Source organism: Oncorhynchus nerka, linkage group LG26 (genome assembly GCF_034236695.1).
Source record: "Oncorhynchus nerka isolate Pitt River linkage group LG26, Oner_Uvic_2.0, whole genome shotgun sequence".
NCBI lineage: Eukaryota > Metazoa > Chordata > Actinopteri > Salmoniformes > Salmonidae > Oncorhynchus > Oncorhynchus nerka.
The window spans coordinates 29,185,022-29,244,042 of NC_088421.1; the positions used below are offsets into that span (position 1 = coordinate 29,185,022).

Consider the following 59,021-nt stretch of genomic DNA (forward strand, 5'->3'; position numbering starts at 1 on the left):
TCTGTACAGGTACCCCCTGTATATAGCCTCCACATTGACTCTGTGCGGTACCCCCTGTACCCCCTGTATATAGCCTCCACATTGACTCTGTGCAGTACCCCCTGTATATAGCCTCCCATTGACTCTGTGCCGGTACCCCCTGTATATAGCCTCACATTGACTCTGTACCGGTACCCCCTGTATATAGCCTCCACATTGACTCTGTACCGGTACCCCCTGTATATAGCCTCCACATTGACTCTGTGCCGGTACCCCCTGTATATAGCCTCCACATTGACTCTGTACTGGTGCCCTGTATATAGCCTCCACATTGACTCTGTACCGGTACCCCCTGTATATAGCCTCCACATTGACTCTGTACCGGTGCCCCCTGTATATAGCCTCCACATTGACTCTGTACCGGTACCCCCTGTATATAGCCTCCACATTGACTCTGTGCAGTACCCCTGTATATAGCCTCCACATTGACTCTGTGCCGGTACCCCCTGTATATAGCCTCCACATTGACTCTGTACCAGTACCCCCTGTATATAGCCTCCACATTGACTCTGTACCAGTACCCCCTGGTACCCCCTGTATATAGCCTCCACATTGACTCTGTACAGTACCCCCTGTATATAGCCTCCACATTGACTCTGTACCGGTACCCCCTGTATATAGCCTCCACATTGACTCTGTACCGGTACCCCCTGTATATAGCCTCCACATTGACTCTGTACCGGTACCCCCTGTATATAGCCTCCACATTGACTCTGTACCGGTACCCCTGTATATAGCCTCCACATTGACTCTGTGCGGTACCCCCTGTATATAGCCTCCACATTGACTCTGTACCGGTACCCCCTGTATATAGCCTCCACATTGACTCTGTACCGGTACCCCCTGTATATAGCCTCCACATTGACTCTGTACCTGGTACCCCCCTGTATATAGCCTCCACATTGACTCTGTACCCGGTACCCCCTGTATATAGCCTCCACATTGACTCTGTACGGTACCCCCTGTATATAGCCTCCACATTGACTCTGTACCGGTACCCCCTGTATATAGCCTCCACATTGACTCTGTACTGGTACCCCCTGTATATAGCCTCCACCCCCTGTATATAGTCTCCACATTGACTCTGTACCGGTACCCCCTGTATATAGCCTCCACATTGACTCTGTACCGGTACCCCCTGTATATAGCCTCCACATTGACTCTGTACCGGTACCCCCTGTATATAGCCTCCACATTGACTCTGTACCGGTACCCCTGTATATAGCCTCCACATTGACTCTGTGCCCCCTGGTAGCCCCCTGTATATAGCCTCCACATTGACTCTGTACCGGTACCCCCTGTATATAGCCTCCACATTGACTCTGTACAGTACCCCCTGTATATAGCCTCCACATTGACTCTGTGCTGGTACCCCCTGTATATAGCCTCCACATTGACTCTGTACCGGTACCCCCTGTATATAGCCTCCACATTGACTCTGTACCGGTACCCCCTGTATATAGCCTCCACATTGACTCTGTACCGGTACCCCCTGTATATAGCCTCCACATTGACTCTGTACTGGTACCCCCTGTATATAGCCTCCACATTGACTCTGTACCCGGTACCCCCTGTATATAGCCTCCACATTGACTCTGTACCTGGTGCCCCCTGTATATAGCCTCCACATTGACTCTGTACCGGTACCCCCTGTATATAGCCTCCACATTGACTCTGTACCGGTGCCTCCCCCTGTATATAGCCTCCACATTGACTCTGTACCGGTACCCCCTGTATATAGCCTCCACATTGACTCTGTACCGGTACCCCCTGTATATAGCCTCCACATTGACTCTGTACTGGTACCCCCTGTATATAGCCTCCACATTGACTCTGTACCGGTACCCCCTGTATATAGCCTCCACATTGACTCTGTACTGGTACCCCTGTATATAGCCTCCACATTGACTCTGTACTGGTACCCCCTGTATATAGCCTCCACATTGACTCTGTGCCCTGGTACCCCCTGTATATAGCCTCCACATTGACTCTGTACCGGTACCCCCTGTATATAGCCTCCACATTGACTCTGTACCGGTACCCCCTGTATATAGCCTCCACATTGACTCTGTACCGGTACCCCTGTATATAGCCTCCACATTGACTCTGTACCAGTACCCCCTGTATATAGCCTCCACATTGACTCTGTACCAGTACCCCCTGTATATAGCCTCCACATTGACTCTGTGCCGGTACCCCCTGTATATAGCCTCCACATTGACTCTGTACCGTAACCCCCTGTATATAGCCTCCACATTGACTCTGTCCACTCTGTACCCCCTGTATATAGCCTCCACATTGACTCTGTACCGGTACCCCCTGTATATAGCCTCCACATTGACTCTGTACCGGTACCCCCTGTATATAGCCTCCACATTGACTCTGTACCGGTACCCCCTGTATATAGCCTCCACATTGACTCTGTACAGTACCCCCTGTATATAGCCTCCACATTGACTCTGTACTGGTACCCCCTGTATATAGCCTCACATTGACTCTGTACTGGTACCCCCTGTATATAGCCTCCACATTGACTCTGTGCCGGTGCCCCCTGTATATAGCCTCCACATTGACTCTGTACCATTGGTACCCCCTGTATATAGCCTCCACATTGACTCTGTACCGGTACCCCCTGTATATAGCCTCCACATTGACTCTGTACCGGTACCCCCTGTATATAGCCTCCACATTGACTCTGTACAGGTACCCCCTGTATATAGCCTCCACATTGACTCTGTACCCGGTACCCCCTGTATATAGCCTCCACATTGACTCTGTGCCGGTACCCCCTGTATATAGCCTCCACATTGACTCTGTGGCTGGTACCCCCTGTATATAGCCTCCACATTGACTCTGTAATGGTACCCCCTGTATATAGCCTCCACATTGACTCTGTGCCGGTACCCCCTGTATATAGCCTCCACATTGACTCTGTACTGGTACCCCTGTATATAGCCTCCACATTGACTCATTACTGGTACCCCCTGTATATAGCCTCCACATTGACTCTGTACTTTGTACCCCCTGTATATAGTCTCCACATTGACTCTGTACCGGTACCCCCTGTATATAGCCTCCACATTGACTCTGTACCGGTACCCCCTGTATATAGCCTCCACATTGACTCTGTACTGGTACCCCCTGTATATAGCCTCCACATTGACTCTGTACCAGTACCCCCTGTATATAGTCTCCACATTGACTCTGTACCAGTACCCCCCTGTATATAGCCTCCACATTGACTCTGTTTGGTACCCCCTGTATATAGCCTCCACATTGACTCTGTACTGGTACCCCCTGTATATAGCCTCCACATTGACTCTGTACAGTACCCCCTGTATATAGCCTCCACATTGACTCTGTACCAGTACCCCCTGTATATAGCCTCCACATTGACTCTGTACCCGGTACCCCCTGTATATAGCCTCCACATTGACTCTGTACCTGTACCCCCTGTATATAGCCTCCACATTGACTCTGTACCGGTACCCCCTGTATATAGCCTCCACATTGACTCTGTACCGGTACCCCCTGTATATAGCCTCCACATTGACTCTGTACCAGTACCCCCTGTATATAGCCTCCACATTGACTCTGTACCAGTACCCCCTGTATATAGCCTCCACATTGACTCTGTACTGGTACCCCCTGTATATAGCCTCCACATTGACTCTGTACCGGTACCCCCTGTATATAGCCTCCACATTGACTCTGTACTGGTACCCCCTGTATATAGCCTCCACATTGACTCTGTCCGGTACCCCCTGTATATAGCCTCCACATTGACTCTGTACTGGTACCCCCTGTATATAGCCTCCACATTGACTCTGTGCTGGTACCCCTGTATATAGCCTCCACATTGACTCTGTACTGGTACCCCCTGTATATAGCCTCCACATTGACTCTGTACGGTACCCCCTGTATATAGCCTCCACATTGACTCTGTGCAGTACCCCCTGTATATAGCCTCCACATTGACTCTGTACCAGGTACCCCCTGTATATAGCCTCCACATTGACTCTGTACCGGTACCCCTGTATATAGCCTCCACATTGACTCTGTACTGGTACCCCTGTATATAGCCTCCACATTGACTCTGTACCGGTACCCCCTGTATATAGCCTCACATTGACTCTGTACTGGTACCCCCTGTATATAGCCTCCACATTGACTCTGTACCAGTACCCCCTGTATATAGCCTCCACATTGACTCTGTACCAGTACCCCTGTATATAGCCTCCACATTGACTCTGTGCAGTACCAGACCCCTGTATAAAGCCTCCACATTGACTCTGTGCAGTACCCCCTGTATATAGCCTCCACATTGACTCTGTGCAGTACCCCCTGTATATAGCCTCCACATTGACTCTGTACCAGTACCCCTGTATATAGCCTCCACATTGACTCTGTACTGGTACCCCCTGTCTATATAGCCTCCACATTGACTCTGTACTGGTACCCCCTGTATATAGCCTCCACATTGACTCTGTACCGGTACCCCCTGTATATAGCCTCCACATTGACTCTGTACCAGTACCCCCTGTATATAGCCTCCACATTGACTCTGTACCGGTACCCCCTGTATATAGCCTCCACATTGACTCTGTACAGGTACCCCCTGTATATAGCCTCCACATTGACTCTGTCCGGTACCCCTGTATATAGCCTCCACATTGACTCTGTACCGGTACCCCCTGTATATAGCCTCCACATTGACTCTGTACAGTACCCCCTGTATATAGCCTCCACATTGACTCTGTGCCGGTACCCTCTGTATAAGCCTCCCATTGACTCTGTACCGGTACCCCCTGTATAAAGCCTCCACATTGACTCTGTACCGGTACCCCCTGTATATAGCCTCCACATTGACTCTGTACCGGTACCCCCTGTATATAGCCTCCACATTGACTCTGTACTGGTACCCCCTGTATATAGCCTCCACATTGACTCTGTACTGGTACCCCCTGTATATAGCCTCCACATTGACTCTGTACCGGTACCCCCTGTATATAGCCTCCACATTGACTCTGTACCGGTACCCCCTGTATATAGCCTCCACATTGACTCTGTACCGGTACCCCCTGTATATAGCCTCCACATTGACTCTGTACCGGGTACCCCCTGTATATAGCCTCCACATTGACTCTGTGCCGGTACCCCCTGTATAAAGCCTCCACATTGACTCTGTACCGGTACCCCCTGTATATAGCCTCCACATTGACTCTGTACCGGTACCCCCTGTATATAGCCTCCACATTGACTCTGTGCGGTACCCCCTGTATAAAGCCTCCACATTGACTCTGTACCGGTACCCCCTGTATATATAGCCTCCACATTGACTCTGTGCCGTACCCCTGTATATAGCCTCCACATTGACTCTGTACCGGTACCCCCTGTATATAGCCTCCACATTGACTCTGTGCCGGTGCCCCCTGTATATAGCCTCCACATTGACTCTGTGCCGGTACCCCTGTATAAAGCCTCACATTGACTCTGTACCGGTACCCCCTGTATATAGCCTCCACATTGACTCTGTACCGGTACCCCCTGTATATAGCCTCCACATTGACTCTGTACCGGTACACCCTGTATATAGCCTCCACATTGACTCTGTACTGGTACCCCCTGTATATAGCCTCCACATTGACTCTGTACCGGTACCCCCTGTATATAGTCTCCACATTGACTCTGTACCGGTACCCCTGTATATAGCCTCCACATTGACTCTGTACCGGTACCCCCTGTATATAGTCTCCACATTGACTCTGTACCGGTACCCCCTGTATATAGCCTCCACATTGACTCTGTACCGGTACCCTCTGTATAAAGCCTCCACATTGACTCTGTACCGGTACCCCCTGTATAAAGCCTCCACATTGACTCTGTACCGGTACCCCCTGTATATAGCCTCCACATTGACTCTGTACCGGTACCCCCTGTATATAGCCTCCACATTGACTCTGTACTGGTACCCCCTGTATATAGCCTCCACATTGACTCTGTACTGGTACCCCCTGTATATAGCCTCCACATTGACTCTGTACCGGTACCCCCTGTATATAGCCTCCACATTGACTCTGTACCGGTACCCCCTGTATATAGCCTCCACATTGACTCTGTACCGGTACCCCCTGTATATAGCCTCCACATTGACTCTGTACCAGTACCCCCTGTATATAGCCTCCACATTGACTCTGTACCGGTACCCCCTGTATATAGCCTCCACATTGACTCTGTACCGGTACCCCCTGTATATAGTCTCCACATTGACTCTGTACCGGTACCCCCTGTATATAGCCTCCACATTGACTCTGTACCGGTACCCTCTGTATAAAGCCTCCACATTGACTCTGTACCGGTACCCCCTGTATAAAGCCTCCACATTGACTCTGTACCGGTACCCCCTGTATATAGCCTCCACATTGACTCTGTACCGGTACCCCCTGTATATAGCCTCCACATTGACTCTGTACTGGTACCCCCTGTATATAGCCTCCACATTGACTCTGTACTGGTACCCCTGTATATAGCCTCCACATTGACTCTGTACGGTACCCCCTGTATATAGCCTCCACATTGACTCTGTACCGGGTACCCCCTGTATATAGCCTCCACATTGACTCTGTACCCCGGTACCCCCTGTATATAGCCTCCACATTGACTCTGTTCCGGTACCCCCTGTATATAGCCTCCACATTGACTCTGTACCAGTACCCCCTGTATATAGCCTCCACATTGACTCTGTACCGGTACCCCTGTATATAGCCTCCACATTGACTCTGTACCAGTACCCCCTGTATATAGCCTCTACATTAACTCTGTACTGGTACCCCCTGTATATAGCCTCCACATTGACTCTGTACTGGTACCCCCTGTATAAAGCCTCCACATTGACTCTGTACCGGTACCCCCTGTATAGCCTCCACATTGACTCTGTACTGGTACCCCCTGTATATAGTCTCCACATTGACTCTGTACCGGTACCCCCTGTATATAGCCTCCACATTGACTCTGTACCGGTACCCCCTGTATATAGTCTCCACATTGACTCTGTACCAGTACCCCCTGTATATAGCCTCCACATTGACTCTGTACTGGTACCCCCTGTATATAGCCTCCACATTGACTCTGTACCGGTACCCCCTGTATATAGCCTCCACATTGACTCTGTACTGGTACCCCTGTATATAGCCTCCACATTGACTCTGTACTGGTACCCCCTGTATATAGCCTCCACATTGACTCTGTACTGGTACCCCCTGTATATAGCCTCCACATTGACTCTGTACTGGTGCCCCCTGTATATAGCCTCCACATTGACTCTGTACCGGTACCCCCTGTATATAGCCTCCACATTGACTCTGTACCGGCCCCCCTGTATATAGCCTCCACATTGACTCTGTACCGGTACCCCCTGTATATAGCCTCCACATTGACTCTGTACCGGTACCCCCTGTATATAGCCTCCACATTGACTCTGTACCGGTACCCCCTGTATATAGCCTCCACATTGACTCTGTACCGGTACCCCTGTATATAGCCTCCACATTGACTCTGTACCGGTGCCCCCCTGTATATAGCCTCACATTGACTCTGTACCCCGGTACCCCCCTGTATAAAGCCTCCACATTGACTCTGTACCGGTACCCCCTGTATATAGCCTCCACATTGACTCTGTACTGGTACCCCCTGTATATAGCCTCCACATTGACTCTGTACCGGTACCCCCTGTATATAGCCTCCACATTGACTCTGTACCGGTACCCCTGTATATAGCCTCCACATTGACTCTGTACCGGTACCCCTGTATATAGCCTCCACATTGACTCTGTGCAGTACCCCCTGTATATAGCCTCCACATTGACTCTGTGCCGGTACCCCCTGTATATAGCCTCCACATTGACTCTGTACCGGTACCCCCTGTATATAGCCTCCACATTGACTCTGTACCAGTACCCCCTGTATATAGCCTCCACATTGACTCTGTACTGGTACCCCCTGTATAAAGCCTCCACATTGACTCTGTACCGGTACCCCCTGTATATAGCCTCCACATTGACTCTGTACCGGTACCCCCTGTATATAGCCTCCACATTGACTCTGTACCGGTACCCCTGTATATAGTCTCCACATTGACTCTGTACCCGGTTCCCCCTGTATATAGCCTCCACATTGACTCTGTACCGGTACCCCTGTATATAGTCTCACATTGACTCTGTACCGGTACCCCCTGTATATATAGCCTCCACATTGACTCTGTACCGGTACCCTCTGTATAAAGCCTCCACATTGACTCTGTACCGGTGCCCTCTGTATAAAGCCTCCACATTGACTCTGTGCCGGTACCCCCTGTATATAGCCTCCACATTGACTCTGTACCGGTGCCCCTGTATATAGCCTCCACATTGACTCTGTACTGGTACCCCCTGTATATAGCCTCCACATTGACTCTGTACTGGTACCCCCTGTATATAGCCTCCACATTGACTCTGTACCGGTACCCCTGTATATAGCCTCCACATTGACTCTGTACCGGTACCCCTGTATATAGCCTCCACATTGACTCTGTACCGGTACCCCCTGTATATAGCCTCCACATTGACTCTGTACCGGTACCCCTGTATATAGCCTCCACATTGACTCTGTACCGGTACCCCTGTATATAGCCTCCACATTGACTCTGTGCGGTGCCCCTGTATATAGTCTCCACATTGACTCTGTACCAGGTACCCCCTGTATATAGCCTCCACATTGACTCTGTACCGGTACCCTCTGTATAAAGCCTCCACATTGACTCTGTACCGGTACCCTCTGTATAAAGCCTCCACATTGACTCTGTACCGGTACCCCCTGTATATAGCCTCCACATTGACTCTGTACCGGTACCCCTGTATATAGCCTCCACATTGACTCTGTACTGGTACCCCCTGTATATAGCCTCCACATTGACTCTGTACTGGTACCCCCTGTATATAGCCTCCACATTGACTCTGTACCGGTACCCCCTGTATATAGCCTCCACATTGACTCTGTACCGGTACCCCCTGTATATAGCCTCCACATTGACTCTGTACCGGTACCCCCTGTATATAGCCTCCACATTGACTCTGTATATAGCCTCCACATTGACTCTGTACCGGTACCCCCTGTATATAGCCTCCACATTGACTCTGTACCGGTACCCCCTGTATATAGCCTCCACATTGACTCTGTACCGGTACCCCCTGTATATAGCCTCCACATTAACTCTAAACTGGTACCCCCTGTATATAGCCTCCACATTGACTCTGTACTGGTACCCCCTGTATAAAGCCTCCACATTGACTCTGTACCTGTACCCCCTGTATATAGCCTCCACATTGACTCTGTACTGGTACCCCCTGTATAAAGCCTCCACATTGACTCTGTACCGGTACCCCCTGTATATAGTCTCCACATTGACTCTGTACCGGTACCCCCTGTATATAGCCTCCACATTGACTCTGTACTGGTACCCCCTGTATAAAGCCTCCACATTGACTCTGTACCGGTACCCCCTGTATATAGTCTCCACATTGACTCTGTACCGGTACCCCCTGTATAAAGCCTCCACATTGACTCTGTACCGGTACCCCCTGTATATAGCCTCCACATTGACTCTGTACCGGTACACCCTGTATAAAGCCTCCACATTGACTCTGTACCGGTACCCCCTGTATATAGCCTCCACATTGACTCTGTGCGGTACCCCCTGTATATAGCCTCCACATTGACTCTGTACCGGTACCCCCTGTATAAAGCCTCCACATTGACTCTGTACCGGTACCCCCTGTATATAGCCTCCACATTGACTCTGTACCGGTACCCCCTGTATATAGTCTCCACATTGACTCTGTGCAGTACCCCCTGTATAAAGCCTCCACATTGACTCTGTGCAGTACCCCCTGTATATAGCCTCCACATTGACTCTGTACCGGTACACCCTGTATAAAGCCTCCACATTGACTCTGTACCGGTACCCCCTGTATATAGCCTCCACATTGACTCTGTACCGGTACCCCCTGTATATAGCCTCCACATTGACTCTGTACCGGTACACCCTGTATAAAGCCTCCACATTGACTCTGTACCGGTACCCCCTGTATATAGCCTCCACATTGACTCTGTACCGGTACCCCCCTGTATATAGCCTCCACATTGACTCTGTGCCGGTACCCCCTGTGTATAGCCTCCACATTGACTCTGTACCGGTACCCCCTGTATATAGCCTCCACATTGACTCTGTACCGGTACCCCCTGTATATAGCCTCCACATTGACTCTGTACCGGTACCCCCTGTATATAGCCTCCACATTGACTCTACCGGTACCCCCTGTATATAGCCTCCACATTGACTCTGTACCGGTACCCCCTGTATATAGCCTCCACATTGACTCTGTTCCGGTACCCCCTGTATATAGCCTCCACATTGACTCTGTACCGGTACCCCTGTATATAGCCTCCACATTGACTCTGTACCGGTACCCCCTGTATATAGCCTCCACATTGACTCTGTACCGGTACCCCCTGTATATAGCCTCCACATTGACTCTGTACCGGTGCCCCCTGTATATAGCCTCCACATTGACTCTACTGGTACCCCTGTATATAGCCTCCACATTGACTCTGTACCGGTACCCCCTGTATATAGCCTCCACATTGACTCTGTTCCGGTACCCCCTGTATAAAGCCTCCACATTGACTCTGTTCCGGTACCCCCTGTATATAGCCTCCACATTGACTCTGTACCGGTACCCCCTGTATATAGCCTCCACATTGACTCTGTACCGGTACCCCCTGTATATAGCCTCCACATTGACTCTACCGGTACCCCCTGTATATAGCCTCCACATTGACTCTGTACCGGTACCCCCTGTATATAGCCTCCACATTGACTCTGTTCGGTGCCCCCTGTATATAGCCTCCACATTGACTCTACCGGTACCCCCCTGTATATAGCCTCCACATTGACTCTGTACCGGTACCCCTGTATATAGCCTCCACATTGACTCTGTTCCGGTACCCCCTGTATAAAGCCTCCACATTGACTCTGTTCCGGTACCCCCTGTATATAGCCTCCACATTGACTCTGACCGGTACCCCCTGTATATAGCCTCCACATTGACTCTGTACCGGTACCCCCTGTATATAGCCTCCACATTGACTCTGTTCCGGTACCCCCTGTATATAACCTCCACATTGACTCTGTACTGGTACCCCCTGTATAAAGCCTCCACATTGACTCTGTTCCGGTACCCCCTGTATAAAGCCTCCACATTGACTCTGTTCCGGTACCCCCTGTATATAGCCTCCACATTGACTCTACCGGTACCCCCTGTATATAGCCTCCACATTGACTCTGTTCCGGTACCCCCTGTATAAAGCCTCCACATTGACTCTGTTCCGGTACCCCTGTATAAAGCCTCCACATTGACTCTGTTCGGTACCCCCTGTATAAAGCCTCCACATTGACTCTGTACTGGTACCCCCTGTATAAAGCCTCCACATTGACTCTGTACCGGTACCCCCTGTATATAGCCTCCACATTGACTCTGTACCGGTACCCCCTGTATATAGCCTCCACATTGACTCTGTTCCGGTACCCCCTGTATAAAGCCTCCACATTGACTCTGTACTGGTACCCCCTGTATATAGCCTCCACATTGACTCTGTACCGGTACCCCCTGTATATAGCCTCCACATTGACTCTGTACCGGTACCCCCTGTATATAGCCTCCACATTGACTCTGTACCGGTAGCCCCTGTATATAGCCTCCACATTGACTCTGTACCGGTACCCCCTGTATATAGCCTCCACATTGACTCTGTTCCGGTACCCCCTGTATATAGCCTCCACATTGACTCTACCGGTACCCCCTGTATATAGCCTCCACATTGACTCTGTTCCGGTACCCCCTGTATAAAGCCTCCACATTGACTCTGTTCCGGTACCCCCTGTATAAAGCCTCCACATTGACTCTGTTCGGTACCCCCTGTATAAAGCCTCCACATTGACTCTGTACTGGTACCCCCTGTATAAAGCCTCCACATTGACTCTGTACCGGTACCCCCTGTATATAGCCTCCACATTGACTCTGTACTGGTACCCCCTGTATATAGCCTCCACATTGACTCTGTTCTGGTACCCCCTGTATAAAGCCTCCACATTGACTCTGTACTGGTACCCCCCTGTATATAGCCTCCACATTGACTCTGTACCAGTACCCCTGTATATAGCCTCCACATTGACTCTGTACGGTACCCCCTGTATATAGCCTCCACATTGACTCTGTACCGGTACCCCCTGTATATAGCCTCCACATTGACTCTGTACCGGTACTCCCTGTATATAGCCTCCACATTGACTCTGTACCGGTACCCCCTGTATATAGCCTCCACATTGACTCTGTACCGGTACCCCCTGTATATAGCCTCCACATTGACTCTGTACCGGTACCCCCTGTATAAAGCCTCCACATTGACTCTGTACCGGTACCCCTGTATATAGCCTCCACATTGACTCTGTACCCGGTACCCCTGTATATAGTCTCCACATTGACTCTGTACCGGTACCCCCTGTATAAAGCCTCCACATTGACTCTGTACCGGTACCCCCTGTATATAGCCTCCACATTGACTCTGTACCGGTACACCCTGTATAAAGCCTCCACATTGACTCTGTTCGGTACCCCCTGTATATAGCCTCCACATTGACTCTGTACCGGTACCCCTGTATATAGCCTCCACATTGACTCTGTACCGGTACACCCCTGTATAAAGCCTCCACATTGACTCTGTACCGGTACCCCCTGTATATAGCCTCCACATTGACTCTGTACCGGTACCCCCTGTATATAGCCTCCACATTGACTCTGTACCGGTACCCCCTGTGTATAGCCTCCACATTGACTCTGTACCGGTACCCCCTGTATATAGCCTCCACATTGACTCTGTACCGGTACCCCCTGTATATAGCCTCCACATTGACTCTGTACCGGTACCCCCTGTATATAGCCTCCACATTGACTCTACCGGTACCCCCTGTATATAGCCTCCACATTGACTCTGTACCGGTACCCCCTGTATATAGCCTCCACATTGACTCTGTTCCGGTACCCCCTGTATATAGCCTCCACATTGACTCTGTACCGGTACCCCTGTATATAGCCTCCACATTGACTCTGTTCCGGTACCCCCTGTATATAGCCTCCACATTGACTCTGTACCGGTACCCCCTGTATATAGCCTCCACATTGACTCTGTACGGTACCCCCTGTATATAGCCTCCACATTGACTCTGTACCGGTACCCCCTGTATATAGCCTCCACATTGACTCTGTACCGGTACCCCCTGTATATAGCCTCCACATTGACTCTGTTCCGGTACCCCCTGTATAAAGCCTCCACATTGACTCTGTTCCGGTACCCCTGTATATAGCCTCCACATTGACTCTGTACCGGTACCCCCTGTATATAGCCTCCACATTGACTCTGTACCGGTGCCCCTGTATATAGCCTCCACATTGACTCTACCGGTGCCCCCCCTGTATATAGCCTCCACATTGACTCTGTACCGGTACCCCCTGTATATAGCCTCCACATTGACTCTGTTCCGGTACCCCCTGTATATAGCCTCCACATTGACTCTACCGGTACCCCCTGTATATAGCCTCCACATTGACTCTGTACCGGTACCCCCTGTATATAGCCTCCACATTGACTCTGTTCCGGTACCCCCTGTATAAAGCCTCCACATTGACTCTGTTCCGGTACCCCCTGTATATAGCCTCCACATTGACTCTACCGGTACCCCCTGTATATAGCCTCCACATTGACTCTGTACCGGTACCCCCTGTATATAGCCTCCACATTGACTCTGTTCCGGTACCCCCTGTATATAACCTCCACATTGACTCTGTACTGGTACCCCCTGTATAAAGCCTCCACATTGACTCTGTTCCGGTACCCCCTGTATAAAGCCTCCACATTGACTCTGTTCGGTACCCCCCTGTATATAGCCTCCACATTGACTCTACCGGTACCCCCTGTATATAGCCTCCACATTGACTCTGTTCCGGTACCCCCTGTATAAAGCCTCCACATTGACTCTGTTCCGGTACCCCCTGTATAAAGCCTCCACATTGACTCTGTTCCGGTACCCCCTGTATAAAGCCTCCACATTGACTCTGTACTGGTACCCCCTGTATAAAGCCTCCACATTGACTCTGTACCGGTACCCCCTGTATATAGCCTCCACATTGACTCTGTAGCGGTACCCCCTGTATATAGCCTCCACATTGACTCTGTTCCGGTACCCCCTGTATAAAGCCTCCACATTGACTCTGTACTGGTACCCCCTGTATATAGCCTCCACATTGACTCTGTACCGGTACCCCCTGTATATAGCCTCCACATTGACTCTGTACCCGGTAGCCCTGTATATAGCCTCCACATTGACTCTGTACCGGTAGCCCCTGTATATAGCCTCCACATTGACTCTGTACCGGTGCCCCCTGTATATAGCCTCCACATTGACTCTGTTCCGGTACCCCTGTATATAGCCTCCACATTGACTCTACCGGTGCCCCCTGTATATAGCCTCCACATTGACTCTGTTCCGGTACCCCCTGTATAAAGCCTCCACATTGACTCTGTTCCGGTACCCCCTGTATAAAGCCTCCACATTGACTCTGTTCCGGTACCCCCTGTATAAAGCCTCCACATTGACTCTGTACTGGTACCCCCTGTATAAAGCCTCCACATTGACTCTGTACCGGTACCCCTGTATATAGCCTCCACATTGACTCTGTACCGGTACCCCTGTATATAGCCTCCACATTGACTCTGTTCGGTACCCCCTGTATAAAGCCTCCACATTGACTCTGTACTGGTACCCCCTGTATATAGCCTCCACATTGACTCTGTACCGGTACCCCCTGTATATAGCCTCCACATTGACTCTGTACCGGTACCCCCCTGTATATAGCCTCCACATTGACTCTGTACCGGTACCCCCTGTATATAGCCTCCACATTGACTCTGTACCGGTACTCCCTGTATATAGCCTCCACATTGACTCTGTACCGGTACCCCCTGTATATAGCCTCCACATTGACTCTGTACCGGTACCCCCTGTATATAGCCTCCACATTGACTCTGTACCGGTACTCCCTGTATATAGCCTCCACATTGACTCTGTACCGGTAGCCCCTGTATATAGCCTCCACATTGACTCTGTACCGGTAGCCCCTGTATATAGCCTCCACATTGACTCTGTTCCGGTACCCCCTGTATAAAGCCTCCACATTGACTCTGTACCGGTACCCCCTGTATATAGCCTCCACATTGACTCTGTACCGGTACCCCTGTATATAGCCTCCACATTGACTCTGTTCGGTACCCCCTGTATAAAGCCTCCACATTGACTCTGTACTGGTACCCCCTGTATATAGCCTCCACATTGACTCTGTACCAGTACCCCCTGTATATAGCCTCCACATTGACTCTGTACCGGTACCCCCTGTATATAGCCTCCACATTGACTCTGTACCGGTACCCCCTGTATATAGCCTCCACATTGACTCTGTACCGGTACTCCTGTATATAGCCTCCACATTGACTCTGTACCGGTACCCCTGTATATAGCCTCCACATTGACTCTGTACCGGTACCCCCTGTATATAGCCTCCACATTGACTCTGTACCGGTACCCCCTGTATATAGCCTCCACATTGACTCTGTACCGGTACCCCTGTATATAGCCTCCACATTGACTCTGTACCGGTACCCCCTGTATATAGCCTCCACATTAACTCTGTACCCCTGTATATAGCCCCCTGTACGGTACCCCCCTGTATATAGCCTCCACATTGACTCTGTACCGGTACCCCCTGTATATAGCCTCCACATTGACTCTGTACCGGTACCCCTGTATATAGCCTCCACATTGACTCTGTACCGGTACCCCCTGTATATAGTCTCCACATTGACTCTGTACGGTACCCCCTGTATATAGCCTCCACATTGACTCTGTACCGGTACCCCCTGTATATAGCCTCCACATTGACTCTGTACCGGTACCCCCTGTATATAGCCTCCACATTGACTCTGTACCGGTACCCCCTGTATATAGCCTCCACATTGACTCTGTACCGGTACCCCCTGTATATAGCCTCCACATTGACTCTGTACCGGTACCCCTGTATATAGCCTCCACATTGACTCTGTACCGGTACCCCTGTATATAGCCTCCACATTGACTCTGTACCGGTACCCCTGTATATAGCCTCCACATTGACTCTGTACCGGTACCCCCTGTATATAGCCTCCACATTGACTCTATACCGTACCCCCTGTATATAGCCTCCACATTGACTCTGTACCGGTACCCTCTGTATATAGCCTCCACATTGACTCTGTACCGGTACCCCCTGTATATAGCCTCCACATTGACTCTGTACCGGTACCCCCTGTATATAGCCTCCACATTGACTCTGTACCGGTACCCTCTGTATATAGCCTCCACATTGACTCTGTACCGGTACCCCTGTATATAGCCTCCACATTGACTCTATACCGGTACCCCTGTATATAGCCTCCACATTGACTCTGTACCGGTACCCTCTGTATATAGCCTCCACATTGACTCTATACCGGTACCCCTGTATATAGCCTCCACATTGACTCTATACCGGTACCCCTGTATATAGCCTCCACATTGACTCTGTACCGGTACCCCCTGTATATAGCCTCCACATTGACTCTGTACCGGTACCCCCTGTATATAGCCTCCACATTGACTCTGTACCGGTACCCTCTGTATATAGCCTCCACATTAACTCTGTACCGGTACCCCCTGTATATAGCCTCCACATTGACTCTGTACCGGTACCCCCTGTATATAGCCTCCACATTGACTCTGTACCGGTACCCTCTGTATATAGCCTCCACATTGACTCTGTACCGGTACCCCTGTATATAGCCTCCACATTGACTCTGTACCGGTACCCCTGTATATAGCCTCCACATTGACTCTATACCGGTACCCCCTGTATATAGCCTCCACATTGACTCTGTACCGGTACCCCCTGTATATAGCCTCCACATTGACTCTGTACCGGTACCCCCTGTATATAGCCTCCACATTGACTCTGTACCGGTACCCCCTGTATATAGCCTCCACATTGACTCTGTACGGTACCCCCTGTATATAGCCTCCACATTGACTCTGTACCGGTACCCCCTGTATATAGCCTCCACATTGACTCTGTACTGGTACCCCCTGTATATAGCCTCCACATTGACTCTATACCGGTACCCCCTGTATATAGCCTCCACATTGACTCTGTACCGGTACCCTCTGTATATAGCCTCCACATTAACTCTGTACTGGTACCCCCTGTATATAGCCTCCACATTGACTCTGTACGGTACCCCCTGTATATAGCCTCCACATTAACTCTGTACCGGTACCCCCTGTATATAGCCTCCACATTGACTCTGTACCGGTACCCCCTGTATATAGCCTCCACATTGACTCTGTACCGGTACCCTCTGTATATAGCCTCCACATTGACTCTGTACCGGTACCCCCTGTATATAGCCTCCACATTGACTCTATACCGGTACCCCCTGTATATAGCCTCCACATTGACTCTATACCGGTACCCCCTGTATATAGCCTCCACATTGACTCTGTACCGGTACCCCCTGTATATAGCCTCCACATTGACTCTGTACCGGTACCCCCTGTATATAGCCTCCACATTGACTCTGTACCGGTACCCCCTGTATATAGCCTCCACATTGACTCTGTACCGGTACCCCCTGTATATAGCCTCCACATTGACTCTATACCGGTACCCCCTGTATATAGCCTCCACATTGACTCTGTACCGGTACCCCCTGTATATAGCCTCCACATTGACTCTATACCGGTACCCCTGTATATAGCCTCCACATTGACTCTGTACCGGTACCCTCTGTATATAGCCTCCACATTAACTCTGTACCGGTACCCCCTGTATATAGCCTCCACATTGACTCTATACCGGTACCCCCTGTATATAGCCTCCACATTGACTCTGTACCGGTACCCTCTGTATATAGCCTCCACATTGACTCTGTACCGGTACCCCCTGTATATAGCCTCCACATTGACTCTGTACCGGTACCCCCTGTATATAGCCTCCACATTGACTCTATACCGGTACCCCCTGTATATAGCCTCCACATTGACTCTGTACCGGTACCCTCTGTATATAGCCTCCACATTGACTCTGTACCGGTACCCCCTGTATATAGCCTCCACATTGACTCTGTACTGGTACCCCCTGTATATAGCCTCCACATTGACTCTGTACCGGTACCCCCTGTATATAGCCTCCACATTGACTCTGTACCGGTACCCCCTGTATATAGCCTCCACATTGACTCTGTACCGGTACCCCCTGTATAAAGCCTTGCATGTTATTGTACTGCTGCTGTTTAATTATTTGTATGCTAATACCCTTATATTTTACTGCAAACACTGTAACAAAACTTGGAACTGATTTATGATTTATTTGAACAAGGAAATGTGCCTAAGCTGAAGTATTTAATGCGTTGAACCATCGTAATTATATTGAAAATATCCATCTTGCATCAATTAAGGTTCAAAATGTTATGGCCCCACTTAACTGGGTCTGTGCCCCATCTTGGCTACCCCATTCAAAATATTCTGGACATGCCACTGGTGGAGAGAGAAAGAGAGAGGGAGAGAATCTTTTAGTCCACTTTGGTTTTATTGAGCCACTACTGGTCCATGTCAACATTTTTAGAACTGTGTCATGAGCCTCCCTCCCACTGTCTCTGCATAATCTCTCATATCCCATGCATGCTGACCGGGCGGTTTCCACCACAGTGTGTCAGAGGCGCGTCACGGCGTGCAAACCCCATTATGTATCTACTAATACCCAATTAGAGCCTATCAAGGGGTTCAATGGGGATGGGGCAGCCAACAGCACCCTTTACTTTCACTGTGAAAATGGAGATCACATTAATGTTCCTGCATTACAAATTCAGAATTCAGTTGAATGAAATGTCCGTCAGGTGTTTAGGCCTAAGGATACTGTGGTAGAAGGATACTGTGGTTGCCTGTTGTGTGGTAGAGGCTAGATTACAATTACAGTTTGAGGGATTTGATGCTGGTGTGTGTGTGTGTGTGTGTGTGTGTGTGTGTGTGTGTGTGTGTGTGTGTGTGTGTGTGTGTGTGTGTGTGTGTGTGTGTGTGTGTGTGTGTGTGTGTGTGTGTGTGTGTGTGTGTGTGTGTGTGTGTGTGTGTGTGTGTGTGTGTCATATGAGCAGCTGCAATAATGATAACCGCTATGTAATGAACAGAAGGAAGCATCATAATCTTATGAGAGAGGGGGAGGAGAGGATGGACCTGCAGAGGTGAAAGTAGATGCTTTTTGTTAGGCTTCTTCTCCTACAGCTACACCTAACCACTCTCACCCTGTTCTAACTTCGAACCTTTCAAAGTAAAAGGGAACTCTTTCTCTCACGAACACTCCCACACAAACACCGCATTGAGCGCGTTGTCAGAGATGACAGCATAGAAATTCCACCCGGTATCCTACATGCATACACAAAGCTGTAGCTGTGGTAAAATATAACGAACACCGGGAGCTTGGTTCGCTTCGTTGCATGGGGGACTCACTGCCTATCCAAAAGGCAGAGCCAGTCCCCTGACCAACAGACTAATTCATTTGAATTAGTTCATGGATTTAATCATCGCCGATGTCACGAGATACGTAACGGATACGGGGATTAATATTACAGGCACCGAGAGTTTACACCGCGCCCGGTGTACGACTCGGTATATTAAACCGGTGCCTCGGTAACGAGACCGAGGGAGAACATCAGTTATTTCAGTAAGACTGTCGTGCCATTTCGATATACCATGGTTCCGGGATTTAAATAGGTAGGCTATCGTAACGAAACCCACTGGGAGTCATTAGAACAAAAAGCGCTCCTTCAATTTTCTACGCCTGCTTCGCGGCAGCAGGTTGGGATAATAGCCACCACCACCAGGATTGCACAAGTCTCCATTTCACATGGGCGAAGGCAGGGCTCGGTTCTGCTTTGGTTGGACCCGGGCTCGCTGTCAAGAACAAGACAAAGGTGTGTCGGACCCTGATAGGGAACCGGAAACGCGAGAGAGATGGGCCGAACTGTTCGACCAACTGGACCTCAATAAAGACGGTAAAGTCGACATCAACGAGCTGAGGATAGGACTCGCTGCCCGCGGTTTACTTTGCAGTGACGCGGAGGAGGTGAGAGGAATAGTGATTTTGGGGGTATTCCAATAGACATGTGTATCCCTTGAATTATAGCCTGCATGGCACATTAATTGTGTGTGTGTGTTTGTGTGTGTGTTTGTTTGTTCTTGGCTGAGTAAGGAGTAAAAAGATTATGTCCTGTCAAACAACACAAACGGATCATACAGTATGTATGACATAGACCAGGGGTTCCTAAACTTTTTTTTCTGATAGCAAATTCATCAGGGACCCCCTCAAAATCCGAACACAACTCAGACTTTAGAGTGAGGTAAAAAAATAAAATAAAAAACGTTTCATGACGCTGCAGTGCATGCATGGCCAGACTAACCAATACTTCAGCCATGGAAAGTAAAATGTAATCAACAATTGGATGGAATACAATACGTTTTTAGTTGAAAACTGGATCATTGATGGACTACTGTGGATCCCTGTGAGCCTCCCAGGCCCTGTTGTGCGTCTAAGGGTATATTGTAGATTAATAATATTGTATTGTGTATTGTATTGTATTGCACCAACTTCTTCCACAGACCCCCTGGCCAGATCTGTGTACATTTGTGTGATCTGTTGTTGTGACAACTGCTCTACATTTCTTAATGTTTAAACAACACATTTAAAAAAAACAAAATTCTGTTAAAGGTTCGAACAGTGAACATCATGTTTTTCATAACATTTGAGGATATTTGGATGAAACCAGTGAAAAAATTACTGTACATTAACAAAGTTGATCATGAAGTTAAATCAAATCAAATCAGATTTATTTATATAGCCCTTCTTACATCAGCTGATATCTCAAAGTGCTGTACAGAAACCCAGCCTAAAACCCCAAACAGCAAGCAATGCAGGTGTAGAAGCACGGTGGCTAGGAAAAACTCCCTAGAAAGGCCAAAACCTAGGAAGAAACCTAGAGAGGAACCAGGCTATGAGGGGTGGCCAGTCCTCTTCTGGCTGTGCCGGGTGGAGATTATAACAGAACATGTCCAAGATGTACAAATGTTCATAAATGACCAGCATGGTCAAATAATAATAATAATCACAGTAGTTGTCGAGGGTGCAACAGGTCAGCACATCAGGACTAAATGTCAGTTGGCTTTTCATAGCCGATCATTAAGAGTATCTCTACCACTCCTGCTGTCTCTAGGGAGTTGAAGTCTGGGACAGGTAGCACGTCCGGTGAACAGGTCAAGTTACTGGTCCCCTCCCCCATGTCAAACACTTGAATTCAGGGATTACTTCTGTCTTTATTTAACTAGGCAAGTCAGTTAAGAACATATTCTCATTTACAATGACGGCCTACCGGGGAACAGTGGCTTGTTCAGGAACAGAACAACAGATGTTTACCTTGTCAGCTCTGGGATTAAATCCAGCAACCTTTCGGTTACTGGCCCAATGCTTTAACCACTAGGCTACCTGCTGCCCCTATGCAATGTCAAGTAGGGCTGTAAATGTTATACACCAATGGTAGCGTCTTGTAATCTTAACTAATTTAAATATGTAAAGCCTCTTAGGGATCAAATCCCATTAACGGGATCGATTTGACAACATCCAGTGAAATGGCAGAGCGCCAAATTCCAATTGAATTACTATATGCACCAAATTACTGCTACACTTGTTGTTAATCCAGCCAACGTGTCAGATTTCAAAAAGGCTTTACTGCGAAAGCAAGCCATGCTATTATCTGAGGACAGCACCCCATCAAACAAACACAGACAATGGTTTGTCCTCTGGGTTTCACCTGCCAAATAAGTTATGTTATACTCACAGACATCATTCAAACAGTTTTAGAAACTTCAGAGTGTTTTCCATCCGGATCTACTAATAATATGCATATCCTAGCTTCTGGGCCTGAGTAACAGGCAGTTTACTTTGGGCACGCTTTTCATCATGACGTGAAAATACCACCCCTAGCCTTAAGAAGTTTAAAACCTCCATCACATGTGCGCATCATACAGCTTTGTTTACAAACCATAAGTAGCTCAAATAGAACGTGGCAGAACGATACTGGTAACTCAACTTTTCATCTGTGTTGTAACTTATAGCTAGCAAGCTACTTACCATCATGCCGGAAAAAACACACTGTGTTGTGACTGGATGCCATAGTGATAATTTAACATTACACTATTTCCTGACGAATGAAGACATCCGTAAGCAGTGGCTGATTTTCATTTCGGGTGGACAGGATCATAACACCCGTGTGCAGTGCACATTTAGAGCAAAGTTGCTTTATAAATTGGGGAGAACATTTGATGTGTCTTGCCAGGAAGCTAATCATGAAGATGGATGCTGAACCATCATTGACAGTGGATCAGTTTATCTTGCAAGCACTGACCATAATGTAAGTATGAGTCTGACACGGTGGCTGTAACTGTGGCTACTTTGACGGTATATTTTCTGCAACACAGCTGATTGTCACTATATGGTTTTTGTTCTTCCATCCCTAAGCCCCCTACATTGAGTCTGAGAACTGACAGCAAACAGCTGAAATTAAGGAATGTTGTCCACAAAAGGAGTTCTGGTGTGTATAGTATTTGTAATTTACCCCTGAAAATTATATTCTGCCATTCAATTATGTGGGTTGTTGTCTTATATTTGCTGTAGCTTGTGTCATTGGGGCTCTAATGATCTACATTTTAGAAAATTCAACATCTACTCGGTTTGCACATCTTTCCAGGCAACCAACGCAGCAGGAATGCCATGATACAAAATCAGCTTTCCCAAGACAAAGGGGCCTGTGAAGACAGAAAAAAAGAAGGGGGATATGCTGTAAAGCCTGTGAAGACAGATCAAGTGAAGACAGACCAAAGAAAAGGGGATATGCTGTAAAGCCTGTGAAGACAGATCAAGTGAAGACAGACCAAAGAAAAGGGGATATGCTGTAAAGCCTGTGAAGACAGATCAAGTGAAGACAAACCAAAGAAAATGGGATATGCTGTGAAGCCTGTGAAGACAGATCAAGTGAAGACAAACCAAAGAAAATGGGATATGCTGTAAAGCCTGTGAAGACAGATCAAGTGAAGACAGACCAAAGAAGGGGGGATATGCTGTAAAGCCTGTGAAGACAGATCAAGTGAAGACAAACCAAAGAAGGGGGGATATGCTGTAAAGCCTGTGAAGACAGACCAAAGAAGGGGGGATATGCTGTAAAGCCCATGAAGACAGATCAAGTGAAGACAAACCAAAGAAGGGGGGATATGCTGTAAAGCCTGTGAAGACAGACCAAGGAAGGGAAATATGCTGTGAAGCCTGTGAAGACAGATCAAGTGAAGACAGACCAAAGAAGGGGGGATATGCTGTGAAGCCTGTGAAGACAGATAAAGTGAAGACAAACCAAAGAAGGGGGGGGATATGCTGTGAAGCCCATGAAGACAGACCAAGGAAGGGGAATATGCTGTGAAGCCTGTGAAGACAGATCAAGTGAAGACAAACCAAAGAAGGGGGGATATGCTGTAAAGCCCATGAAGACAGATCAAGGAAGGGAATATGCTGTGAAGCCTGTGAAGACAGATCAAGTGAAGACTGACCAAAGAAGGGGGATATGCTGTAAAGCCTGTGAAGACAGACCAAGGAAGGGGAATATGCTGTGAAGCCTGTGAAGACAGATCAAGTGAAGACAAACCAAAGAAGGGGGGATATGCTGTAAAGCCCATGAAGACAGATCAAGGAAGGGGAATATGCTGTGAAGCCTGTGAAGACAGATCAAGTGAAGACTGACCAAAGAAGGGGGGATATGCTGTAAAGCCTGTGAAGACAGACCAAGGAAGGGGAATATGCTGTGAAGCCTGTGAAGACAGATCAAGTGAAGACAGACCAAAGAAGGGGGGATGTGCTGTAAAGCCTGTGAAGACAGACCAAGGAAGGGGAATATGCTGTGAAGCCTGTGAAGACCGATCAAGTGAAGACAGACCAAAGAAGGGGGGATATGCTGTAAAGCCTGTGAAGACAGATCAAGTGAAGACAGACCAAAGAAGGGGGGATATGCTGTAAAGCCTGTGAAGACAGATCAAGTGAAGACAAACCAAAGAAGGGGGGATATGCTGTAAAGCCCATGAAGACAGATCAAGTGATGACAGACCAAAGAAGGGGGGATATGCTGTAAAGCCCGTAAAGACAAACCAAAGAAGGGGGGATATGCTGTAAAGCCTGTGAAGACCGATCAAGTGATGACAGACCAAAGAAGGGGGGATATGCTGTAAAGCCCGTGAAGACTGATCAAGTGATGACAGACCAAAGAAGGGGGGATATGCTGTAAAGCCCGTGAAGACAAACCAAAGAAGGGGGGATATGCTGTAAAGCCCATGAAGACAGATCAAGTGATGACAGACCAAAGAAGGGGGGATATGCTGTGAAGCCTGTGAAGACAGACCCAACCAAAACTGTACGTCATAATTATTCATTTCAAATCAATTGAGCATTTCAGGCACACACAAATTCCAAATACAAACATTCAAAAGTTCACTAAATATAGCATATTTCAAAATGAGTACTTCAAAAACACCAGAAAACACATTGTAGAATGAGTAGATCGCTACATCAACAAATCGATAACGTCATAATTTAGAACAGTGAATAAAATTACATTTATTTCACTACCAATTTAACAAACATTTTCCTTTTCAAAACCCTCACAGGCTACATAGACAGGCTCATGGATCTCCTCTTCAGCAAGGTCACCCTTGATCCAGTGCCTTATGTGGGGAAGATGTGCGAGCTGTCCATCCCAGAACCCATCTGCCCAGTGTGAGAGGCCTGACAAGGAGGAGGCCATACCTGGTTTTGTCTCCAGCTTCAATCTTCGGGGTGACTGAAGTCAAGTGGGTGACTGAAGCCTGCTTGATTGAAGCAGGGTACATGGTCCCCCTCCTCTCCCGATCCCGTCCCATCAATCTCTGTAGTTGGTTGCATTTCCCAAAGCCTAAGTCATTTACTTTTACATGATATGATATCACATTTTCTTTTACGTCGTTTTTTCTATCATTTGGACGGGAGATGAGAGTTACAAATTGTAAGACTCAATGGGGTCCTGTACACTGTAGGGCAGCAGGGTGCCTATATTGCGGTTTATGGCTCTATTTGATTTTTTTTTATGTCAAATGATGTCTCACCATTATTTCTTACCTTTATTTCTCATGAATGTCCATGTTGATCAATATTTCAGATATGCTTGCCTCATGTAAATGAACAAATAAATGTCTGATCAATACATACAATTCTGAACATATTGTCATTTATAATACTAATTCAGAGGCACCAATCAATTGTCCAGTACACTTATTGTATGCTGTTTTCATGTACATTCCCTTATGTCTAAGCTTCTAGGGGGACTCAGACTTGACTAATTCTGCTGAAGAAGTGTATCAGTGAACAGTATTCTGTAATTAGATACAAAACAATAGAAATGCAATTGTGTATTGCTGCTGTTTGACTGATATCTAACAGTCCATTATCAGCTCTTTTGAGAACATTTTGTAGAGAAAATGGGTTGAGGAATACTATTTAGGGTCAGAATGACATGTGGCCCATTGTTTACCTGGTCATCATTGACATGTGACCCATTGTTTACCTTGATACCTGAGCTGTCGTTCAAGGCGAGCACATGATATAAGCTCCCCGCCCACTCAGCCTGTTCTTCCAGGCTTCCTGATAGTTAGAGGTGGGAGAAAGGGTACAATTTCTTCAATTCTGAGCATTTTAATAGTGTAAAAATGTTATGAGTGATGTTTCGGTCATTCAAATTTTTACTTGAGAAATCGGATGACTGTGCGGGACCTTTAAAACAGTAAGACAAAATAATACAATTCCACATGGACAATGCAGAACAGGGTCCTATTGTGTATGGTGGTCCCATAGATCTGGTAAAGAGGTCAATCGAACTTGAACAAAACAATGGAAACGCGTGGGGGAAAGGGCTCCTCATTGCCCCCCAGCAAAATTAGCCTACATTTAGGCTATTGTTTGTATGTGTATTTCACACTATGTTGGGGTAAAAATCGGAGAATAATACTTGTGTAAGATGCCAACCCCAACACGACGCTAAATTGTAATTATTTCGCCTCTATGGCCTACTTATTGCCTTACCTCCCTAATCTTACTACATTTGCACACACTGTACATAGATGTTTCTATTGTGTTATTGACTACGTTTGTTAATTCCACGTGTTAATGTTTGTGTGGCACTGCTTTGCTTTATCTTGGCCAGGTCGTAGTTGTAAATGAGAACTTGTTCTCAGCTGGCCTACCTGGTTAAATAAAGGTGAAATAAAAAAATATGTTAATGTCATCGTTACCAATTAAATGCATTACAGTTAAAAACAACTTGGCCTACCACCACCAATTTCTATGTGCTAGCTATGCTAATCAGTTTATAGCAAAAGTTAGCATTTAGCAGTCACTTCTTCTAAACCTGAAAAGTGACATCTACATGTTATGCAGCAAAAACAGCCAAATATATCCAAATTGGATTTAAGTAACCGCATTGTGGGCCTGTTACAATACATAAATCATTACGGATTTGGCCAATATCCACTTTTTTTTTTTTTTTTTTTTTATTTTTTAACAACAAATCAATACATAAAGCACATGAGGGAACACAAGCATACATAGATTACAAACAATGGACAATCGAGCTAGGGGTGGGGCTGGGGGCGGGGCTAGGGGGTACAATATCACATTACAATTACACAAGGACCTTAAGGGACATGCATATACTTACAATTCTAACAGCTTTTTTGTTAGTAGAGCATTTAACCGTCTTAAAATACAGTTCAATTTCTTTTTGTAGGATACGAAAATGTGGTTTTCTGTTTGTAAATTTACATTTGTGTATATGAAATTTGGCCAAAAGAATAATGAAATTAATTACATAAAAATGATTCCGCTTATTTCTATTGTATGTAAAGAATCCAAACAGTACAATCTCTCCACAATAGTGTAAAATCTTCATAAATGTGTTCAATTATAAACCTACTGATGTCTTGCCACAGTTTTCTTACATGCATACAATGCCAAAAAAAGATGCACAACTGTTTCTGGGTGGTCATTACAAAAGGAGCAATTTGAGTTGATGTTTTCCTTAAACTTCTTCATATAGTGGTTGGCAGGATAGTATTTATGAATAATTTTAAAGGAAACTTCCTTAATTTTGTTAACAAGTAGGTATGTTTGTGGCAACATCCAAACTTTTTCCAACAGATATTATCAATAAATCCATTCCAGTAAGGCATGACATAAGGTATAGATACAACATCCTGCTGAAACAAGGATCGTATAGCTCTGTTGTTGAATGGACCAAAAGAGAAACAAATCTTTCCTACTGATGAGTCAACAGGGTCAATAGAAGGTAGGCTCTGAGGGTCAGGTCTTGACATGTTCCTGAATAACATAGCAACACCTGAGGGAATGGCATCTAAAACAATTGCAAAATCTTTAGGTGTTACAGGGACCTTGTAAAGTGATAAGAATTCTTTATAACTGAGTAAAAGACCCTCTGCATTTACCAGTTGGCTCACCAATAGTATATTATTTCTGAACCAATATTCTAAAAACAGAGAGGTATTTTTATACAATATATCCCGATTATTCCATATATAATATCTGTGTGGAGAAAAATTGTGTTTATAAATTAAGGACCATGACAAGAAAACCTGCCGATGAAAAGCAGAAAGTTTCACTGGAACTTTGTCAATATTATAATTGCAAAACAACATGAAGTTAAGGCCACCAAAAGTAGAGAAGACATGATGAGGAATACAATTCCAGATAGAAGTGGGTCTTCTTAGGAATTGTTTTATCCAATTGATCTTGAAAGTATTATTTAAAGTAGTAAAATCCAGAAAATTCAGTCCACCATTCTCATAAGTGTTCATTACAACAGTTTTCCTAATGTAATGGGTACGGTTTCTCCAAAGAAAGTTGAAAAGCATCTGGTCTATCTCCTTGCTTATTTTACGGTCAAGATATAAAGATAGAGCACCATATGTTAGTCTAGAGATAGCCAATATCCACTTTGTTAGATCAGATTTATTGAAAGTGCGTCAATCTGAACGTCTGCGTTCCATTGACTCCTTTACCGCATCTATTGCGTATGACCGCTAGGGGGAAATGACGTTCTATCTACTGCAGTCATAGGTTGAATCTCAAACAGAACACTTGGCCCTTTATCGAGTGGCCACTTGCTGTTGTGTTCGATAGAGCTCAATTGAGTCTGCAAGTGTTTTTGCCAAAATGAGTATTGAGACGATGCGCACTCGACATCTCAACTGACATTTATCAATATTCCAAAATTCTAAATCCATTCGCAGGCATTGTCTCACACAACCTGTCTTGTGCATGACTCACTCGCTATGAAACATGGGCACTGGGACAGATGCATGCGCTGATAGATAGTGAAAAAGTTGTACAAACAAAACAACATATCTACTGCACAAAAAACACTGCTCAAAAAAATAAAGGGAACACTAAAATAACACATCCTAGATCTGAATGAATGAAATATTGTTATTAAATACTTTTTTCTTTACATAGTTGAATGTGCTGACAACAAAATCACACAAAAATGATCAATGGAAATCAAATGTATCAACCCATGGAGGTCTGGATTTGGAGTCACACTCAAAATGAAAGTGGAAAACCACACTGCAGGCTGATCCAACTTTGATGTCATGTCCTTAAAACAAGTCAAAATGAGGCTCAGTAGTGTGTGTGGCCTCCACGTGCCTGTATGATCTCCCTACAACGCCTGGGCATGCTCCTGATGAGGTTGGCGGATGGTCTCCTGAGGGATCTCCTCCTAGACCTGAACTAAAGCATCCGCCAACTCCTGGACAGTCTGTGGTGCAATGTGGCGTTGGTGGATGGAGCGAGACATGATGTCCCAGATGTGCTCAATTGGATTCAGGTCTGGTGAACGGGCGGGCCAGTCCATAGCATCAATGCCTTCCTCTTGCAGGAACTGCTGACACACTCCAGCCACATGAGGTCTAGCATTGTCTTGCATTAGGAGGAACCCAGGGCCAACCGCACCAGCATATGGTCTCACAAGGGGTCTGAGGATCTCATCTCTGTACCTAATGGCAGTCAGGCTACCTCTGGCGAGCACATGGAGGGCTGTGCGGCCCCCCAAAGAAATGCCACCCACACCATGACTGACCCACCGCCAAACCGGTCATGCTGGAGGATGTTGCAGGCAGCAGAACGTTCTCCACGGCGTCTCCAGACTCTGTCACGTCTGTCACATGTGCTCAGTGTGAACCTGCTTTCATCTGTGAAGAGCACAGGGCGCCAGTGTCGGATTTGCCAATCTTGGTGTTCTCTGGCAAATGCCAAACGTCCTGCACGCTGCATAACCCCCACCTGTGGACGTCGGCCCCCATACCACCCTCATGGAGTCATTTTGCAGGGCTCTGGCAGTGCTCCTCCTGCTCCACCTTGCACAAAGGCGGAGGTAGTGGTCCTGCTGCTGGGTTGTTGCCCTCCTACGGCCTCCTCCACATCTCCTGGTGTACTGGCCTGTCTCTTGGTAGCGACTTCATGCTCTGGACACTACACTGACAGACACAGCAAACCTTCTTGCCACAGCTCGCATTGATGTGCCATCCTGGATGAGCTGCACTACCTGAGCCACTTGTGTGGGTTGTAGACTCCGTCTCATGCTACCACTAGAGTGACAGCACCGCCAGCATTCAAAAGTGACCAAAACATCAGCCAGGAAGCATAGGAACTGAGAAGTGGTCTGTGATCACCACCTGCAGAACCACTCCTTTATTGGGGGTGTCTTGCTAATTGCCTATAATTTCCACCTGTCTATTCCATTTGCACAACAGCATGTTACATTTATTGTCAATCAGTGTTGCTTCCTAAGTGGACAGTTTGATTTCACAGAAGTGTGATTGACTTGGAGTTACGTTGTGCTGTTTAAGTGTTCCATTTATTTTTTTGAGCAGTGTATGTGTAAGTATATCGTCGCTAGTGATTTCATCAACTGATTTATCTTGTTGTAGCCTGCTTGCTGCTCGCTAGCTTCACTGACAAACACAGGGATTGAATGTTAGCTAGCTAGCAAAGGATGTTGGGAACTGTACTGAGAAACACTGTGTAGCTTGTAGCTTGTCACTTATCTACGATAGTTTCACAGATTGCTGATGAAGTTGTTGACATGTTCCCAGCAGTCAGTCCGTAACATTGGGTCAGCTAAAAGCACAGCACACCAGCAGACTCAATAAGGGCAGAGCAGGCTGTTCGCGGATGTCACTTGCCTTTCTCTGCCATTTTTCCAACTTAATGACGTACAGAGCACTTTATTACTATACATTTTTTAATTGAAACTTTATTTAACTAGGCAAGTCAGTTAAGAACAAATTCTTATTTACAATGACGGCCAAACCCGGACAACGCTGGGCCAATTGTGCGCCGCCCTATGAGACTTCCAATCACGTCCGGATGTGATACAGCCTGGATTCGAAACAGGGACTGTAGTAACGCCTCTTGCACTGAGATGCAGTGCCTTAGACCGCTTTGCCACTCCGTGGCAAATCATTTGAAAGATGTATATAGAGATATACTAACATTACAGAATTGTTGCGTTATGTACAGTATTTGAACAAAAAAAATCCCCTTTTCCCTTTATGATGATGATCGTGACCTGTTAGTGGTAGTTTTGTAATAACAGCACTGTGATAAAAAAATATATATAAAATACATTGTTTTTCAGTAAGGGATTAAAAAATATATATTAAAAAATTGTGTTAAAAAATGGTTGATCTTGTTGCGGACCCCTTAGGTACCTTTTATTATTATTTTTATTTCACCTTTATTTAACCAGGTAGGCAAGTTGAGAACAAGTTCTCATTTACAATTGCGACCTGGCCAAGATATAGCATAGCAGTTCGACACAAACAACAACACAGAGTTACACATGGAGTAAAACAAACATCAGTCAATAATACAGTAGAAAAATAAGTATATATACAATGTGAGCAAATGAGGTGAGATAAGGGAGGTAAAGGCAAAAAAAGGCCATGGTGGCAAAGTAAATACAATATAGCAAGTAAAACACTGGAATGGTAGATTTGCAGTGGAAGAATGTGCAAGGTAGAGATAGAAATAACGGAGTGCAAAGGAGCTAAATAAATAAATAAATATGGTAGGGGGGAGGTAGTTGTTTGGGCTAAATTATAGATGGGCTACGTACAGGTGCAGTAATCTGTGAGCTGCTCTGACAGCTGGTGCTTAAAGCTAGTGAGGGAGATAAGTGTTTCCAGTTTCAGAGATTTTTGTAGATCGTTCCAGTCATTGGCAGCAGAGACCTGGAAGGAGAGCCGGCCAAAGGAAGAATTGGTTTAGGGGGTGACCAGAGAGATATACCTGCTGGAGCGCGTGCTACAGGTGGGTGCTGCTATGGTGACCAGCGAGCTGAGATAAGGGGGGACTTTACCTAGCAGGGTCTTGTAGATGACCTGGAGTCAGTGGGTTTGGCAACGAGTATGAAGCGAGGGCCAGCCAACGAGAGTGTACAGGTCGCAGTGGTGGGTAGTATATGGGTCTTTGGTGACAAAACGGATGGCACTGTGATAGACTGCATCCAATTTATTGAGTAGGGTATTTGAGGCTATTTTGTAAATGACATCGCCGAAGTCGAGGATCGGTAGGATGGTCAGTTTTACTAGGGTATGTTTGGCAGCATGAGTGAAGGATGCTTTGTTGCGAAATAGGAAGCCAATTCTAGATTTAACTTTGGATTGGAGATGTTTCATGTGAGTCTGGAAGGAGAGTTTACAGTCTAACCAGACACCTAGGTATTTGTAGTTGTCCACATATTCTAAGTCAGAACCGTCCAGAGTAGTGATGTTGACGGGTGGGCAGGTGCAGGCAGCGATCGTTTGAAGAGCATTCATTTAGTTTTACTTGTATTTAAGAGTAATTGGAGGCCACGGAAGGAGTGTTGTATGGCATTGAAGCTCGTCTGGAGGGTTGTTAACACAGCATCCAAAGAAGGGCCAGAAGTATACAGAATGGTGTCGTCTGCGTAGAGGTGGATCAGAGACTCACCAGCAGCAAGAGCGACATCATTGATGTATACAGAGAAGAGAGTTGGTCCAAGAATTGAACCCTGAAGCACCCCCATAGAGACTGTCAGAGGCCCGGACAACAGGCCCTCCGATTTGACACACTGAACTCTATCAGAGAAATAGTTGGTGAACCAGGCGAGGCAATCATTTGAGAAACCAAGGCTATCGAGTCTGCCGGTGAGGATGTGGTGATTGACAGAGTCAAAAGCCTTGGCCAGGTCAATGAATAAGGCTCCACAGTATTGTTTCTTATCGAAGGCGGTTAAGATATCTTTTAGGACCTTGAGCGTGGCTGAGGTGCACCCATGACCAGCTCTGAAACCAGATTGCATAGCGAAGAAGGTATGGTGGGATTCGAAATGGTCGGTAATCTGTTTGTTGACTTGGCTTTCGAATACCTTAGAAAGGCAGGGTAGATATAGGTCTGTAGCAGTTTGGGTCAAGAGTATCCCCCCCTTTGAAGAGTGGGATGACCGCAGCTGCTTTCCAATCTTTGGGAATCTTAGACGACACGAAAGAGAGTTTGAACAGGCTAGTAATAGGGGTTGCAACAATTTCGGCAGATAATTTTAGAAAGAAAGGGTCCAGATTGTCTAGCCCGGCTGATTTGTAGGGGTCCAGATTTTGCAGCGCTTTCAGAACATCAGCTGACTTGTTTTGGGAGAAGGAGAAATGGGGAAGGCTTGGGCGAGTTTCTGTGGGGGGTGCAGTGCTGTTGACCGGGGCAGGGGTAGCCAGGTGGAAAGCATGACCAGCCGTAGAAAAATGCTTATTCAAATTCTTAATTATAGTGGATTTATCGGTGGTGACAGTGTTTCCTATCCTCAGTGCAGTGGGCAGCTGGGAGGAGGTGTTCTTATTCTCCGTGGACTTTACAGTGTCCCAGAACTTTTTTGAGTTTGTGTTGCAGTAAGCAAATTTCTGCTTGAAAAAGCTAGCCTTGGCTTTTCTAACTGCCTGTGTATATTGATTTCTAGCTTCCCTGAAAAGTTGCATATCACGGGGGTTGTGCGATACTAATGCAGAACGCCATAGGATGTTTTTGTGTTGGTTAAGGGCAGTCAGGTCTGGAGAGAACCAAGGGCTATATCTGTTCCTGGTTCTAAATTTATTGAATGGGGCATGCTTATTTAAGATGGTGAGGAGGGTATTTAAAAAAATAACCAGGCATCCTCTACTGACGGGATGAGGTCAATATCCTTCCAGGATACCCCGTCCAGGTTGATTAGAAAGGCCTGCTCGCTGAAGTGTTTCAGGGAGCGTTTGATAGTGATGATTGGAGGTCGTTTGACCGCTGACCGATTACAGATGCAGGCAATGAGGCAGTGATCGCTGAGATCTTGGTTGAAAACAGCAGAGGTGTATTTAGAGGGCAAGTTGGTTAGGATGATATCTATGAGGGTGCCCGTGTTTACGGCTTTGGGGTGGTACCAGGTAGGTTCATTGATAATTTGTTTGAGATTGAGGGCATCAAGCTTAGATTGTGGGATGGCTGGGGTGTTAAGCATGTTCCAGTTTAGGTCGCCTAGCAGCACAATGTAACGATATTCGTAGGTGGAAGAAGGTGAAGAGGACCAAGGTGCCGCGTGGTACATGTTCATGTTAATTGAATAAAGAAACTGAACACTAGAACATAAAAACAATAAAGCAGAACAAACAAAACAGTTCTGTCTGGTGCAGACACACAAAGACAGAAAACAACTACCCACACCCATAGTGGGAAAACATGCTGCCTAAGTATGGTTCTCAATCAGAGACAACGATAACCAGCTGCCTCTGATTGGGAACCATACCAGGCCTAAACATAGAAACACAACACCTAGACATACAACATAGAATACCCACCCACATCACACCCTGACCAAACTAAAAATAGAAACATACAAAGCAATCTACGGTCAGGGCGTGACCGGTGCGGACTCCGGTGCGGACTCCGTCCCATAGGGGAGGGTCTGGGTGGGCATCTGTCCGTGGTGGCGGCTCTGGCGCGGGATGTGGACCCCACTCCACCATAGTCTTGTCCCACTTAACTTCTTGGATATAGGGGGCGCTCTTTTAATTTATGGATTAAAAAACGTTCCCGTTTTAAACAAGAAATTTTGTCACGAAAAGATGCTCGACTATGCATATAATTGACAGCTTTGGAAAGAAAACACTCTGACGTTTCCAAAACTGCAAAGATATTGTCTGTGAGTGCCACAGAACTAATGCTACAGGCGAAACCAAGATGACATTTCATACAGGAAGTGCCCCAGATTTTGAATGCGCTGTGTTCCAATGTCTCCTTATATGGCTGTGTATGGGTCACGAATGAGCTTAGACCTTCTGTCATTTCCCCAAGGTGTCGACAGCATTGTGACGTATTTGTAGGCAAATCATTGGAAGATTGACCTTAAGAGACTACATCTACCAGGTGGCCGCTTGGTGTCCTCCGTTGCAATTATTGCGTAATCTCCAGCTGCGTGTATTTTTCGTTTGCTTCGAGGAGAAACACAGCTGCCACGAATGATTTATCATCGAATAGATATGTGAAAAACACCTTGAGGATTGATTCTAAACAACGTTTGCCATGTTTCTGTCGATATTATGGAGTTAATTTGGTAAAAAGTTTGGCGTTGTAGAGACTACATTTTCAGATTTTTTTCTTAGCCAAACGTGATGAACAAAACGGAGCGATTTCTCCTACACAAATAATATTTTTGGGAAAAATGAACATTTGCTATCTAACTGAGTCTCCTCATTGAAAACATCTGAAGTTCTTCAAAGGTAAATGATTTTATTTGAATGCTTTTCTTGTTTTTGTGAAAATGTTGCCTGCTGAATGCTAGGCTTAATGCTATGCTAGCTATCAATACTCTTACACAAATGCTTGTGTAGCTATGGTTGAAAAGCATATTTTGAAAATCTGAGATGACAGTGTTGTTAACAAAAGGCTAAGCTTATGAGTGAATATACTTCTTTCATTTCATTTGCGATTTTCATGAATAGTTAACGTTGCGTTATGGTAATGAGCTTGAGGCTATAATTACGCTCCCGGATACGGGATTGCTCGACGCTAGAGGTTAAGGGGCGCATTTGGAGCGGCGACCCTCACCGCTGACCTCAGACTGGGGACCCTTGCAGCGGGCCCCGAGTGAAGGGCGACTCTGGCAGCGCCGGAGTGAAGTGCGACTCTGGCAGCGCCGGATTTAAAAGTAGATGTTCAAATTGTTTGGGTACAGACCTGGATAGTAGGACAGAACTCTGCAGGCTATCTCTGCAGTAGATTGCAACACCGCCCCCTTGGGCCGTTCTATCCTGTCTGAAAATGTTGTAGTTAGGGATGAAGATTTCAGAATGTTTGGTTGTCTTCCTAAGCCAGGATTCAGACATCCGGGTTGGCAGAGTGTGTTAAAGCAGTGAATAAAACAAACTTAGGGAGGAGGCTTCTAATGTTAACATGCATGAAACCAAGGCTATTACGGTTACAGAAGTCATCAAAAGAGAGCACCTGGGGAATAGGAGTGGAGCTAGGCACTGCAGGGCCTGGATTCACCTCTACATCACCAGAGAAGGAGTAGGATAAGGGTACGGCTAAAAGATACCTAGTGGACTCCAGTTTGAGACGCACTGACATAGGCAACTGTGTAGTTCCTGTGTTTACTATAAACAAGTATATTTGTTTATAGCCTACTAGTACAATGAACAGGAACTATAACCTGCTTCACTTATTCCGAGTGTATAGGCCTCTCATATCAAATCTTTAACTACCTGAGCTATGAGCTATGGTCCAGTCTAGCCGGTGTCTCAGTGCTCTATTTTGACCCTGTGATGTCACAGGAGAAGCGGGCAGAGTGTTCTACAGGCAGTGAGAGGCATTTTACTACAGATATTAAAAGAGTTCCAGTGCTATTTTCACCAATCCCTCCAACTCAAGGTGCCTGTCACCAGTGCTATCTGAAAATTCTGTTGCTTCAACACAATACTGATGCATGTTTTTCTGATCTGCCTGTCCCAGTACATGACAGGAAAGAAACACTTTCCTGAATGAATATTTTAAAGGTATGACTGTAACACAAACCTGGTGCAGCCCTGACCCCGCCTGACCTTAATATCAGTGTCTGGCGCACACATACACACACACCACACACGCACACACACACACACACACACACCACGCACACACACACACACACACACACACACACACACACATCTTAACCTCAGTCTTCAAATAAACTTTTATTTGTAAAATACTTTGTTAACAACAGGTGTAGACTAACTGTGAAATGCTTAGTTACAGGTCCTTTTCCAACAATGCAGAGAGAAAGAAAAGGTAGTAATAAATACACAATGAGTAAGGATAACTTGGCTATGTACACGGGGTACCAGTACAGAGTGGATGTGCAGGGGTACGAGGTCATTGAGGTAGATGTGTACATCTACTGTAACTAGGAATAAAGTGACAGATGATAAACAGTAGCAGCAACGTATGTGATGTGTCAAAACAGTTAGTGCAAAAAGGGTAAATGCAGATAGTTAAATAGTTCATCAAATAGCCGGACTAACTATTTATGGCTTGTGGGTAGAAGCTGTTCAGGGTCCTGTTGGTTCCAGACTTGGTGCATCAGTACCACTTTCCATGTGGTAGCAGAGAGAACAGTCTACAGTCTATGACGGTTGGCTGGAGTCTTTCCTTTACAGCCCTCCTCTGACACCGCCGGGTATAGAGGTCCTGGATGGCAGGGAGCTCGGCCCCAGTGATGTACTGCAAGCGGTGATACAGCCAGTCAAGGTGCTCTAAGTGGTGCAGCTGTAGAACCTTTTGAGGATCTGACTGCCCATGCCAAATCTTTTCAGCCTCCTGAGGGAGAAGAGGCATAGTCGTGCCCTCTTCACGACTGTGTTGCTGTGTGTGGACCACGATCCTTAGTGACGTGGACACCGAACTTGCAGCATTCAACCCTGTCGATGTGACCCGGGCGTGCTCGGCCCTCCGTTTGTCTTGTTGACATTGAGGGAGAGGTTGTTGTCTTGGCACCACACTCCCAGGTCTCTGACCTCCTCCCTATAGGCTGTCTCATCGTCGTTGGTGATCAGGCGATTGTTGGGGATCAGGCGTTGGGGATCACCGTCATGTCGTCAGGAAACTTAATGAGGGTGTGGGAGTCGTGAGTGGACATGCAGTCGTGGGTGAACAGGGAGTGGTGGATGTGTTGTTGCCTACCCTCACCACCTGGGGGCGGCCCTTCAGGAAGTCCAGGATCCAATTGCAGAGGCAGGTGTTCAGTCCCAGGGTCCTTAGCTTAGTGATGAGCTTGGAGTGCACTATGGTGTTGAAGGCTGAGCTGTAGTCAGTTTATAGCATTCTCACATAGGTGTTCTTATTGTCCAGGTGGGAAAGGGCAGTGTGGAGTGCAATAGAGACTACCTGAGCTGTGGATCTGTTGAGGCGGTATACGGATTGGAGTGGGTCCAAGGTGTCTAGGATGATGGTGTTGATGTGAGACATGACCAGCCTTTCAAAGCATTTTATGGCTACAGATGTGAGTGCTTCGGAGCGATAGTTATTTAGACAGGTTACAATGGCGTTTCTGGGCACAGGGACTATGGGGGTCCACTTGCAACATGTAGGTATTACAGACTGGGTCAGGGAGAGGTTGAAAATATCAGTGGAGACGCTTGCCAGCTGGTCAGCCCATGCTCTGAGCACGTGCCCTGGTATTCCGTCTGGCCCTGCAGCCTTGTGAATGTTAACCTGTTTAAAGATCTTACTCACATTGGCTACAGAGAGTGTGATCACACAGTCATCCGGAACAGCTGGTACACTCATGCGTAGTTCAGTGTTGCTTGCCTCGAAGCGAGCATAGTTAGCTAGTCTGGTAGGCTTGCGTCGCTGGGTTTCGTACTAGGATTCGAACCAGAAGCCATGGATTACAGTCAACATCTGCACTGAGCTAAAGGCTAGAGCTGCCGCTTTCAAGGAGCGAGACACTAATCATGACGCTTATAAGAAATCCCGCTACGCCCTCCGATGAACCATCAAACAGGCAAGGCGTCAAAACAGGACTATGTACTTACTGTCACTGTGGGGAAAATGTTGTCGATGCACTCATTAATGAAGCCGGTGGCTGATGTGGTAAACTCCTCAATGCCATCAAATGAATCTCCGGACATAATTCAGTCTGTGCTAGCGAAACAGTCCTCTAGCTTAAACTGTCATCACCAGGGATTTGGGATACTACTGTGTCACTGCGCGTCTGCACAATGTCATGAGTTCAACTCAGCCTGGCTGGCAGAATGGCTGGATTTATGACTATTGAAGTCATCCCTTTTGCAGGACATTTTCCATTCAGTCCAGATAATATGATTATGATAGTAGTTGACGATTGGGGATTTCTCTTCACATAAAATTCTATACACCTTGCATCTGTGGTGTGCATAAACCGATTAGAAAAGTCCCCACAGAGCCCAGTAGAGCCATAGAGGCCAGTAGAGCCATAGAGGCCAGTAGAGCCACAGAGCTCAGTAGAGCCACAGAGCCCAGTAGAGCCACAGAGCCCAGTAGAGCCACAGAGCCCAGTAGAGCCACATAGCCCAGTAGAGCCACATAGCCCGGTAGAGCCACATAGCCCAGTAGAGCCACATAGCCCAGTAGAGCAAGGGAGCCTTGCCCTGGATTCAAGGGGTGTGCTCTGAGAACGTAAACTGGAGCACAGGAGGGTCGGCGTATGAGTCCAAATCACAGTATGCGAAACGAATCACAGAGGTCACTTCTCGAATACGTACTTTGTTTGTACATCCTTTGAAGTATGCCTCGATGCATGCTTCAATGCAAAGTATGCACAGAAATATGATGCAACCACGTAAAAAATGATGCAACATTTCTTGAAATCAATGGCGCCGTTATTTGAGCTAAAGAGAGAGAAAATAAACGTGAACATTTTGTAATTATGTCATGGTATAATTGTGGCCCAAATATATTTTGGCTGGTAAAAACATTTGAGCGGCTGGTAGATTTTTCCATCTACGCCTGACCCTTTCCTACCACACCGACTGGACTTTCATGGCCGGCAGTGACACATACAGTGCCTTCAGAAAGTATTCACAATCCTTGACTTTTTCCGCATTTTGTTGTGTTACAGCCTGAATTTAAAATGGATGAAATTGAGATTTTGTGTCACTGACCTACACACAATACCCCATAATGTCAAAGTGGAATCATGTTCTTTGACATTTTTACCAATTTCTTAAAAATGAAAAGCTGAAATGTCTTGAGTCAATAAGTATTAAACCCCTTTGTTATGGCAAGCCTAAATATGTTCAGGAGTAAAAATGTGCCTAACAAGTCACATAATAAGTTGCATGGACTTAGTCTGTATGCAAAAATAGTGTTTAACATGATTTTTGAATGATTGCCCCACACACACACAATTATCTCTAAGCTCCCTCAGTCGAGCAGTGAATTTCAAACATTGATTCAACCACAAGACCAGGGAGGTTTTCCAATGCCTCGCAAAGGGCACCTATTGGTAGATGGGTAAAAAACAAACAGACATTGAATAACCCTTTGAGCATAGTGAAGTTATTAATTACACTTTGGATGGTGTAGCAATACACACAGTCACTACATAGATACAGGCGTCCTTCCTAACTTAGTTGCTGAGAGGAAGGAAACCGCTCAGGGATTTCACCATGAGGCAAATGGTGATTTAAAAAAAGTTACAGAGTTTAATGCCTTTGACAGGTGTAAACTGAGGATGGATCAACAACATTTACTCTACAGTTACTCTACAATACTAACCTAAATTACAGAGTGAAAAGAAGGAAGCCTGTACAGAATAAAAATATAACAATGCATCCTTTTTGAAATAAGGCACTAAAGTAAAACTGCAAAGAAATTGGCAAAGAAATCAACTTTATGCCCTGAATACAAAGCATTAGGTTTGGGGCAAATCCAACACAACACATAACTGAGTAGCACTCTTCACATTTTCAAGCATGGTGGTGGCTGCATTATGTTATGGGAATGCTTGTCATCGGCAAGGACTAGGGAGTTCTGAAACGGAATAGAGCCCCCACAAATACACATCGACTGGGATATTCTGTAATGATGCCAGTGATCACTGTGCAATTGCTTGTGTTAGAAATACAAAAATGACCAAAGCCAAACCCTGTTATATTTTTAAAAGACGTTTTAGACAGCTTGATGAGCAAGCGATCTTACATGATCTGTACCATAATATTGACAGAGTAAGTCTGATTCCCGATGTTGACACTGCCTGGGACTATTTTTATATGAAATTTGTGTCGATTTGTGATAAGCATGCCCCTGTGAAGAAGTTTAGACTCAGTGGAAGGGACAGTCCCTGGTTTTCAGATAACTTGGCAGAATTCATTAAAAAGAGAAACATCTCTTGGGCTCAAGCTAGACATACAAGTGCTCCTGTTGACTGGGCTTCCTTCAGAGTGCTAAGAAACTAATACACAGGGTTGATCAGGAAGTCCAAATCAGATGACTATTTAGATGCAGTCACAGAGAACCTAAACAACACTACCAAGTTCTGGAAGTGAATCAAATCTATGTCAGGTTCTAATGTCTCCTCTGGTCTTCCTGACCATTTAATGATGGATTCTAATGTCTCCTCTGGCCTTCCTGACCATTTAATGATGGATTCTAATGTCTCCTCTGGCCTTCCTGACCATTTAATGATGGATTCTAAGGTATCCTCTGGCCTTCCTGACCATTTAATGATGGATTCTAATGTATCCTCTGGTCTTCCTGACCATTTAATGATGGATTCTAATGTCTCCTCTGGCCTTCCTGACTATTTAATGATGGATTCTAATGTCTCCTCTGACCTTCCTGACCATTTAATGATGGATTCTAATGTCTCCTCTGGCCTTCCTGACCATTTAATGATGGATTCTAATGTCTCATCTGGTCTTCCTGACCATTTAATGATGGATTCTAATGTCTCCTCTGGCCTTCCTGACCATTTAATGATGGATTCGAATGTCTCCTCTGGCCTTCCTGACCATTTAATGATGGATTCTAATGTCTCATCTGGTCTTCCTGACCATTTAATGATGGATTCTAATGTCTCCTCTGGCCTTCCTGACCATTTAATGATGGATTCTAATGTCTCCTCTGGCCTTCCTGACCATTTAATGATGGATTCTAATGTCTCCTCTGGCCTTCCTGACCATTTAATGATGGATTCTAATGTCTCCTCTGGCCTTCCTGACCATTTAATGATGGATTCGAATGTCTCCTCTGGCCTTCCTGACCATTTAATGATGGATTCTAATGAAGTGAAGGATAAAGCCCAGATTGTAGGGGTTTTAACAAGCACTTCATATCTGCTGGTTCAGTGTTTGATAATGGTGGGGCCCAGGCCTCTAATGTAAGCTCTGTTACAGTCAACTATGATATAGGCCCTCATGTGAACCATTTTAACTTTGAGCCTGTTTCTTATACTGAGGTCTATAAAGCACTAAAGGCAATAGACACTACAAAGTCAACTTGGACCTCTACCTCTTAAAGATAGCAGCTGCTATTATTACTGAACCTGTGGCTCACATTTTCAACTTGAGTCTCTTGACCAATTACATACCCAGCATTTGGAAATCAGCTTATGTCCTCCCACTGCTAACGGGTGGAGATCCCTCAGATGCTAATAACTATCGTCCTATCTCTAAACTCCCTATCCTGGCCAAAGTCTATGAATCCCTAGTGAACTCACAGTTAAACTTCTTAATTGAAAACAACATACTGAGCGGGGTTCAGTCTGGCTTTAGATCAGGGCACAGCTCCACAACTGCAGCTATGACAGTGGTAAATGACATCATTAATGGACTTGATAAAAAGCAACATGGTGCTGCTCTGTTTGTGGATTTAGCAAAGGCCTTTGATTCAGTTGACCATGAATTGTTGCTAGATAGACTCAGAAACATTGGTCTCAGTGAAGGGGCAGTAAATTGGTTTAGGAACTATCTTTCTGACCGAACACAATGTGAATATACCAACAATCACAAGTCTAGCTTTCTTGAGATTAATAGAGGTTTGCCCCAGGGTTCCATTTTAGCTCCTGTGTTGTTCTGAATTTGTATTAATGATTTGGGAAATGGGATGCAACCAGCAAAGTTACATCTATATGCAGATGATACAGTTATATATTCATGTGCTCCTTTTCTGGTTCAGGCTGTTGGAGAGCTCCAGACTGCTTTTCAGCCACTGCAGGCCTCCCTTTATGGTCTCAAACTGGTCTTGAATATACAAAAAACGAAATTCATGACCTTTACCAGAGCTAGAACTCTGCCAGATAACATTAGCATTGTCACATCTGGTTGCTTATCCATTGAAAAAGTGTCATCCTACAAATACCTAGGTATTTGGTTGGATGACAAGTTGTCCTTTAAAGTTCATGTGGATAATCTTGTGACAAAGCTTAAATTGAAATTGTGTTTTTATTTAAGCTTGTTCACGCCACTTTTCTCTCTGTAATTGATTATGGTGACTTGTTGGATATGCATGCAACCTCCTCCATCTTACAGAGACTGGACTCTGTTTATCATGCATCCTTGAGCTTTATTACAAATGCCAAGTCACTCATTCACCATTGCACCAAATGCTTTTATTAGGCTGGATCATGTTGTTGTATTGTTGTGTGTTTTAATTCTGTAATGTATTGATTGTTGCTGCCTTCTTGGCCAGGTCAAGTAGAAAAAAAGAGACTCTGGGTCTCAATGGGCTTTTCCTGGTTAAATAAAGGTTAAATCAAATTTTAAAAAGAGCTAAGTACAGGCAGAATCCTAAAGGAAAACCTGGTTCAGTCTACTTTCCAACAGACACTGGGAGGTAAATTCACCTTTTAGCGGAACAATATCCTAAAACACAAAGCCAAATATGCACTGAAGTTGCTAATTAAGACAACATTGAATGTTTGTGAGTGGCTTAGTTACAGTTTTGACTTAAATCGGCTTGAAAATCTATAGCAAATATTGTACAATCCAGGGTGCAAAGCTCTTAGAGACTTTCTCAGAAAGACTCACAGCTGTAATCGCTGCCAAAATTGATTCCAACATGCATTGATTCAGGGGTGTGTTTTTACTTTGTCATTATGGGGTATTGTATGTAGATATGTCAGAGAAAACAATCAATTGAATCCATTTTGAATTCGGGCTGTAACACAACAAAATAAGTCAAGGGGTATGAGTACTTTCTGAAGGCACTGTAGGTGATAGTGCACTTGCTTTAAGTAACACTCACAAAGAAGCACACAGATAGCAATCCTCAGGTTACATCTAATCAGTCATTTAGGTTAGCATAAAGGAAATTAGCTTAGGAGATCACTCCACCACACTCAGTAGTTTAGTTTAGCATCACTCCTTTCACATAGCATCATCCACATTACATTTACATTTAAGTCATTTAGCAGACGCTCTTATCCAGAGCGACTTACAAATTGGTGCATTCACCTATGACATCCAGTGGAACAGTAGTGCATCTAAATCTTTTAAGGGGGGTGAGAGGGATTACTTTATCCTATCCTAGGTATTCCTTAAAGAGGTGGGGTTTCAGGTGTCTCCGGAAGGTGGTGATTGACTCCGCTGTCCTGGCGTCGTGAGGGAGTTTGTTCCACCATTGGGGGGCCAGAGCAGCGAACAGTTTTGACTGGGCTGAGCGGGAACTGTACTTCCTCAGTGGTAGGGAGGCGAGCAGGCCAGAGGTGGATGAACGCAGTGCCCTTGTTTGGGTGTAGGGCCTGATCAGAGCCTGGAGGTACTGAGGTGCCGTTCCCCTCACAGCTCCGTAGGCAAGCACCATGGTCTTGTAGCGGATGCGAGCTTCAACTGGAAGCCAGTGGAGAGAGCGGAGGAGCGGGGGTGACGTGAGAGAACTTGGGAAGGTTGAACACCAGACGGGACTGCGGCGTTCTGGATGAGTTGTAGGGGTTTAATGGCACAGGCAGGGAGCCCAGCCAACAGCGAGTTGCAGTAATCCAGACGGGAGATGACAAGTGCCTGGATTAGGACCTGCGCCGCTTCCTGTGTGAGGCAGGGTCGTACTCTGCGGATGTTGTAGAGCATGAACCTACAGGAACGGGCCACCGCCTTGATGTTAGTTGAGAACGACAGGGTGTTGTCCAGGATCACGCCAAGGTTCTTAGCGCTCTGGGAGGAGGACACAATGGAGTTGTCAACCGTGATGGCGAGATCATGGAACGGGCAGTCCTTCCCCGGGAGGAAGAGCAGCTCCGTCTTGCCGAGGTTCAGCTTGAGGTGGTGATCCGTCATCCACACTGATATGTCTGCCAGACATGCAGAGATGCGATTCGCCACCTGGTCATCAGAAGGGGAAAGGAGAAGATTAATTGTGTGTCGTCTGCATAGCAATGATAGGAGAGACCATGTGAGGTTATGACAGAGCCAAGTGACTTGGTGTATAGCGAGAATAGGAGAGGGCCTAGAACAGAGCCCTGGGGACACCAGTGGTGAGAGCACGTGGTGTGGAGACGGATTCTCGCCACGCCACCTGGTAGGAGCGACCTGTCAGGTAGGACGCAATCCAAGCGTGGGCCGCGCCGGAGATGCCCAACTCGGAGAGGGTGGAGAGGAGGATCTGATGGTTCACAGTATCGAAGGCAGCCGATAGGTCTAGAAGGATGAGAGCAGAGGAGAGAGAGTTAGCTTTAGCAGTGCGGAGCGCCTCCGTGATACAGAGAAGAGCAGTCTCAGTTGAATGACTAGTCTTGAAACCTGACTGATATGGATCAAGAAGGTCATTCTGAGAGAGATAGCGGGAGAGCTGGCCAAGGACGGCACGTTCAAGAGTTTTGGAGAGAAAAGAAAGAAGGGATACTGGTCTGTAGTTGTTGACATCGGAGGGATCGAGTGTAGGTTTTTTCAGAAGGGGTGCAACTCTCGCTCTCTTGAAGACGGAAGGGACGTAGCCAGCGGTCAGGGATGAGTTGGTGAGGTAAGGGAGAAGGTCTCCGGAAATGGTCTGGAGAAGAGAGGAGGGGATAGGGTCAAGCGGGCAGGTTGTTGGGCGGCCGGCCGTCACAAGACGCGAGATTTCATCTGGAGAGAGAGGGGAGAAAGAGGTCAGAGCACAGGGTAGGGCAGTGTGTGCAGGACCAGCGGTGTCGTTTGACTTAGCAAACGAGGATCGGATGTCGTCGACCTTCTTTTCAAAATGGTTGACGAAGTCATCTGCAGAGAGGAGGAGGGGGGGGGGGAGGAGGATTCAGGAGGGAGGAGAAGGTGGCAAAGAGCTTCCTAGGGTTAGAGGCAGATGCTTGGAATTTAGAGTGGTAGAAAGAGGCTTTAGCAGCAGAGAGAGAAGAGGAAAATGTAGAGAGGAGGGAGTGAAAGGATGCCAGGTCCGCAGGGAGGCGGAGTTTTCCTCCATTTCCGCTCGGCTGCCCGGAGCCCTGTTCTGTGAGCTCGCAATGAGTCGTCGAGCCACGGAGCGGGAGGGGAGGACCGAGCCGGCCTGGAGGATAGGGGACATAGAGAGTCAAAGGATGCAGAAAGGGAGGAGAGGAGGGTTGAGGAGGCAGAATCAGGAGATAGGTTGGAGAAGGTTTGAGCAGAGGGAAGAGATGATAGGATGGAAGAGGAGAGAGTAGCGGGGGAGAGAGAGCGAAGGTTGGGACGGCGCGATACCATCCAGTAGGGGCAGTGTGGGAAGTGTTGGATGAGAGCGAGAGGGAAAAGGATACAAGGTAGTGGTCGGAGACTTGGAGGGAGTTGCAATGAGGTTAGTGGAAGAACAGCATCTAGTAAAGATGAGGTCGAGCGTATTTCCTGCCTTGTGAGTAGGGGGAAGGTGAGAGGGTGAGGTCAAAGAGGAGAGGAGTGGAAAGAAGGAGGCAGAGAGGAATGAGTCAAAGGTAGACGTGGGGAGGTTAAAGTCGCCCAGAACTGTGAGAGGTGAGCCGTCCTCAGGAAAGGAGCTTATCAAGGCATCAAGCTCATTGATGAACTCTCCGAGGGAACCTGGAGGGCGATAAATGATAAGGATGTTAAGCTTGAAAGGGCTGGTAACTGTGACAGCATGGAATTCAAAGGAGGCGATAGACAGATGGGTAAGGGGAGAAGAGAGAATGACCACTTGGGAGAGATGAGGATCCCGGTGCCACCACCCCGCTGACCAGAAGCTCTCGGGGTGTGCGAGAACACGTGGGCAGACGAAGAGAGAGCAGTAGGAGTAGCAGTGTTGTCTGTGGTGATCCATGTTTCCGTCAGTGCCAAGAAGTCGAGGGACTGGAGGGAGGCATAGGCTGAGATGAACTCTGCCTTGTTGGCTGCAGACCGGCAGTTCCAGAGGCTACCGGAGACCTGGAACTCCACGTGGGTCGTGCGCGCTGGGACCACCAGATTAGGGTGGCCGCGGCCACGCGGTGTGGAGCGTTTGTATGGTCTGTGCAGAGAGGAGAGAACAGGGATAGACAGACACATAGTTGACAGGCTACACAAGAGGCTACGCTAATGCAAAGGAGATTGGAATGACAAGTGGACTACACGTCTCGAGTGTTCAGAAAGTTAAGCTTACGTAGCAAGAATCTTATTGACTAAAATGATTAAAATGATACAGTACTGCTGAAGTAGGCTAGCTGGCAGAGGCTGCGTTGTTGACTATGTAGGCTAGCTGGCAGTGGCTGCGTTGTTGACACTACACTAATCAAGTCGTTCCGTTGAGTGTAATAGTTTCTACTGTGCTGCTATTCGGGGCTAGCTGGCTAGCTAGCAGTGTTGATCCCTCCCCAGCCATGCAGCAGATTAGTTTAGCATTATCTCCACACTCAAATAGTAGGCTAGTTTAGCTAAGCATCATCCCTCCCCAGCCATGCAGCAGATTAGTTTAGCATTATCTCCACACTCAAATAGTAGGCTAGTTTAGCTAAGCATCATCACCCACAGCTGTGCTTTTCCTTCAAATCTCCTCTGGGATTTTTCAGACACCACAGGCAATATCCCTCTAGACCAGGATGTATTTGTCTGGCAATGCTTAAATAGACTTTGCTCTGATTATATTTGTGTCATGGAGGAGGGGGCCAATTCAAAGGCATACTTAAAGTTATGCTTGTCATGTGTTATACAGACAGCTTCCATCAGCTACACTTAGAATTACAATTCAAGCATTTATACCTAACAGAAAGTTGAAATGGTGAGGATAAGTGGCAAGATAAGCAGGATATTGTCATTTGAATTTCATGACAATATGCAAATGTGTGTGTGGGTGTGTGTGTGTGTGTGTGTGTATTGGTCAAGTGCATTGGTTCAGGTCAGATTCCAGTATGTGATTGTTACTGAAGATTAACTGGACACTGGGCACAGGAGTGAAGCGGATTATGACAAGGTGTGAGTAGGGGTTCTCTCACTCTCGCTCTCTTGCTCTCTCTCTATACTGTTTCTCTCTCTCTCTCTCTCTCTCTTTCTTCCTCTCCTTGTTTGAGGAAGCACTAGAGAGGATGAATATAGAACAGTTCTGCTGATTGTTTTATGTTTGCAGGTTATGACTTTGTAAAATAATGATAAGCTTTGTTGTCATTTCTCACGCACTCCTTCCTGCTTCTTCCCTTCACTCCTTCCATTTACCTCTCACCTCCTCAAACTATCACCTTACCCTAAATCTCACCCCTGGCCCCAACCCACCCCACACTTTTTCACTTTGTCACATCCCCCTCAACCTCCCTCTCACCCCCTGTCCCCTACACTGTTTGACCCTTCACCCCCTCCCTATCTGCTATTTTCACCCCCCTCACCCCAATCCTACTCCTGCAGATAGTGCGTGAGAGTGACACCAACCATGATGGCTTGCTGGACTTTGAGGAGTTCTCTCAGTACCTGTGGGCCCACGAGAAGGAACTGCGGCTCATGTTCCACACACTGGACCGCAACCATGACGGTCGGCATGGCCACCTCACTCACACACACATTTACATTTGACATTTTAGTCATTTAGCAGACATTCTTATCCAGAGCGACTTACAGTTAATGCATTCACACACACACAGAAAATAAGTATTTAAATAACATTATAAACTGGGTGGTTCGAGGGCCTGAATGCTGATTGGCTGACCGCCGTGGTATATCAAACTGTATATCACGGCTATGACAAAACATATATTTTTACTGCTCTAATTAAGTTGGTAACCAGTTTAAAATAGCAGTAAGGCACCTCGGGGGTTTGTGGTATATGGCCAATATACCACAGCCCTTAGCCGTGGTATGTTGGCCATGTACCACACCCCCTCAAGCCTTATTGCTTAGATAATCATGTATTTGAACCCAAGTCTGATCTAAACACACATAAGTAGACACATGTAGGAGGGCCATTTGGATACAATGTCCTTTCACTCACAAAACACTGTTTAAATTGTTCATACATGCACAGAGCATTCTATGTCACATTGCACTGGTATGGTAATTTATCTGAATGTGTGGTATGACTGCATGAATGGTATTTAGTATCATACCACATTAATGCATGGAGTTCACAAAGTAGCCACACACACACATCACTGTGCTCTAACTGTACTGTATGCCTGTAGGTACATATTGCATATTGTGGGCACTGATGGGATTCACTGTTTACGCAGGGCGCATTGATGTCGGGGAGATTCAACAATCGCTGCACAACCTGGGACTGGAGGTGTCCACAGAACACGCCATCAAAATACTACAGAGGTGTGTGTGTGTGTGTGTGTGTGTGTGTGTGTGTGTGTGTGTGTGTGTGTGTGTGTGTGTGTGTTGACACTGCTCTGTGTGTTCTCTCAGTATGGACAGGGACGGCACCATGACTATCAACTGGAGTGAGTGGCGAGATCACTTCCTGTTTAACCCTCTTCACAACATGGAGGGCATCGCCCACTACTGGAAACACTCTCTGGTCAGTCAGTACTGCCTATCTATGCCTTCTATCTCTACACTCTCTAGTTTAGATCTTTGCTTGACATGAAGTAGCACAGATAGCATTACATGGCATTTTCAATTATTGATGTAATAAAATGTAATTATATATTAACTATCGAAACTTTAAAAAATTGCCAGTATCCTTTCATTACAAATGTGGCATTTTTCTCAATCTATGTATTTATAGTTACTCTGTAATTACATTTTATGTTATAGTTTACACAGTTTAAATTGTTTCTGAAGCTTTATCCAGGAATTTAAGTTTGGAAACCTTAGAGAAGGGTTCATGCCATTTACATTTGGTGAATACAGATAGTTCTGGATGCCAATCAAGTTTATTGATTGGCATCTCTGTGATTTCTCAGATGTTTGACATCGGAGAGCACATGACAGTGCCACCAGAGTTTTCCCAACAAGAGCGCCAGTCGGGGGTAGTGTGGAGGCAGCTGGTTGCCGGGGCGATGGCAGGGGCGGTGTCACGTACAGGAACCGCCCCCCTCGACCGTCTCAAAGTCTTCCTACAGGTGAAGGCTTACTGTTGTGTTTACTACAGGCTCAGAGGTTAGAGGTCAGTGCAGTGCTGATTAGTAGAATTAGGTGTGCTAGAGCAGGGCTGGAACAAAAGCCTGCACATCCAGTAACTCTCCAGGGTTAGCCACCCCTGATGTTATTAGAGTTACTGACCCTGCTGTCTCTAGGTGCATGGCTCCAGCTCTAGGGGGATCAACCTGTGGACGGGGCTGAGGGGGATGGTCCAGGAGGGGGGTGTACGAGCCCTCTGGAGGGGCAACGGCATCAACGTCCTCAAAATAGCCCCAGAGTCTGCCATCAAGTTCATGGCCTACGAACAGGTGAAGGAAGAGAACTGTACACAAATGTGGGTGTAAGAGGCCCCAGAGGTTGATTTGGATTTATTATGGACCAATGTAAGGAGAATACTGATACACATCTGTAAATAAGTTCTGGTGTATGGGGTAGTCATTAGTGAAGCATAGGAATGAAGGAGTCACACACCCACACTGAGGTGTGAAATGTTGCTCACACACACACTCTGTTTCTCACCCTGTCAGACACACCCTGTGTCTCTACGTGTTGTGTCTCTGACTCTCCTCCTCCACCCCAGTGTGACTCACGTATTCCCCCTCACCCCCAACTCCCCCAATCTACACCTCCCCCTTACTTTGTATCCCTTCCTATCCCACCTCCCACAATCTATCCCCCTCATGCCTTAATCCCTGTATATCCCTGACTCTCTTCCACCTGCCTGTCTCTCCTCTCCCCCCTTTCTCCCCTGACTCCTCCATCTTAGATCAAGTGGCTGATCCGGGGCAGAAATGAAGCAGGTACTCTGCGGGTGCAGGAGAGGTTCATCGCTGGCTCTCTGGCTGGAGCCACCGCACAGACCATCATCTACCCTATGGAGGTGAGCGAGGGGAGACAGACCGACAGAAAGATAGACAGACTTTTTAATGAATATAGAAACATAGGACTTTTTTCTAATTTTCCTTCTCTTCCTTGCACATCCTCTCTCTTTCCCCTTTCTCCTCCCTCTCTCGCTTCCCAGGTGCTGAAGACTCGTCTGACCCTGAGGAAGACTGGCCAGTACTCTGGCATTGTAGACTGTGCCCGTCAGATCCTGAGGAAGGAGGGGGTGCGAGCCTTCTACAGGGGCTACGTGCCCAACACACTTGGCATCATACCGTATGCTGGCATAGACCTGGCCGTCTACGAGGTGGGTGTGAGAAAGTGCGTGTGTGTGTGAGAGAGAGAGTAGGGCTGTCCCTGAAAAAAATAAAGAAAACATCTTGGTTGACCGTCGTTGAAATGTATAAACGTATATTTTTCCATATATAGACACACCTTTATATGTTTTAATAAAAATCAACTATATGCACTGAGCTTGTCTGATGCTTTAAGCGCATTGCTTGATGAAATAATTAAGACACACAAATGACTCAAGAGGGAGCCAGAGATCAAGATAACCAGAAGAAAAAAATCTGTTCTCGACCCTCCTCCTCCCGCTGCTGCTAGCCTTCGTAGATTCTGCCGGTACGCACCTGGAGTTGCCGGAAATAGGATAGAGTGATGGACTGTGCCATCCCCATGGCCTCCGCAATGTTTTAGTCCACTGAGACAGGCACGAGTCAGACAAGTGTCTCGTCTGCCATAAAAAAAAAAGTCAACCAAGAGCCTATCGACCAAGCAATTGACCACTCAACTAAATGGGGTCAGCCCTGTGTGTGTGTGTGTTCTGTGTGTGTGTGCCTGCCTGCCTGCCTGCCAACTGTGTTTGATGTTTTCTGGGAAAGCTAAACCTCATCACTGGCCCTGTCCCTTGTACTCAGGGGAATGCCAGTCAGTATGTATGCTGCTGTTACTGTTGCTCAGCTCTCTCGTAAAAATGACTTTTATGTGTTTAAGTGAACTTTGAGTTTTACTTTTACTAGCAGTCAATGAGCCGTAGTTCTCTCTACTATGTCCTCATTTTTTTTTAACACAATAAAATATAGGTCAAATGAACAATGTAGCCTATCTATCCCTTCTCTTATTCCTCTCTCATTTCTACCCTCACCCCTCTACCCCTCCTCTTTCTCCTCTCTCTTTTCTCTCTTTTTATTCTTTCCTTCTCTTTTCTCGCCTCTCTTCTCTCTCGTCCCCTTCCCCTTTCCATCTCAGACTCTGAAGAATGCCTGGCTCCAGCGGTACAGTAAGGGCTCTGCTGACCCGGGGGTGTTGGTACTGCTGGGCTGTGGTACTGTGTCTAGTACCTGTGGACAACTGGCCTCCTACCCCCTGGCTCTCATTAGAACACGCATGCAGGCCCAGGGTGAGACTGGTGTACAACTGAACTGCAATTATACCTTCTACCTTACTACATAACATAGATGATATTACATAGATAATATAGATTCCTATTACATTCTATAACATAATATATAACAAATTAATTACTACCTACTATGTCAACCTATTACCCTATATCTACAGTGCCTTCGGAAAGTATTCAGACCCCTTGATTTGATCCACATTTTGTTACGTTACAGCCTTATTCTAAAATGGATTTAATAAAATATGATCTTCCGCAATCTACACACAGTACCCCATAATGACAAAGCAAAAACAGGTTGTTAGACATTTTAGCACATTTATTAAAAATTAAAAACAGAAATACCTTATTTACATAAGTATACAGACCCTCTGCTATGAGAATCAATGTTGAGATCAGGGGCATCCTGTTTCCATTGATCATCCTTGAGATGTTTCTACAACTTGATTGGTCCACCTGTGGGAAATTCAATTGATTGGACATGATTTGGAAAGGAACACACCTGTCTATATAAGATCCCACAGTTGACAGTGCATGTCAGAGCAAAAACCAAGCCATGAGGTCAAAGAAATTGTCTGTAGAGCTCCGAGACAGGATTGCTTCGAGGCACAGATCTGGAGAAGGGTACCTAAACATTCCTGCAGCATTGAAGGTCCCCAAAGAACACAGTGGCCTCCATCATTCTTAAATGGAAGAAGTTTGGAACCACCAAGACGTTCCTAGAGCTGGCCGCCCGGCCAAACTGAGCAATCGGGGGAGAAGGGCCTTGGTCAGGGAGATGACCAAGAATCCGATAGTCACTATGACAGAGCTCCAGAGTTCCTCTGTGGCGATGGGAGAACCTTCCAGAAGGACAACTATCTCTGCAGCACTCCACAAATCAGGCATTTATGGTAGATTGGCCAGATGGAAGCCACTCCTCAGTAAAAGGCACATGACAGCCCACTTGGAGTTTGCCAAAAGGCACCTAAAGACTCTCAGACCATGAGAAACAAGATTATCTAGTCTGATGAAACCAAGATTGAACTCTTTGGCCTGAATGCCAAGCGTCATGTCTGGAGGAAACCTGACACCATCTATACAGTGAAGCATGGTGGTGGCAGCATCATGCTGTGGGGATGTTTTTCAGCTACAGGGACAGGGAGACTAGTCAGGATTGAGGCAAAGATTAACAGAGCCACTTACTGAGAGATGCTTTTTTTAGTTTTTTAGAATTTTTACCTCGTTTTCTCCCCAATTTCGTGGTATCCAATTGTTTTTAGTAGCTACTATCTTGTCTCATCGCTACAACTCCCGTACGGGCTCGGGAGAGACGAAGGCTGAAAGTCATGTTTCCTCCGATACACAACCCAACCAAGCCGCATTGCTTCTTAACACAGCGCGCATCCAACCCGGAAGCCAGCCGCACCAATGTGTCGGAGGAAACACCGTGCACCTGGCAACCTTGGTTAGCGCGCACTGCGCCCGGCCCGCCACAGGAGTCGCTGGTGCGCGATGAGACAAGGATATCCTTACCGGCCAACCCCTCCCTAACCCGGACGACGCTAGGCCAATTGTGCGTCGCCCCACGGACCTCCCGGTCGCGGCCGGTTACGACAGAGCCTGGGCGCGAACCCAGAGTCTCTGGTGGCACAGCTGGCGCTGCAGTACAGCGCCCTTAACCACCCGGGAGACCCAACGAGAGATCCTTGATGAAAACCTGCTCCAGAGCACTCAGGACCTCAGACTGGGACAAAGGTTTACCTTCTAACAGGACACAGCCAAGACAATGCAGGAGTGGCTTCGGGACAAGTCTCTGAATGTCCTTGAGTGGCCCAGCCAGAGCCCGGACTTTAACCCGATCTAACATCTCTGGAGATACCTGAAAATAGCTGTTCAGCAAAGCTCCCCATTCAACCTGACAGAGCTTGAGAGCATCTGCAGAGAAGAATGAGAGAAACTCCCCAAATACAGGTTTACCAAACTTGTAGCGTCATACCCAAGAAGACATAATACTGTAATCGCTGCCAAAGGTGCTTCAACAAAGTACTGAGTAAAGGGTCTGAATACTTATGTAAATGTGATAATTCAGTTTTTTATTTGTATAAATTAGCAACAATTTCTAAAAACCTGTTTTTGCTTTGTCATTATGGGGTATTGTGTGTAGATTGATGAGGGGAAAAAACAATTTAATCAATTTGAGAATAAGGCTGTAACGTAACAAATGTGGAAAAAGTCAAGGGGTCTGAATACTTTCCGAAGGCACTGTATTACTGTTCGGGCTATCCAAACAGAGTTGAATGCATTCAGTTGTACAACTGACTAGGTATCCCCCTTTCCCCTATCTATTAATAGCTATCTAACGGATATAACTGAACTGAACAACAGACGTTTTCGCCGTCTTTCCCTCTTTCCACCAGCCTCCACTGAGGGCGGGCCCAAGCTGTCCATGGTCGGTCAGTTCAAGCACATCATATCACATGACGGGGTACCTGGGCTCTACCGCGGCATCGCCCCCAACTTCCTGAAGGTCATTCCTGCTGTCAGCATCTCGTACGTGGTATACGAACATATGAAGAAGGCTCTGGGTGTGAAATCGTAGAGAGAGGAAGTGAGAGGCAGAAGAAAGAGAGGGATATAGAGTGCAGCTCTTGGATTTCAAGATGGAGAGGAAGACAGCAGAGGATTGAGGGATAGAAGACCCTTTCATACACATTCAGTAAGCTTCCCGTTTACACCTAGCTAGACAGATATACTCACTGTTTGAATCTCTCAGCCCCTCTGACGCTGTACCGTCATTAAGAAAGAGGGAAGAGTCTGCGATCAGGCTAAGCTGATGTCTGTAAGAAATGGCTGTGTCCGAGACAGATTAGGAGGAGGAGGTGTGAGAGGAAGGAATGAGAGAGGGGGGGTGGAAGAGAGAGAGAGAGAGAGAGAGTGTGCGTGCTGTAACCCCCATTGTAGTCACATCTCCACAATAAGTCTGTGTGTTGCCCTCCAACCAAACACAGTGAAGCGCACAGTACAGTTTGTATACCTATATGTAGGCACTTATCTAAGGTCAGTTTCATGTTTTGTGAATATAAAGTGATCTTCCTCCAATGACCTTGACATGTACTGTATATTCTCTCTTTACAACACAGCAGAATGTGTGGGGTTGTTCCACAGTGTGCTGTTGCTAGAACACGACCAAGCCAAAGTACCCTACTCTTTATTTCAATATCTCAAAAGAGATTAGAATTGGATTACATGCACTATGTTTGTTTCAGTTGCTATTCTCAAAAAAGTACATTCTAATGGGGGAGATTCTAAAGTTCTTAAACGAGGAAACTTTGACGTTTACATGATGTACTGTATATTGATACAGTATGTATTTTGTAAGGGAAAGATTCTGAACACATTTGTAAGAGATACTTATACAGGGTCTTATACAGAGCTGTTCCCCCGACCTAGTCCATGAATGGCTTTGCACTTTTTAGAAAGGGAATGTTTCTCCCCTATTTCAAGTGTCTCTCAGTCAGGTCCAAAATGATTGGCATCCTTGATAAAGATGAGCAAAACATACTGAATAATGCACATTTTGACCTATATTGTCTGCTTCAAAGAAATAGAACGTGATATAATTTTATACTAAGACAATTACTCAGAGAAAGAGATTTTGTCTAAAGATAGAATCCTTAAATAACAAAATGGTCAACCCACCACTTTTTTGGTAAAAATCTGAGGGAAGGGCCTGGAGAAATGTAACCATAACGGCACTGAGCCTTTTCCTCAAATGTTTTATGGGATTGGAGAACACATTGGGAGGGACCATCTTAGACCATTCCTCCATACCACTGGTTTTCAATGGGGTTCATGTCTAGAGACTGAGAGGGTCATTGCAAAATGTTGATTTTGTGGTCAATTAACCATTTCTTTGTGGCTTTTGATGTGTGCTTGGGGTTATCGTCTTGCTGGAAGATCCACTTGCAGCCAGGTTCCAGCCTCCCGGCAGAGGCAACCACGTGTTTGGCTAAAATGTCCTGGTACTGGGTAGAATTCATGATGTCGTTAACAAGGGCACCAGGACCATTGGTAGCAACATTGCCCCATAACATGAATTATCCACCACCATATTTTACAGTAGGTATGGGGTTATTTTCTGCATATGCATTCTTTCTTTCCACGCAAAATCCAGCACTGGTGTGTGTGGCTAAAGAGTTATATTCTCATGTCGTCCAGCAAATGTAAAAGCCTGGAGTTTGTTAAATGGCATTGGCACTTGGATTTGAACCAGTGCTATGGTCAGATGACGTGAACATAGAGATCTTTGGCCACGCACACCAGTGGTGGGTTTTGCATTGAAAGAAATATGCATATTCAGAAAATAACCCCATACCTACTTTAAAATGTGGTAGTGGGTCTTTCATTTTATGGGGCTATTTTGCTTCTGCTGGTCCTGGGGGATTCACACGTCCTGGCCTCAAAATCAGGATTATTGCCAGTTGTCTTGTCCTGGTAGTTAATAGATCAATAGCTCACCCACCTGGTTTCCTAGGTCTGAATCAGTCCCTGATTAGCAGTGGTGGAAAAAGTACCAAATTTTCATACTTGAGTAAAAGTATAGTGAAAATCACCCAGTAAAATACTACTTGAGTAGTATTTGGTTGAAATCTACTTAGGTATCAAAAGTAAATGTAATTGCTCAAATATAGTACTTAAGTATTCAAATTAAAGTATAAATAATTTTAAATTCCTTATATAAAGCAAATCGGACGGCGTCATTTTCCTTATTTTTTAAATAAATAACCAGGGGCATGCTCCAACACTCATTTCCAAACAAAGCGTGTTTTTAGTGAGTCCACCAGATCAGAGGCAGTAGGGATATTCTCTTGATAAGTGTGTGAATTAGACAATTTTCCTGTCCTGCTTTTGTGTTTCAGGGAAAATGTATGGAGTAAAAAGTACATAATTTTCTTTAGGAATGTAGTGAAGTAAAATTAAAAGTTGTAAAAAATATAAATAAAAGTAATGTAAAGATACCCAAAAACACTAGTTAAGTAGTACTTGCAAGTATTTTTACTTAATAACTTTACACCACTGCTGATTAGAAGGAAAGTTACCCATCTATGATGGGCTCTCGTGTGGCGCAGCGGTCTAAGGCACAGCATCTCAGTGCTGGAGGTGTTACTACAGACCATGGTTCGAATTGGGCGGCGCACAATTGGCCCAGCGTCATCCGGGTTTGGCCGGGGTAGGCCGTCATTGTAAATAAGAATTTGTTCTTAACGGTCTTGCCTAGTTAAATAAATACATTTGTGTCATAATCAGGAATTCCATGCTCTTGGTGGAAGTGAATGTGCTGTAGGTTATCTCCCAGTCTGGAGTGCATGCGTAGTCCATGTTCTGTGTAGAATGGCTCCTGCATCATGTGTGGTAGTTGGATAAAGATCAGACCTGAAATAATGGGCTCAGTTTGAGGCTTGGCCAACCCATTTTGTTGTGGATATTAAGAAAGTATGCTTGTCCTCCATGACACCATTGTGTTGTGTATTGATTTAGTAGGTTTTGCACTACAGTAGTTTGTTTACTAACTAACTCCTCACTATAGTGCGGACCTCATAATAGCGTATACTGAAAGCAGGATGAATTGTCCAGAAGTTATCTGACAGTGCCGCAAACCTTTCCATGACACCCTAATGCAAACATCGGGGAAACCAATTACTGTATAGGTTGGATGAATGCTCCACAGAGATCTTAATTGGTCCTAGAATTATATGAATAGTAACCAATTTTATAGGATTCTACATGTAATTCTATGAAATGCACATCATCATCATTATAATTTCATAGCCGAGGCACAATGAACTTTTACTGTAGTTTAATTTAGGTTTAGAATGAGAAAGTAGTTACCTTTAATTCTATGGTAAGTTATGTGATTAATAAAAAAAATGTGTATTGGGATACAGTAATGGTCTCTCTGATGGATGTCAATAGGTTTAAATTAGAGCAGGAAATTGAATAAGCTGCTTAAGTGTTGTTACATACTGATGAGCAAAGACCATAACATAGATTCTATAAGACATTGCTGCTGACATAGATTCATATTGATTCATATGTCACACGTGTTATTTGTCATTTGGAAGCCAATGACTTAATTTCCCTGATGAGATTTCCACCATCGTGTCCATCATGACTATTGAAAGCCATCTATTTGCCTAACTAACTGGGGATTCATTTTTAAATATCTTGTCTAAGCCTTTATATCCTTGCTGGCTCTTTGGCCAGACTTGTATCACATTTTAACAGGATGGGAAATACGTGAAAGGGAGGAGTTTTAGATAGTAGTTCCTTGAGATGAAATAGAAAGGGGAAAAGGGAATGAAAAGGGTAGATGAGAGAGAAGTTATTAAGAGATGACAGATGAGTGATGCATTTACTTGAAAAGTACTGAAAGCAACTCCTGTATTGTAGATAAGAAATGAACTGAGCGTAACCTCCATAGTAAACAAATGTAATATTGTAAAAAAATATATATACAGTGCCTTGCGAAAGTATTCGGCCCCCTTGAACTTTGCGACCTTTTGCCACATTTCAGGCTTCAAACATAAATATATAAAACTGTATTTTTTTGTGAAGAATCAACAACAAGTGGGACACAATCATGAAGTGGAACGACATTTATTGGATATTTCAAACTTTTTTAACAAATCAAAAACTGAAAAATTGGGCGTGCAATTATTCAGCCCCCTTAAGTTAATACTTTGTAGCGCCACCTTTTGCTGCGATTACAGCTGTAAGTCGCTTGGGGTATGTCTCTATCTGTTTTGCACATCGAGAGACTGAAATTTCTTCCCATTCCTCCTTGCAAAACAGCTCGAGCTCAGTGAGGTTGGA

The 59,021-nt window shown here is 46.0% G+C and overlaps 1 protein-coding gene and 1 long non-coding RNA gene across 2 annotated transcripts; both read left to right on the forward strand.

Moving 5' to 3' along the window:
• Positions 1–19,383: 19,383 nt before the first annotated feature.
• Positions 19,384–58,717, forward strand: LOC115104359 (mitochondrial adenyl nucleotide antiporter SLC25A23-like). The gene is made up of 10 exons (XM_029625800.2): positions 19,384–20,369; positions 48,209–48,332; positions 49,027–49,114; positions 49,205–49,316; positions 49,705–49,863; positions 50,038–50,190; positions 50,649–50,762; positions 50,904–51,071; positions 52,016–52,166; positions 54,566–58,717. The coding sequence occupies exons 1-10, from the start codon at positions 20,151–20,153 to the stop codon at positions 54,745–54,747; spliced, it is 1,470 nt and encodes a 489-aa protein (XP_029481660.1). The 5' UTR covers positions 19,384–20,150; the 3' UTR covers positions 54,748–58,717.
• On the forward strand, positions 20,415–25,566 carry LOC115104360 (uncharacterized). The gene is made up of 3 exons (XR_003859716.2): positions 20,415–22,887; positions 23,044–24,747; positions 25,001–25,566. It is a non-coding gene; the product is annotated as an uncharacterized LOC115104360 (long non-coding RNA).
• Positions 58,718–59,021: the final 304 nt, after the last annotated feature.

Coding starts and splice junctions, on each gene's coding strand:
- LOC115104359 (XM_029625800.2), top strand. CDS start 20,151: ATGGGCGAAGGCAGGGCTCGGTTCTGCTTTGGTTGGACCCGGGCTCGC. Junction 51,072..52,015: donor TAGACCTGGCCGTCTACGAG/GTGGGTGTGAGA, acceptor TTTCCATCTCAG/ACTCTGAAGAATGCCTGGCT. Junction 52,167..54,565: donor AACACGCATGCAGGCCCAGG/GTGAGACTGGTG, acceptor TCTTTCCACCAG/CCTCCACTGAGGGCGGGCCC.